Here is a 72,089-nt window from a genome sequence, read left to right as displayed (position 1 = left end):
AATTAAAAAAAAATAAAAAATAAATTAAAAAAAGAGGACAGAGGCCGAACATTTATTTTAACATCAACATTTATTCACCAAATATGCAGATCAGATTAACTCACCAAATCCCAGAGGCAAATTTAAATTTATCTGTAGGCCAGGGGATGGCACTCTTGCTGACAGATCACCTTTTAAATCCTCCACAATACAGGGTCCAAAAGGAGAAAATAGACCCATGTATAGCTGATAAGTGAGTCAAACAGAGTAGCCTTAATGTAACATGTGATTCCAGGTATTTAAATTTAGTTATCTCGCAGCTTGGTACCTGTTTAGGGGTTATACTTCCTCTGTAATAGTGCATATTAAATGATATGCCCAAAAAGAAACCATTCTCCTTTTCCATTTTATTACATCTGTTAACATTTAACAAAATATTCCTTGAGTACCAACTGGCAGATGTAAACTATGATAATATTTGTGTAATATTGTGACAACATTGAGTTTAATCTGGAGCATCGCTGTGATATGTAAAGGCACTCATGTAATCAAATGGATTTTTTACAAAATTTACAAAAAAGCACCTGCACCTTCTTAATAGTAGATAGTTTCTTAGACACTTACTCTGAACTCATTCATTCTCTCTCTAGAAATAGGGGATAGGGGAAGGGACTTGGCCAAGTGATTAAGATGACACCAGTTGAAACACTTGCATCCCATGTCAGAGCTCCTGGGTTCATTGCCTAGTTTTGACCCCCAATTCCAGCTTTCTGCTATGCAGACTATGGAAGGCAGCAGGTGATGATTCAAGTGATTGAGTCTTTGCCATTCATGAGGGAGAGACTTGAATTGTGCTCCCAAATGCCACTTCAGACCCCAGCAATGATGAGCATTTGGGGCATAAATCAGCAGATGAGAGAACTCTTTTTGTCTCTTCTGCCTCTAAAATATTAAATAAATAAATAAATAGTAAATAAAAATTTTAAAGTAGTTATAAAATAAAAGTAAATGTTTTTCTTAAGATGTATTTATTTATTTTGAAGAGTTACAGAGACGGAGAGATAGAGAGATCTTCCATCCACTGGTTCACTCCCAAGATGACCACAATAGCCAGGACTGGGCCAGATAGAAGCCAGGAGCCAGGAGCCAGGAGCTTCATCCAGGTCTCTCACATGGACGCAGGGAACCAAGCACTTACACCATCTTCTTTTTTTTTAAAAAAAGATTTTATTTGTTTATTTGACAGGTAGTTACAGAAAGTGAGAGAGAGAGGCAGAGAGAAAGGTCTTCCTTCCGTTGATTCCCCAAATGGCCGCTGCGGCCAGCGAGCTGTGCCGATCCAAAGCCAGGAGCCAGGTGCTTTTTCCTGGTCTCCCATGCGGGTGCAGGTGCCCAAGCACTTGGGCCATCCTCCACTGCCCTCCCGGGCCACAACAGAGAGCTGGGCTGGAAGAGGAGCAGCCGGGACCAGAACCTGGCGCCCACATGGGATGCCGGCGCTGCAGGCGGAGGATTAACCAAGTGAGCCGTGGCACCAGGCCCACACCATCTTCTGTTGTTTTTCCCAGGCCATTAGCAGGGAGCTGGATTGGAAGTAGAGTAGCCAGGACTTAAACTGGTGCCCATATGGGATGCTGGCATTGCAAGTGGCTTTACCTGCTACACCAGAACACTGACTCCAAGAGTTCTTTCTGTATACGAAGACACTTTAGAATTACTTTTTTTACTACTTTATTATACTGTGAGATATGTATGTTCAGATGTATTTATGACAGATGAAGTAAATGGGACCAAAATGTAGGGCAAATCCTGTCCCATAGACCTTGAACCCTGGGAAAACAGTAAGGCCAGGAAGAAAATGAAAATACCCATTCATTATTTGCTGAGTCCCTGCCTGCATAATTCCCTGATTATAATTTTCTGAGAACAGAGTACTGGCCTCTACCTCTACTTCCCCCAAAGGGCTGGAATCCAATTTTGTCATTCTTTCATTTCTTTTTTTAAAATTTTATTTAAGGGATACAAATTTCATGTATTTCCTATATACAGATTCAGGAACATTGTGACACTTTCCACCCTACTCTCCCTCCCACCCATGCTCCCACCCTTCTTCTTCCTCCCTCTCCTATTCCTATTCTTAATTTTTACAAAGATCTACGTTCAGCTAACTTCATATTCATAAGATTAACCTTAAGTAAAAAGTTCAACACTAAGTAAAGAGTTCAACAAATAGTATGAAGAAAAAGAAAGCCTCTGTTCGTCAAAGCTGAGACAAGGGCTGTTAAGAATCATCTAATCTCAAAATGTCAATTTCACTGCCATAGATTACCTTTCAGGTGCTCTATTAGTTACATACAGAAATCAACATTCTCTCCCTTCTGATGGCAGAACAAAAAAGGATAGAAGAAGCTGGCCTTGCCCCATGCCTGCATGCATAGCCCCTGAATTCACATTTGCTCTATTAGTCAAGGGGCATACTTTGGGTTATCTGATGAGAAAGTATTCACCTCTAGAGTGGTAGGGAAACCAAAGTTGGGTATGCAAGAAGAGAGCAAGTGCTTTCTCTCTTCCAGAGATGCACTGCTTTCATTGTTCAGAGGAGAAAATGCAGCTCAGAATGCTCCTGTGCACTGCCCAGATTTCCACAGCTGTAAGACCTGCGTCCAGATTTTGAAGCACCTATGCAGGATTCCCATTGTCTCCAAATGGCCCTGGACGACTTCTCCCTGACCTGTCCTGTTCTCTCCAGTTACCTTTTATTTGACTTCCTAATGTGCAGCAATTGGACTGAAATGGACATTTTGAGGTCAAATGACTGGTTACAGCCCTTGTGTCTTCTATTGAGGAACCTTTTTTTTCTTCATATTATTTGTTGAACTCTTTACTCAATGTAGGGTTAACCTTATGAGCATTAAGTAAAATAAAAATCTATCTGTGAATATTAAGAGTCAGAATAACAGAGGGAAGAAGAAGAAGGGTTGGAGTATGGGCAGGAGGGAGGGTGAGGTGGGAATTATCACTCTGTTCCTAAATCTGTATGTATGAAATACATGAAACTTGTAGAACTTGAATAAAATTTTTAAAAATAATAAAATAAACAAAAATAACAGAGGTATGCATACTGATAACTACCCAAAGGGACAGAAATGTCACACCTGACATGTGAGTGCTGAACAACTTCCTAAGGAATCTTGTCTTCTATAAAAGGCAAAAAAGAACACACACACACATCACTATTTTATATTTAATATAGAGAAAAAGTTCTTCATATTTCTTGGCAACATCTAAGATCGCCATCATATTGTAACTCAAAGTTGTATTCCATGAAATCATTGGTCTCTAAGAAAAAGACTCAAAGACCTCAGTGTTGTTTATTTTAGAAAGAACAGGATAAAGGGGCTGGTGTTGTGATTCAGCAGGTTAAGCTGCTACCTGTGATACCTACATCTCATATGGGCACCTAATCCTGGCTGCTCCATTTTTGATCCAGCTTCCTGCTAATGTACCTGAGATAGTAGTGGAAGATGGGTTAAGTACTTAGGTCCCTGCTTCCCATATGGGAGACTTGGATGGAGTTCCAGGATCATGGTTTCAGCCTGGCCAAGACCTGGCATTTGTGGCCATTTTGGGAGAGAACCAATAGATAGAGGATTCATTCTCTCTCCCTCTCTTTCTCTCTCTCTCTCTCTCCTCCATCCTCCCTCTCCCAATCCCATTCCCTCTTTGTTTCCCACTCCATCTTCCTCTCTATATTTTTCTACCTCTCTCCATAACTCTTCCCTCCAAATAAATAATTAAATCTTAAAAAGAAATACTCTTGTACATAATGAGGTAAACCCAGGTCCCTGGAGCATTCCCTAGATTGCAAGCCTCATTTCACTGAATTGTGTTATCATACTGCAGGCTTCTTTGAGAAATTCAAACATGTTTAGGATAAAGTGATTGTTTCTAGTACATAGGTTAAATGCATCTATTTTCCAATCATCCTGAAACCAAGTAAAAGATCTCAGGGAATTAAAGTGTGTTTACTTATTAAGATAAACAAATCTGATCCGTGTTGAAAATCCTATTGATTTTTCAGTAATTGGCCATGATCCTCAAAAGTTGACTTTAAGTTATCTAAAACCTCTCTCCCTCCTCTAGTTATCTAAAATTTTGCTTCCTCGTGGAGGATATGTTCTTTTTCTTGAAATTTCATTTTTTGTAAATGTGCCAATCACAAGAAGAGGCACATTACTTCTTAGAGTAGGTAAAATAAGACCTACAACTAATTTACAATCTCACCTATCTCAGGAGGAAAGTGAACAAGGACACAAAAATTATGACAAACAAAACACGCAATAATGTTTATCACTTCAAGAATCTTACATTTTCTCATTCTTCCCCAAATGAAATTCTTACAAGAGTCATATTTTCACTTGAAGTCTATCTATTCCTCTTTCAAAACACTTCTGCTGGCCGCTTTGCTTAGACCTGTCCTTCAGACCTGGGAGGACTGATTGGCTAGATATAGTCATTGTATGCCAAATTTTTTTTTTAAATCTGAAATTATGTCTAAACTGCAGTGAACATCAAGAAAATACATGAACACTATTTTCTGCATTTTAAACAAATGACACATCAGAAAATCTAATAGGCCATCACAATCAAAGGGCAGGCACCTTTTTGTTGGATAAATTGAGTTCTCTCAAATGTGAATAGAAGCATTGAAGCTTTGGAAACTGCCTGCACAATGAATACTTGAAATCTGTTTTCTTTTACCTCTCTCTATAGCAAATCAACCGACTGTGTGATCCTACCCTACATTCTGTATGACAAGCAGAGCTTTTTATACAAGAAGCAGATGAATGAATAAATGAACACTGAGATATAGTGCAGGTAGTACTGCTAGCTGCTCTGGAAGTATGGAGAAATCAAATAGGGTGCGAGGGGCCCTTGTCAATCAAGCCCAGAGGGTTCTGAAATTGCAGTGGTTGTTCTCTAACAGCAAACGGTCCGGAGGTTCTGCCCTGTTACCAAGTGGCCATTTCCCTGAGCACAACTGTGACAGAGCCTCCAGCACTTTGAATTTTGTTATCCTACAGGACACTAAAGCCTGATGGGAGCCCTGCCTCAGATCTCAAAGAAGTAGAAGGCAGGGGCCAGAGTTACAGCCCACTAGAGACTTGCCCGTGTACTTGATCCATCCTTGACATAAGTCAGAGACTGAATTCTTTTCATGTATTATTTTAGACACATTTTCTAGGACATCCCAGCTCACTCAGTCTCTCAGATACCCCATTTCTCTGCAGTTCTAAAATTATCCCTGGTCTATTGCCTGGGGATCCTTTGATTCTCCATTCCTGGCCAGAGGTTGGAGAGATCTGATATAGTATATGGTTAAGTTTGATGTCCTTCCCCAGGGCCTTCAACTCTGTGCCTATGACATTGATCTCATGCTGTGCTTCAGGATATTCCAACCTCCTAAGGGAAGCCAGTGCATAGAGCAAGGGAGTTGGTGGGGTTCAGGGAGGACAGAGATTGGGCACTGAATACAGAGATCAGATAGAGGAGAAGAAAATCAAATTCCTCAGATACCATGTCTAAATGCACTTGTGAAAGGGACTGAAAGCTTGAGATTAGCAGCTGAAATAAAGTCAACATCAAGCAGAAATAGGCTATGATTAAACGAAGGGAATACCAGAGAACTACTCAATTATAATTAAGTAGTTAGCAGTGTATTAGGATTTTGGGGGAGTTGGAATCATATATGGGCAGTGGACTTCCTTAAAGACACATGCCTATAATATGCATTTGATTTGGAATTCCTAATTCACAAAATTTATATCAAAATGGACCACAGATCTAAGTGTAAGAGGTAATAGTTTAAAACTCCTAGAAGAAAATGTTGGAGTAACTCTTCAAGACCTTGGATTAGACAAATCAGTCTTAGAACATCCAAAACTCATTTGTCAAAACTTAAAACAAGAGCCAATTTGGCTTCATCAAACAAAACAGTTTTGTATGTTGAAGTACACTATTAAGAAAGTTAAAAGAATATATAGAATAGGAGAAAGCATTTCTAAAACATATACCTAACCATGGATTTGTATCTATAATATGTAAAGATGTTTTATAGTCAGCAAAAAGATATATGACCCAATTAGAAAATGAGCATTATTTTAACTTAATAATTTTTATTTGAGAGAGAGAGAAAGAGATCAATTTTCCATCCACTTTTTCACTTGCCAAATGCCTGCGACAGCTGGGGCTAGACCAGGTCAAACCCAGGAGCCCAGAACTCAGTTTGGATCTCTCACCTGGATGGCAAGGACCCAAGTACCCGAACCATCACTGCTGCCTCCTACGATGCACATTAGCAGGAATCTGAAATCAGAAGTGGATTGGGAACTTGAACCCAGGCACTCCCATATGGGATGCAGATGTCTCAAACAGCATGTTACCCGTTGTGCCAAATGCTTACCTGTGAGTGTTGGTTTAAATAGAAAATTTCTAAATAAGATAGCCAGTAAGTATACAAAATATACTCAATGCCATTAATCATCAAAGAATTGCAGATCAAAGCCATAATAAAATTATCACTTTGTACCCACTAGGATAGCTAAAATATAAAACAGAATTCCAAGGTTTCAGGATATTTTAAAAAATACTGACAGGATTTTAAAATGGAATAGTTGCTTTGGAAAACAGATTGATAGTATCTCAAAATACTTAACATTATTTCTTTTATAAAATTTATCAACTGTATTCTTAGTTATATGCAAAATATATCTAAACAAAATAGTATTGAATATCCCTGTCATCGCAACATTATTGCAACATTATTCATAGTAACCAAGAAGTGTAAACAACCCAAGTGTTCCATAATAAATTGATAAAATGTAGGATATCTACACACAGAAAGGTTATCTGGCCACACAAAGGAATGAGGTAGTGATATTTGCGATGGTATCATACAAATTGAAAGAGATGACACACAAAGATCACACATCATTTGACTCAATTCATGTGGAATTTCAGAATAGGTAAGTGCACATAAAACATAAAAAATGATTAGAGCTTGCCTGAGACAGAGGATAAGGGAATACTGAATGACTGCTTATGGATATTGGGTCTTAAAATAGAGTAATAGAGTTTTAGTGATTGTCCACATTCTCTATATTAAAATGACAGAATTGTCCACTTCAAACTGTTGAAGTTTATGGTATTCAAACAATAACTCAGTAAAGCTGCTAATAATAATATTTAGTAATTAATATGAAACACAGATGTGCATGTCCCGATAAACCTGTTTTAAGAATATGGACTTTAAAAATCAAATAGAAGAATGTGTTCCTACTTATAACACAGACATAAAATTATAAAACAGAGAAGATAATATTTTCATGGATGCATGTAAAACCCCTACATGTACACAGAGGAAAATCATGGCAGTCACCTCAGGAAAAGGAAGGGACCTTCAACACCAGGGGGTGAAAACAAGGAAACCTTCAGCTATTTTGATTCTCATAACAGAAAACTGCGAGTCCAATTGGTCACACGTGTGTCTGTTTAGTGGATTCATATGCATTGATGCTGGTTTTAAAAGAGTTTTATATGATTAGAAGATCTTATGATAGGAAAACTAAAGCTCCTTGCCATCATGCTGTGCTAATTTTCCCAGGGCTTCCTAGTCCCCAGCTGTCTCCCCGGGATTGCATTTGCCCGTCATCTGTCCACTCAGCACTTACCCAGCAGTTATGATACCCACGTCCCACATGGAAGTGCCTGGGTTTGTGCTGCCTCCTGCTCCTCATTCCAGTCTCCTGCTAATGCAGACCCTCAGAGACAGTGGATTCCTGCCACCCATGTGGGAAACCTAGATTGAGTCCCAGATTCTGGCTTTGGTCTCCTAGTAGCAGTGGGGATTTGAGGGATGAATCTGGATGGCAACTCTTCCTTTCTCTTTTATATTTTAAAAAGTAAACAAACAGGGCTGGCACTGTGGCATAGCAGGTAAAGCCGCCACTTGCAGTGCTGGCATCCCATATGGACGCCCGTTCGAGTCCTGGCTGCTCCACTTCCAATCCAGCTCTCTGCTATGGCTTAGGAAAGCAGTAAAAGATGGCCCAAGTGCTTGGGCCCCTGCATCCGTGTGGGAGACCCAGGAGCTGCGTGGGCCACCCACATCCCACATTAGAGTGACCAGGTTCAAGTCATGGTTGTGCTCCCATTTCCAGTTGCCTGCTAATGTGTGCACTAGGAGGCAGCATGTGATGACTCAAGTAGCTGGGTCCTTGCAACACATGTGGGAGACCTAGGTCCCAGCTTCAGCCTGAGCCAGGCCCAGTGTTGCAGTCAGCCATCTGGGGAGAAAACAAGTGAATGGGAAATCTCTCTTACATACACACTTGCATACATACATACAGACAGAAATAAAACAGATCTCACAGAGTCTGTCAGATCTCAGATCTCACAGGACTGAATGAGTTCTTAGAACAGCAGGTTGTTGTAACACAAAGCCACCTGTATGGCCTGATCTGTTCTGCACACAGTCAATCCCCTAACACCTTTTCCACCGTGCTGTGACACCAGTCTAGGGAACCTTTCCCAGGACACCAGTGCCAGGCTGTTTGGACCCTCTTGACAACAGTATTGTGGGCCAAATAAACCTCTTTACCTCTGAAGAATCTAGCCTCAGGCATTTTGTTCCAATAACACAAAATGAAGGAAGACAGATGCCATCTGCATTTTCACATCCCATGTCCCCATAGTCAGGGCAGGGTTGTTGAACATGGCTGCAGGCACTGACTATCAGAGCTCTTCTCCTCCGCTTCACCTGGTTTATCCCTCAGATCAATTGGAAACACCAACTCCAGTAACCAATGAAGTCAAGAATATTTTAAGTAGTTCCCTGGGTTTCTTGTGTCTGTGAATTCGCTAAATCTGTAAAGTGTGTGATGGCAGGGGTAGAGGGGAGCTGCTTCTCAGCCTGTGTGGAAGAGTTCTTAAGCCTTGGCCAGCATCACAGGTGTACAAAGGAAGAACACAGCATGGCCAACTCTTTCCAAATCAGAAAACAATTCAAGTCAGTGCTAAGACTGTCAATGTAAAAGGGATTTGAGAGATCTGATTTGATTTTAAAATATCAGACACTGGAAACTAATTTGTGAAAGGGAATTGGTGTGAATGACAAGCTCTAATCACATAAGCATGTGGATGAGATGTTCCTTCATCTGTCCCTTCTCACACTATTTTATTACAGCCTGTTGACAAATGCCTTGTTATGTATTCATGCAGACAGCTTTCACCTTGCTCTGCTAAGAATTACCTTGGATCTTAGATAAATCTCTCTTTTATGAGACCTGGATCCTATTAAGCCCTAATATGATAGTCCGGGCTCCTAATGTGCCACAGAAAAGGGCAATGTGTGGCCAGTTCAATGCTAATGAGCCTCTAGTTTCGTAATACAAAAATATCTGGAAGAATTGGGGCAATGGTTTTGCAGGCACTTCTATGAACACAGCAGTGAGGCTATATCAGGTCTAGCCAATGAGCAGACTCTTGGTTTCCAGAAAGACATTCCTGATAGGCCACATATCCTTGGCATTCTGTGCATTGAAGGAAACTATAGCAACTGATGTCTTGGCTGTTCCACACTCATTATATGATGACCTTATGGGGATGACCTTTCCTGTGTCAGCAGTGGTTGTGAAAAGAAACCCTACCTCTTCTTTTCTGTAGCTCTGATTCCAAAACTTTATTCCTAATGACCTGTTCTTATCCTCCTGTGCTTGCATTTCTAAACACTTCTAGCTGATTCTCAAAGCAGCTGCAACATCCCTGCCTTCTTGGTTTTTCGACATCTTTCCTGTCATAACCATGATAGTCATGAGTGTTGTATTTCTAGGAATTATATTTATAGTCTATGTTTCATCACGAATAATGCTTTCCTACTCTAAGAGCCACTCTTTTAGTATAGATTGACTATATCTTTTCCACTCTTAGAATCTTTCTCTTGATTCTGAGTATATCATCTAAGTATATCATGTACTAAGACTTCTTCATACTAACCTGCTAAACAGGGGAGAATCTGTTTCCTGATCTTTTCTAGTTTCAAGGATCACCCACCTTCCTTAGCTTGTGGTCTTTTTCTCCATCTTCACAGCTTGCAGAGCAGCATCTTCAAATCTTTTCCTGGTTCTGATACTCTCTTCCCTGTCTTCTCCTTTAAGGGACCCTGATTATGGGGCCAGCCTCGTGGCACAGTGGGGTAAGCCACTACCTACAATGCTGGCATCCCCTGTGAATGCTGTCCAAGCCACAGCTACTATACTTATGATCCATATCTCTCTGCTAAAGAGCCTGGAAGACAGATCATGTCCTTGGGTCCCTGGCACCCATGTTGGAGACCTATATGAAGTTCCAGGATCCTGGCTTTGGCTTGGCCCAACCCCTGTAGTGGCAGTCATTTGGTGAGTGAATCAGTTAATCTCTCTCTCTCTCTCTCTCTCTCTCTCTCTGAGTGTGTGTATGTATGTGTGTCTCCCTACTCCCCCCCCCCTTTCTCTCTCTAACCCTGTATTTCCAATAAAATTGATAACTTTTAAAAAAGACACTGGTGATCAAATTGGATTCACATAAATGATGAAAAACAATATCCTTATTTTAAAATCAGCTGATTAACAACCTTAGCTCCATCTGCAACTTTAATTCCCCTGTCCATAAAATGTAACACATTCACAGGTCCCCGTGATTTTGGCAACTCATGACGACAGCCTAGGGTGGTTACTGGCACCATAAACTAGAGTGTCAATTTGTTGGGTCAACAACAGGAGTCACTGTGCACTTGCTCCTCATGTGGGATCTCTGTCCTTAATGTGCTGTACATTTTGATTTAATGCTATAACTAGTACTCAAACAGTATGTTTCACTTTGTGTTTCTATGTGGGTGCAAACTGTTGAAATCTTTATACTAAATTGATCTTCTGTATATAAAGAGAATTGAAAATGAATCTTGATGTGAATGGAAGGGGAGAGGGAGCGGGAGAAGGGAGGGTTGCAGGTGGGAGGGAAGATATGGGAGGGGGAAGCCACTGTAATCCATAAGCTGTACACTGGAAATTTATATTCATTAAATAAAAGTTAAAAAAAAAAGATACAGACTTCTCTGGAAGGAGGTTTTATTTTGCCTACCCATATACCGAGCACTAAATATATACCCTAAACTACATCATAACTTTAGATAAACCTTCAAGTGACTGCTTGTCCTTAATCTTTAATCCTTGTACCAACAATCCATCCATGTGTCCCAGAAATTTAGTTCAGCCCTTTTGCTTCTTCAGGATATCACAGAAGTTAACATCTCTTTAATCAATCACCTGATACCCACACTGCCATTCAGTGTTTCTCATCTTAGCAGTTGTGGTGTTTGAGGTGGATCACTTATGTCATCTAAGACTCAGACTTGCTACGTAGGTTTCTCTTCGTTCTTGTCAGCCTGGCTTAGGTTTTTCCCACCTTTTTTCCCTCTTTCTGTTTTCTTCCTAATTCTACTTCATAAGATTTACAGAAGGATGAAATTCTGACCTAGCCTGGTCCATGTGCTTCTGAGTAAAACATGGTGTGTTCCAACAGCCTTGGTGATCTGGGGCTTAGTCTTGCTCCTTAGAGTCCCAATATTGAGGGCTCCAGGGTAAGCCTGGGTATCTATGATTGCTAGGACTAGAGACTTTCTACTTCACTGCCAGTACATGTCTTTTGTCCTGTGTGCCCTTTCCTGATGTTCCTTCTGAATGTCATTTTGCTCACTAAGTGTCAAGAGGGCAGAAGAAAAGGGTCTTCATGAATTCAGGTTTTACTCTGATATGCACCACTTAATACTGAGGTTCAGCATCAGTAGTACCTAGGGATTCAGTTACAATGTCATTCATTCTCTACAACCAAAGTGGAGAGAAGTGGCAGTTTGAATGCTCTCATTTTAATGAAGTTCTTGTCATTTAATGGATTATTTGGTGACATTAGAATATGATTTGAATATATTTTAAAAATGCTTTCAAAGCACTGACATAAAAGAATGTGTCAGCCACAATTGTTTCTTCCCTAGAAACATGCCAATTATTTTCTTTCTGAAGATTTTTTTTTCCTTAAGTAATAAGGTGAGATATAGCACACCTATCTACCACGTACACTGAGCAATTCCCAGGATAAACATCTGGGACTTCAAAAGCATGGTGCCAGTATTCACTCGGTTCTGGGAAACAGCTCATGGTGGAGGGCAGAAGCTGATGTGAAAGGAAAATACAACCTGGCCAAGCAGCAATCCATCGAGACTGGAACCCCACGATCCATTCTGAGTGCATGTCCCCAATGACATAAGAACCCACTCACTATGCTCCATCTCTTAAGGATCCATTACTTCCCAATACTGCCACCCTGGGGACCAAGTTCCCAATACATGTACTTTGGGGGACAAATCACTTCCAAATCATAACATATGATAACATATTTATACTTATCCTCTCAGTTATATTTTCTTCACAGCTTCACAACAATATTTCTATGTATATTAAATAATATGTAATATATGCCAAGAAGCATTTATATGCATAACTTTTCCCTATTTGCTCAGCCTTTTTCCCTTTTTCATTATAACATTTACAATCATTTCTTTTTCTATGAGTGTGGACATATAATAAGATGGATTTGCTTTCATGACAAGTTGAGTGAAATTTCTCAGTAAATTGATCTTACATCATCTAATGGTACCTTAAATCAAATTTGTTCCACCTCATATATATGAACAGTCATAAACTTCCCTTGTACCTGATATTATATGAAAAATATTTCTGTATTTTTTTTTCTCCCTCAACAAATAAAAGTCAGTGGCTACACAGAAATCCATTGTGCTTCTCATGCTGCGCCAGACCAAAGCCAGGAATGAGGAACTCCATTCGGGTCTCCCACAGGGATGGAAGAAACTCAAGTACTTTGTACATCTGCTGCTTCCCACGTGCATTAGCAGGAAGCTTAATCAGAAATAGAACAACCAGGACTTAAACCAGCACTCCAATATGGGAAACGGATGTCCCAAATTGTGGATTAGCCCACTGCACCACAACACCTGCTCCTACTGCAAGTATTCAAATCAATCCTCATATTGTGGGCCTGTTCTTCTAATTCTTCACTGTTGCAAATCATAACTTCAAATTCAAGAAACTATAAAACAATTTGTAAATACAACATAGAGTTGTAAACTTTAATATGGCCATAAATTACAAACAATGAAATCAGAAGGCACAAACCAAAATTTTGAAAAGACAATAACTTTGCTAAATTTCTTCTTTACCTTCTAATTTATTTGATATGCAGAAGGACAGGGGATGAGGAAGAGACAGAGTGAGAGAGAAAACAAGCAAGAGAGCACTCTAATCCACAGGTTCACCATCAAACTGGTATTGTGCCAGGAACAAAGACAGGAGTTGGGAACTGAATCCAGGTTTCTCAGATGTATGGCAGGAACCTAAACACTTGAGACATCAATACAGGCTTGTGAGTGACGGGAAGGAAGCCAATCAACTGAACCTTTACTGCTGCCTCCCAGGGTCCACCTTAACAGGAAGCTGAAGTTAGAATCCTGAGCCAATAATTGAAACCTACTGTGATATGGGGTGCAGTTTTCTTAACCGCTGAAATAAATGCCCATATTTGGTTAAGTTTCTTAATGGAGAGAAAATGTCCTACAAAGAAATAAGAAATTAAACCAAGTAAAAAAAATTGGGAAACTATATAAAATGAAAACTCACATACACAATTTCTGTACATATTTCAATTTCCTTAATAAGAGCTTTGTGCTTTCCCTGACAAAATGAAGCCATCCTCATTCAAACGATGATACATTCACATTTTCCCACTTCTGAGACATAAAAAATGTCAACAATTCCAGTATTCATCATGTAATAAAGTAAACCATAAGTAGCACACACATATAAATATTATACAAATATGTATGTATTTATATATGTGGATATCTACAGATCTCGATAGGTGACAGGTAAATTATAGATAGATGATACACAGATGATAGATAGATATATGGAGCACACATAAACCATAAAACAAGAAAGGACACATTAAAAAACTACTGCAGACTTCATTTATGTAACAGTTTCTAAGGCTGGGACTCTTAAAAACATTCATGAGAAATCTCCAGACTGACTTCCATAGTGGCTTAACCAGTTTGCATTCCCACCAACAGTGGGTTAGTATCCCTTTTTCCCCACATCCTCTCCAGCATCTGTTGTTCGTAGATTTCTGAATGTGAGCCATTCTCACCAGGGTGAGGTGAAACCTCATTGTGGTTTTGATTTGCATTTCTCTGATTGCTAGTGATCTTGAACATTTTTTCATGTGTCTGTTGGCCATTTGGATTTCTTCTTTCGAAAAATGTCTATTGAGGTCCTTGGCCCATCTCTTAAGTGGGTTGTTTGTTTTGTTGTTGTGGATTTTCTTGATTTCTTTGTAGATTCTGGTTATCAACCCTTTATCTGTAGTATAGTTTGCAAATATTTTTTCCCATTCTGTCGGTTGCCTCTTCACTTTCCTGACTGTTTCTTTTGAAGTACAGAAACTTCTCTATTTGATGCAATCCCAAATGTTAATTTTGTTTTTGACTGCCTGTGCTCCTGGGGTCTTTTCCAAGAAGTCTTTGCCTGTGCCTATATCTTGCAGGGTTTCTCCAATGCTCTCTAATAATTTGATGGTTTCAGGTCATAGATTTAAGTTTTTAATCCATGTTGAGTGAATTTTTGCGTAAGGTGATAGGTATGGGTCTTGCTTCAAGCTTCTGCACGTGGAAATCCAATTTTCCCAGCACCATTTATTGAATAGACTGTCCTTATTCCAGGGATTGGATTTCGATATTTGGTCAAATATAAGTTGGCTGTAGATGTTTGGATTGATTTCTGGTGTTTCTATTCTGTTCCATTGGTCTATCCATCTGTTTCTGTACCAGTACCATGCTGTTTTGATAACAACTGCCCTGTAGTATGTCCTGAAATCTGGTATTGTGATGCCACCGGCTTTGTTTTTGTTTTGGAAGTCAGTCTCGAGATTCCTCAGAAACCTGAACATAACCCTACCATCCAACCCAGCCATCCCACTCCTTGGAATTTACCCAAAGGAAATTAATTTGGCTAATAAAAAAGCCATGTGCACATTAATGTTTATTGCAGCTCAATTCACAATAGCTAAGACCTGGAACCAACCCAAATGCCCATCAACAGTAGACTGGATAAAGAAATTATGGGACATGTACTCCATAGAACACTATACAATAGTAAGAAACAATGAAACCCGGTCATTTGCAACAAGATGGAGGAATCTGGAAAACATCATGCTGAGTGAATTAAGCCAGTCCCAAAGAGACAAATATCATTTGTTTTCCCTGATCGGCGACAACTGAGCACCAAAGGGAAAACCTGTTGAAGTGAAATGGACACTATAAGAAACAATGAACTGATCAGCTCTTGTCCTGACTCTAGATGTACAATGTAATACTTTATCCTTTTTAGTATTTGTTGTTGTTTTTTTTTGTTGTTGTTCTAGTACTAGTGGTTGAACTCTGTAATTAACTCACAATTACTCTTAGGTGTTTAAATTTTAACTGAAAGGTGATCCCTGTTAAATTTAAGAGTGGAAAAAGAGAGGGAGGAGATGTACAATTTGGGACATGCACAATCAGACTTGCCGCAAATGGTGGAGTTAAAAATGTGCCAGGGGATTCCAATACAATCCCATCAAGGTGGCATGTACCAATGCCATCTCACTAGTCCAAGTGATCATCTTCAGTTCACAATTGATCACACTGATAGGTCTAAGAGTCAAAGGGATCACACAAACAAGACTAGTGTCTGCTAATACTAACTGATAGAATCAAAAAGGGAGAGAACCATCCATCATGGGAAGTGGGATACACAGCAGACTCACAGAATGGCAGACGTCCTAAACAACACTCTGGCCTCAGAATCAGCCCTTAAGGCATTTGGATCTGGCTGAAGAGCCCATGAGAGTATTGTAGGCATGGAAAGCCAAGAAACCATGGAAAAGAAAAAAAGAAGAAGACCTAAATGAAAGATCTCTGCGAGTGAGATCCCAGAGGAAAGAACAGGGCCATCAGAGAAGGAGGTACCTTTCTCTGAAGGGAGGAGAGAACTTCCACTTTGACTATGACCCTATCAGAATAAGATCAAAGTCAGTGAACTCTAAAGGCTTCCATAGCCCTGGCAACTCATGACTAGAGCCTAGGGAGATTACTGACGCCATGAACAGGAGTGTCAAATTGTTAAGTCAGCAACAGGAGTCACTGTGTACTTACATCCCATGTGGGATCTGTCCCTAATGTGTTGTCTAATGTGCAGTGATGCTATAACTAGTACTGAAACAGTATTTTTACACTTTGTGTCTGCGTGGGTACAAACTGATGAGATCTTTACTAATTATATACTGAATCGATCTTCTGTATATAAAGATAATTGGAAATGAAAAAAGGAAAAACCTGGTGTTAAATTGGAAATGGCATAGAAAATTAATTAATTTTTTTAAAAAGTATATTATGTAAGATCTCTGTCTTTAATGTACTGTACACTCTTATTTAATGCTATAACTAGTACTCCAACAGTATTTTTTTTTCACTTTGTGTTGCTATACGGGAGCAAACTGTTGAAATCGTTACCTAATATATACTAAACTGATCTTCTGTATATAAAGAGAATTGAAAATGAATCATGATGTGATTGGAAGGTGAGAGGGAGCGGGAAAGGGGAGGGTCGTGGGTGGGAGGGAAGTTTTGGGAGGGGGAAGCCATTGTAACCCATAAGCTGTACTTTGGAAATTTATATTCATTAAATAAATAAAAAAAAGAAATGGAACAAAAAAAACATTCATGAGAAAAAAATCACTATATTTTAATTCAATTTTTCCATGAACTTTTTGTCATACCTCAAAATAAATAGGACATCCTGCTATAAATATCTACATTGGGTTTTCTTTGCCTTTAGATGATACCATACAGGTTTGGTTTCACTTACATGCTAGGGTAATCCAAGACTTCACTCCTGAAGGGTTGGAAATCTCAGTGTATCTGCCCCTATTTTTTGATTTCTACTGGTAAACAAAGAATAATAAAAAACCTTAGAGAATATCTCGGGTTTTAGACTCAATCCTCAGTACCATCTCTACCAATCACTATAATTGTCCACTACAGAAAAATCTATTTTGCTTATGGTTAGTTCTTTTACTTCTGACTCCTATATTTTATAAAAGTATAATTGACATGTTGAAATTATTTATACTCAAGAAGAAAACTCTTCCATTTGTGACAACATGGGTAAGCTTAAAGGACATTATGCTAAGTGAAATAAGCAGAAAGACAAATACTGTATGATCTCACTTGAAAGTAAAATCTATAAAGGTAACATATTCATAGAAGTAGAGGGTAGAATAGCAGTTGCCAGGGGGCTGAGGTTTGGGGAAAATAGGGAAATGTTGGTCAAGGTGGGGGGAGGGAGGCAAACTCAGTTATAAAATGCATAAGTTCTGGAAAATAGTATGATTAGCATAGTCAATAATAATATCATATTGTATTCTTAAAATTTACTAAGAAAGTAGCCTCCAAGTGTTTTATTACTCTCACACACACATATCAAATGGTAGCATTGTGTGTTAATGGATGTTGTTAAATTTGATTTTCACAATTATTTCATTATATATACATATATAAAATAGTCACATTGTACACCTTGAGTAACTCCTCTTCTTGACTCTTGGTTCAAAGGTAAGAGGATTATTTAGAGGCCTGGCAAAGATCAACTTCCAACTCAATGTAATTATTATAGTAGGGTTTAGAACTATTTCTTTGAGAACTGAGGGTAAAAAATCTACAGAAGTAGTTCCAAAAACTGGAAACAAACTCTATATTAGTTACTAGGAGCAATAGTGATATAAATTATTACCATTTCCATTTCTTGATTCCTGACCTAAAATATTTAGTCCGTGGAAAAATTCTACCTTACATAGGTCACTAGTTGAAGGTATTTATCATGTATTTTGAAACACAACACTAACCTGGCAAGGTGCTGTTTCCTGGTTGACATCACTATTAAAATTGATACTAAGCATTCAGTAATCCATTCTACCCATCTCACTGGTGATTGTCTGACTCTGGTTTGATATATAAAATAAATACCAGTGAATCCCATGGGTATCAGTCCATTTCTGTATCTTTACTGGACTCCCTTATAAAAACTAATATTGTGTAAGATCACAGTGTTGAATTTGCCATTGAATAAGTTAATGTATGGAAGTGTAGCAAAGGGAAGCCAAAGCTACATGAATATTAAGTTTCAGTGATACAAAATGTGTGTTCCCTTCCATATTGTAAGTTGTCAGATAACTAACTACCAATGGATTGATTGGTGTCCAGTACAGCTAGTAAATGTGCCCTATCTGAGGTTCAGTTTTGTAGTTTCATTTACTAGAAGGATTACTCCTTACATTTCTCTTTCAGTGACACTCATGTTTAGAACCCAAATGTAACAACTGTCCACTTCCAGTTAATGCTGATATATCATGCAAAATATTTTTTTGCAGAAACAAGAATTGCTAACGTGTCCAACTCCCCTGCCCCCCACCACTTCAACCAGTCAATTCATCAGTAATAATTCACTTTTGAATTTCAATGTTGTACTGAGGAACTGGAAGGAATGCAAGTTCTTAGGGAGTTAGAACCATCTGCTCATGCACATTAGCTATACCTTCAGGTCCCATTCAAGTCTGTGTCACCTTGATAATTCATTTAACTGAGGTCCCACCCTATGTCTTGATGAGTTATAAACAGCCAATGTGTACTGGAGAGTCTATATCATATAAGTCACATTGCTGAGGATTGCAGAAAGATTTATGGTATGTTGTTTTGCCTGTGCTAATTATTTCTTACTAAAAATGGCAAAAGTTTCCTTTCAAGAAATGAGCTGAGAGTTGGGGCTGGCACTGTGGCTTAGTGGGCCTACCCTTCCAGCGCTGGCATCCCATATGGACACCGGTTTGTGTCCCAGCTGCTTCTCTTCTGATCCAGCTCTCTGCTTATGGCCTGGAAAGGAACAGAAGATGGTCCAAGTGCTTGGGCCCTTGCACCCACATGAGAGACCTGGATGAAGCTCCTGGCTCCTGGTTTCAGTTCAGCCCAGCTCTGGCTCTTGAGGCCATTTGAGGAGTGAATCAGTGGATGGAAGATCTTTCTTTCTGTCTATCCCTCTCTCTCTCTATAACTCTACCTCTCCAATAAATAAACAATTAAAATATTTAAAAGTTAGGCTCTTCACTACAGAAACTCAAGTTAGATTGTGTCAATTAGAATCGGGGGTTTGTCTTCTGAGTTATAGAAAAACAATGTTTTATCAGACAGCCTATCCATCTATTTCATTTCTAGGTATATCATTTAGTCAGCACCAAAGATTCCCAAAGCTTAATGCATTATGATAATTATTTCATCACCCCTGCCTGATATGGTCTTTGCACTCACTCATTCTCAGGTAATTCTGCTTTGCAACTTGACTTCTGTGCTCAGGGATTCCATCATCCCCATGGAAAATAGACAACCATTTTGACTCTGTTCTTAAGAAAACATAGTATATATGTGCTTTTATATAATGTCTAGATTTGAAGTGAATGTAGAAGATATTAAAAATGTTAAATTTTAAAACTAAAACATAATAAACTCATAACAAAAAATAAATGAAAAGAAACAACCCATCTCAACAGCAGAGTTTGATTTTGTCACACTTGGCCTAAAAATAAAGGAGATAGCAATCAGAAGTTTTTAAAGAAAGCCACCACTCCCTCTTTAAATATTTATTCATTTATTTTGAAAGTCAGAATTACAGGCAGAGGGAGAGACAAACAAAATAGGACCTTCCATCCAGTGGTTCACTTCCCAGATAGCCACAAGGCCCAGGGTTGGGCCAAACCGAAGCCAGGAGCTTCATCCTGGTCTCCCACATGGATGCCACAGACCCAAACACTTGAGCCATCTTCTGCTCGTTTTTCCAGGCTGTTATCGGGGAGCTGGATTGGAAGTGGAGCAGCCAGAGCATGAACAGGCACCCACATGGGATGCTGGCATCTCAAGAGGCGGATTTGCCCTCTATGCTACAACACTGGCCCCCTCTTAATGCTAATATATATAGCGGTAACTTAGTGAAAGTAATGTCCTCTGAGGAAGGTAGTTGGGTAGAAAAGAACAACTATTTCATGTATAATTTGTACATTCCAAAATTCTTATGTCTCTGAATTCTTTCTTCTATGTTAATCCAAAGAACTTTTAGAATCTCAATTTTGTTAAACATAGGCCATGTAGACTTAGCCAATGAAAAGAGCTGTTACAACCACTGAAGCACTAACCAACTTACCACATCCAGAATCTCTGGTTAGTGTATTAATGCCAGTAAATTCAACCAAATCTAAGGACAGACCTTAGTTTAAAATTATTAAATTTTAATTCCCACATATATTGCTTAGTTTTCTGCCAAAAACATGCTTTGAAAAATCTAACATTTCATTGGGAATATGAGCTTTCCCCTAGGTCAGACTCTGTTCTTATTACCCTTGCATATGTGAGAATCTAGTTAAACCTTCCAAAGTCATGGGGGATGCTTATAGACCCTGAAAAAAAAAGTAAAACTCTCATACCAAAGCAATTATCTCAGGTGAAATTATTACAATGTGAAGGCTAGCTGCTTCTGATACGATGCAGAGGGGCTTCAGAGAGATTTGATTGTCAAAACTCTCAGCTTAACTCAAGTCAACCTGTATACTCCATTCAAAGCCTCAGAAACCTAATCTTCACAGAAATCCTACCTTCCACTTGTAAAATGCAATGCACCTATTCAACGTTTGTTTGTTCATTTATTTGTAGTTATGTGACTTTTATTTTGGATCTTATGTAAACAATTTTTGATCAGTGGCTATACAAATATTTCATTATTTAATAAGCATTTTAGGACATTTTTTGCAACTAAGACCTGCAGTAGGAATTTTAAATCTCTAATTCGTCATTTCTTTTTGTAAGACCTTCAGTGCAGTATTTCCTCTTTTCAAGGTTTAAGGATAAGGCTGTTGACCATTTCTTTGAAGGGGTAAAATAAGGCTGGTACTGACAACAGCTGTTGTGCACAGTGGATCTGTCACCTGTAATGCCAGCATCTCATCTTGGAGAACTGCTTTCAATTTAACTCCCTGGTAATATACCTGGGAAAGCAATAAAAGGTGGTCCAAGTCCTTGGATCCCTCTACTCACGTGAGAGACCTGGATGGGGTTCCAGGCTCCTGGCTTCAGTCTGGAGCAGCCTGATCATTGAAACCGTCTGGCACTGAACCAATAGATGGGGGGCACTCTCTCTCTTTTTCTCCCTCTCTCCCTCTCCCTCCCTCTCTCTTTTCTCCTCTCCCTTGCTTCCTTCTATCACTCTGCCTTTCAAATAAATAAAATAAATCTTAAAAGTAAAAACTGGTTCTGAGAATGCTGAAGGTTGAAGCAAGCCTCTTTTACTAAAGTGACATTGTTAAGAATAAGACACAGGAAGTAAGTTTTCACCTCTGCTTCCAATATATTTTTATTACTTCCTACTGGCAAATTCCATGAGAGAACAGCAAAAATTGTCCTGGAAATATAGAAAGAAGACTCCTAGGTCACAATATAGAATAATGAATTTGAAATAAAGAACCATCATGGGAATATTTGGAACATAAGATACTGTTAGACTAGATACCCTCATTACCCCCAGATACACACAATGATCTCTAATTTCCAGTAAGACAGGAACACTAGATTTGCTTTGCTTTGCTTTGCTCAATATACTGCTTTTCTCAAGTAATTCAATAATATTTTTATTGAATAAAAATTTCCCAAGTTTAATGAAAGGTTAATTTTTAAAAACACACAGGATTTCTGCCCATAGCTTCACACATCCCATTACAATTGAGTATCCTTCCTTCCCTCCCATACACTATGCTCCAGTGGAGTGGATTCAGAATATAATCTTTCTCCAATTCTCGCCAAGAGTAGACATTAGTATCATCAAAACACAGTATTCTGAGGCTAGTTGACTCAATCAAGAAACATGAGTACTGGTTAGCTGGTTTATTTTTATCTTCCTTGACCTATTTTAAAGCCTATGTGATAGGCCGGCGCCATGGCTTAACAGGCTAATCCTCCGCCTTGCAGCACCGGCACACCAGGTTCTAGTCCCGGTTGGGGCGCCGGATTCTATCCCGGTTGCCCCTCTTCCAGGCCAGCTCTCTGCTATGGCCCAGGAAGGCAGTAGAGGATGGCCCAAGTCCCTGGACCCTGCACCCGCATGGGAGACCAGGAGAAGCACCTGGCTCCTGGCTTCAGATCAGCAAGATGCGCTGGCCGCAGCGGCCATTGGAGGGTGAACCAACGACAAAAAGGAAGACCTTTCTCTCTGTATCTCTCTCTCACTATCCACTCTGCCTGTCAATATATATATATATATATATATATATATATATATATATAGCCTATGTGATAAAAAGCTATCTTTCATAATCTCTGATTAATTTAGTATAAATTTATTAGAAGATAGTTATATAAAAATAACCTGATAAACACATCCCAACATGATAAATTAAGCATACTAAGGAAAAAGGCTTTAATCCATTGTGCATTCATGAGTCATTTCTGCTTGAATCTAGACCTCTGTTTCCTTACATGTTCAATGCCCTTCTCCATGGACTGGGACACAGTTATGAATGGAAGCAAATGTACTACATGAGTCAGAGAACAAATAGCATAGGATCTGAAATGCCATGATAATGAAGATTGGAAGAATGATATATCACCGAAACAATGTCTTCTATTGAATAGAAAAGTGAAGTGACAGCCATGGGATATTGCACTGTATGCTCATTTAGGTGTGAAATGCTAAGACTTAACATATGAAAACTTTCTAATTCATTGGAGAAGATAGAAATGTTTCTGTCAGATTTTCCTTATTTTGGGGAATTTTGGTACAAATAGTAGGACTGACTAATGCAAAGGGAGTTGGCGTGTTAATTGCCCATGCAACATCTGCATATTTCTGAGGCAATTCTACCACCTGATTATATTCTGTTTAGGACTTTTCAATCTACTGTGACCAAAGGAAACTATTCTTTCTTCCCACTTAGGACTTCCTAAGACTTGAGACTAGTGTGGCCTGGTAGAAAACTGTCAGTCCCTTGGCAGAACTAGCTAGCCCAAGTTAGGTTTCTTGATATAATTATCCCTTAAGTTGTAGACCACAACCTATCTTCACCATGATGTTTCTTCATCTCAACATCCATTGCAAATTATCCAGGACCTGGTATTCTGTGTTTCTCTCAGCATGTGGGCACACACAGAGGGCTAAGCAGTAACCAGATTCTCTTTTCTCTAAATCCTTAATCAAATTACCAATCCTTGCTTCCCTTAGCAGACCAATGATGAGGAATCTGTCCTGTAGGAGAGCTACGTTCAATGGAACTTTCTGTAATAAATATATTTATGTCATCTAATATAATAGCCCCTAGCAACATAGGCTATTTAAATAAGAATTACTATTAAATATTATCAAAACTACCTGTCACATTTCAAGCACTCAATAACTACACATGAGGCCAGGCAGCTTTAAGGGATAGAGAGTGCTGGTATATTCTTCTCTGTGTTACTAACTATAAAGTAATATCATCCTAAAGAAAAGTGTACCAATAGTCTTGGAAATGGATTACTGATATTTTTCACCTAAGAAGTGTCTGATGCCACAAACCACACACTGCACTATTACTATTTTCCCTACTCATAATATCCTTTCTGTCCCCAAATTTCTAAATATGTCCACCACTCCAGATGATTCAAATTATCAAGTGTCTTGGCATTTTGTACTGCACTGATCTTTTTCTAAGTGAACACCAAATTTAGCATTCATTTCTTTTCATAGTATTTCTTATTATCTATCCGTACCTTAACAACCATTTCAGGTAAGATTGGCCCCCATCACTCCAAGAAACTGTTCTACTGCTGATCATTATAGACTGAGACTTTGACATTGTCAAATCACTTTCTTATCCTCAAATCACTGAGACTCCCAGGACCATTACACATTAACCATTTCACCTTGACCAAGATCCATCATTTGCTTAACTTTTGGGACACTATACTCTTTTGATTCTTTCTCTACCTCTCTCATCCCTCCTACTCAGCCTTCTTTTTGCAACCCACAAGTCTTTTCTTGAGCAGGCTTTCCCTAAATGACCTCTGCAATTCATTTAGCAGTAAGTATTATCCATATGTCAATGAGCTAATATTTATAGCCCCAGCTCAGACCTCTTCCAGGAAGCAGACTGAAACTCATATGCCTAAGTTCTCCTGATACGTTCATTTAAATGTCAAATATGCACCTAAAAATTAACATATTTGAGACAGAACACTTGATTCTTCCCCAAACACTACTCCTACCCATTCCAAAACAGTACTTGATCCACATGGTTCTTCCCTATCTCAGTAAATGGCTTCACTATCCTTCCAATTTCTTAAGTTAAAGTCTTGGAATTATCCTTGATTATTCATTTTATATAATCCCTCATAAGTGATTTATCAGCCAGTCCTCCTGATTCTATCTTCAATATTTAACTTATAATGCCCTTCTTTTCATTTTCATAGCTATGATCCTAACCTAAGAAGTTACTATCTCTTTTTTCTATCCCCCCATGTATTACCTGGACTATTTCTTACCTTGACTATGTTTTTACGTTTTCCTTTCCCTTCATTTTTCCATTTCCCCATGTATTACCTGGACTATTCCACAGTTTCTATTGCCCTCTTAAAAACAAATCCAACTATCTGTTTGGAATATGAAGCCCTTAATAATGTGGTTCCCAGGTTCCTGTACAACCTCATCTTCTACCAGGTCCCCACTCTTTAATACAACTTCTGCTACACTCATCTGTTTTCTGTTCCTTGGTCACATAGATGACTATGAGACTAAACCAGAAATTCCTTTGCTTACAGAATCCTTGCATCCTTATTTTTGCCTACCTGGATCCTTTTAATTTCTAAGGTCTCAAAAAAGAAAAGTGCTCGTCATGGCTGTCTTTGACTACTCATTCAAGGGAGTATCTGCATTTCTTTCAATCACATCCTCCTGACTTAACTGTAGCATATCACTATCATTACTGAAGATATTTTAATCACTTGTTTGCTTAATATATTGTTTCTCCCACAGGAATGTAATTGAATGAGTTTTGCAATCTTGAATGGAACCCCCAAAACTAAAACAAAACAGTGTCTAATGCATTATGATGTGTTTGTTAATTCATGCTATAACAGAACACCTGAGACTGGATAATTATAATGAAAATAAATTTATTGGCTTACAGTTTTGGATTCTGGGAAGTCTGAGATCAAGGGCCTAATATCTGTGACAGAGACTCCTTGTTGCATGGTTCCATGGCAGAAGGGTGCCAAAATCAGCCTTTTATAACAGTACAAATCTCGCCCAAAAGGATATAGCCTTCATGGCCTAATCACACCGTAAGGGACCTATCTCATTTCAGTATGATTTACAGAGGGACCAAACATTTAAACCATAGCAAGTAGAACTCAATATTTATTAAATGAGACAATTAATGAATCTTGCATGAGAAATGTGCTGGAAAAACTGGATTTTCACATGCAGAAGCATGAAGCAGGATCCCAAAGTTTACACCTTACACAAAAATCCGCTCACATGGATTAAAGATCTAAATCTATGACCCGACACCATCAAATTATTAGAGAACATTGGAGAAACCCTGCAAGATATAGGCACAGGCAAAGACTTCTTGGAAAAGACCCTGGAAGCACAGGCCATCAAAGCCAAAATTAACAATTGGGATTGCATTAAATTGAGAAGTTTCTTTACTTCAAAAGAAACAAACAGTCAGGAAAGTGAAGAGGCAACCAACAGAATGGGAAAAATTATTTCCAAACTATGCAACAGATAAAGGATTAATAAAGAGAATCTACAAAGAGATCAAGAAACTCCACAACAACAAAATAAGCAACTCACTTAAGAGATGGACCAAGGACCTCAATAGATATTTTTCGAAAGAGGAAATCCAAATGGCCAACAGACACATGAAAAATATGTTCAGGATCACTAGCAATCAGGGAAACACAAATGCAAATCAAAACCACAATGAGTTTTCACCTCACCCCGGTGAGAATGGCTCACATTCAGAAATCTACGAACAACAGATGCTGGAGAGGATGTGGGGAAAAAGGGACACTAACCCACTGTTGGTGGGAATACAAACTGGTAAAGCCACTATAGAAGTCAGTCTGGAGATTCCTCAGAAACCTGAATATAACCCTACCATACAACCCAGCCATCCCACTCCTTGGATTTACCTAAAGGACATTAAATTGGCAAATAAAAGAGCCGTCTGCACATTAATGTTTATTGCAGCTCAATTCACAATAGCTAAGACCTGAAATCAACCCAAATTCCCATCAACAGTAGACTGGATAAAGAAATTATGGGACATGTACTCAATAGAATACTATACAGCAGTTAAAAAAAAAGGAATGAAATCCGGTCATTTGCAACAAGATGGAGGAATCTGGAAAACATCATGCTGAGTGAAATAAGCCAGCCCCAAAGGGACAAATATCATATGTTCTCCTTGATCGGTGACAATTAACCAAGCTCCAAAAAGGAAACCTGTTGAAATGAAATGGACACTGTGAGAAACAGTGACTTGATCAGCCCTTGTCCTGACCGTTGATGAACAGCTTAATATTTTATCCCTTTAAGTATTTTTTTGTCCTACTTAATACTATTGGTTGAACTCTGTAATTAATACACAATTATTCTTAGGTGTATAAATTTAACTGAAAAGTGATCTCTGTTAAATATAGGAGTGGGAATAAGACAGGGAGGAGAGATACAATTTGGAACATGCTCAAGCTGACTTTCCCCAAATGGTAGAGTTAGAAACATGCCAGGGGATTCCAATTCAATCCCTTCAAGGTGGCATGTACCAGTGCCATCTCACTAGTCCAAGTGATCAGTTTCAGTTCACAATTGATCACACTGATAGGTCTAAAAGTCAAAGGGATCGCACAAACAAGACTAGTGTCTGCTACTACTAACTGATAGAATCAAAAAGGGAGAGAAGGAACCAACATGGGAAGCAGGAGACACAGCAGACTCATAGAATGGTAGATGTCCTAAACAGCACTCTGGCCTCAGAATCAGCCCTTAAGGCATTTGGATCTGGCTCAAGAGCCCATGAGAGTATTTTAGGCATGGAAAGCCAAGACACTCTGTCAAAACAAACAAACAAACAAACAAACAAACAAAACAACTAAATGAAAGATCTCTGCAAGTGAGATCCCAGTGGAAAGATCGGGCCATCAAAGAAGGAGGTACCTTTCTCTGAAGGAAGGAGAGAACTTCCACTTTGACTATGACCTTATCAGAGTAAGATCAGAGTCGGTGAACTCAAAATGCTTCCATAGCCTTGGCAACTCATGATAAGAGCCTAGGGAGATTACTGACGCCATAAACAAGAGTGTCAATAGTTAAGTCACAACAGGAGTCACTGTGCACTTACTCCTGATGTGGGATCTCTGTCCTTAATGTGTTGTTCAATGTGAATTAATGCTAAACTAGTACTGAAACAGTATCTTACACTTTGTATTTTGGTGTGGGTGCAAACTGTTGAAATCTTTACTTAATATATACAAAATTGATCTTCTGTATATAAAGAGAATTGAAAATGAATCTTGATGTGAATGGAATGGGAGAGGGTTAGTAGTAGCAGACACTAGTCTTGTTTGTGTGATCCCTTTGACTCTTAGACCTATCAGTGTGATCAATTGTGAACTGAAACTGATCACTTGGACTAGTGAGATGGCATTGGTACATGCCACCTTGATGGTATTGAATTGGAATCCCCTGGCACATTTCTAACTCTACCATTTGGGGAAAGTCAGCTTGAGCATGTCCCAAATTGTACATCCTCATTAATAAATTGTAAAGAGGCATGAGAATTACAATATTACTATTTGACAAACCTCAGTTAATTGATGATCTAGCCACTGGTAATCAGTGATGCTGACATCATCATAAAAATGACCATGGAAGTAAGTTGCTCATTATGAAAGAACATCATACCCCCTGTACTATTGCCAGGAGATTGAATAAGAACATTCTTAAGCTTCTGGATTCAGCTGCTAATTTTCAAGAAATACAGCAGTCAGAAGAAGATATTTAATCATACCATCAGAATACAATCAGCATAACCCAGACTTTGGGAAACTTTACAACCAAAATGACCCAGTTTGTTCACTAGAATATTACAAGAAAAGGAAAGGGATGAAGGAGAAACTTGTAGACTAGAGATTTAAAGACACAAAATACAATATTTTTAAACTGAAAGAATGCTAACTATGGGGTATAAGTATGGGTGATAACATTGTAAAGAAATGATTACTATGAAAACACAACTATTGGTGATTTTGGAGGAAAGAGATTGGTTTATGATTACTATGGGGGACATGGAGAGCATTATCGATTGGCCAGCAAAATTCTATCTTAACCTGAACTAAAGTAAGTGTTTGCCTCATTATACTGCATTAAGCTACACATTAAAAAAAATTTTGTTTTGCGGGGCCAGCGCTGTGGCGCAGCGGGTTAACCCCCTGGCCTAAAGTGCCAGTTCCCATATGGGTCTGGTTCGAGACCCGGCTGCTCCACTTACAATCCAGCTCTCTGCTATGGCCTGGGATAGCAGTAGAAGACGGACCAAGTCCTTGGGCCCCTGCACCCGTGTGGGAGACCTGGAAGAAGCTCCTGGCTCCTGGCTTTGGATCTGTGCAGCTCCAGTCGTTGCGGCAAACTAGGGAGTGAACCAGTGGATGAAAGACCCCTCTCTCCCTCTCTGCCTCTCCTTCTCTCTCTCTGTGTAACTCTGATTTTAATAAATAAATCTTAAAAAATAAATAAATCTTAAAAAATTTTTTGCATATGTCTTTTACAGTGAAAAGTCATAAAACGCAGTCTAACCAATGTCATCAGTTTCTCTGAGAAGTGATTAATTTTTTTAGAATACAGAACGGTTTCCAAGGACATGGTATGGTGTTTGGATTCTTAGGGATCTTGAATATTTGCAGGAATTCTGGACAGATGAGTAAAAATATGGCCACATGAAGAGTTCAGAGGTATGCCATGTCTTCATTTATTTGCTCCTCTGAGCCAAGAGAAGAGAGATCAGTTTGACACTGTATGATAAACATTATCAGAATATTGAGGAAAGCTCTGCCTGAAAGACACTGGGGGCCAATCATGGAGCTTTTCCAAATGAAAGTCAGCAGGCATTCCAAAGGTAGAATCCTGAAAAGGCTCTGGGAGAGGCTGAGTCACTGAAATTCCCTTAATTATTATGCCAAGATGTCCACCAGGACCCTGAGGTAAGCAATGCTCTGCTCCACACAAACAATCAAATTGTGCCCTGATGAAATGCAAAAATATGCAGCCTCTGTACTTGTAATTGTTCCTGTAATGTTGCAAGAATCAGCTTTCCTTCCTGAGGCATAAGCAATTTATAGAAGAGACAATTCTCTCAGATAGCAAAATTATCTAATACTCTAGTGTTGGAGAGTTCAGGACAGCCCTGCCCTGAATCCATCTACTTGTCCCTATTCCTCTAAGCCACTGTCATCTCCCTTCTGGGCTGCTGGAAATAATGTCTTAACTGATCTTGCTTTTTGCATCACCTCATCGAGTCTGTTTTTTCAAATTCAATCTTTTCTGTAAAACCTTCTAACAACACTCCATAGGACAGCCTAGAACATCCTGACTATACCTTCCTAAACTCATTTACTCTCTCTCTCTCTCTCTCTCTCTCTCTCTCTCTCGCTCTCTCGCTCTCTCGTTGCTTCTTTATGTTCTCAAACATGGAAAACTCAGTCCTACCTTATGTGTTTGCACTTCTGAATTCCTCTGTCTGGAATTCCACAGTCACAGGCCCTGGACCTCTTTGTGTCTAGATTTTGAAATCACTCAGATCCTAGTTCAAAGATTAATTCTTCAGAAGGACTCAGAGAACCCAATTTAAAGGCGAGTTCTCAATTTTCTCATATATCAATGGCTTATTTCCATTATTGCACTCTTTTATAACAGTTAAGAAGCATTTTTTGCATATTTCTTTTTGTACTTTTATTTAAAAACATATTGAAAATTTACACAGTTGTGAAGTACTGTGTGAAGTATCAATATAGGTAGTACCTAATCAGGGTAAATATAGTTGCATGTTTCTGCCATAAAGAAATATCAAATGTTTGAAGACATACACTTTGATTACCTGCAATTACCTGTTTACTTCATTTACCTGAGCCCTACCTTGTCATTAACAACTTCTGGGAGTTAATCTCCATGCAGGCAAGGATGTTGCAATGTGCCCTCTCTGCTGAAGCCCTGTGTGTTCCATGGTGGAAACTCTGCGAATATTTGCAAGTGATTTGTAGAATTCCTCTAACTTGCTTTCTTCCTGATACCAATCACTCATTAAGTTCATCTTTTAATCTATAAAATACTCCATCCTATTTTTTATAATTTGTTTCATTGTAAGAGTGAACTACTATGATTCTCTGAACACACCAATCTGTCTCACGCTTCCAACATTTATTCATTGTCTTTCATCTCTATGGCACGCTCTCCATTTTCCTTGGTGACCAAGGAACTCTTCTTCATGTTTTCAACTCCTACTCAGGCACATGGTTTGCAATGTTGATTAACCCTGTCTTCCAGTTTAATCATCCCACTGCTGTACGACTTTGGACTTTGTATATTATCATATTCTATTTAAATGCATTTCACATTATCTCAATTATTAATATCGTTGTTGTTGTTGTTTTCCATATCTATGTCTCCTAAACTAGAATAAAACATAAATGGAACATTATTTATTTGATATGTACCCAGGACTAGGCACCTGTTAATGGCTCATTGTCCATCCAAAAAGCATTTGCTCAGTGTTCACTATGGTGTGACTTAAACTCAAAGGAAATGAACAGTAAACAGAGAGTCCTCTTCTCATAAGTCTTATATTTTGGCGTCAATAGAATAAAAACATATGGCTCTATTTGAGATCCAATGCTACAAGAGTTAACTTGGGCAAGGATGGGATATATGACTTGACACCAGCTTTAAGACTGTTAACATTGTACCCTAATATTCACATGAATTGCAGACATCCCTCTGGTTTTGAAGGTTTGACTTAAGATTTTTTCCAACTTTAGGATGGTGGTGAATAATATGCTTTTATCATAAACAGTACCTCAAATTTTGCCTATTTATCCCCAGCCTAGCAATGAAGTATTTATTCTGTCATGATATTGGTCTGTGGTAGTGAGTCACGGTTACCAGTTAGCCACAGTATTGGGAAGGGATTCCATTCATATCTGTGTTCTGTATTGCTAAGCCATGGTGTTCAATAGACTGGGTCTATGAAATGTGTTTCAGACAGGATAGTTCCAACTTTACCAGGACATAATTCCCATCAGAAGTCATGGAGCATCTTTATTAAGAAATAACCATTAAGAAATTTTATAAAACTCTGAATTGGAAAAAAAGTCTTTGTTTTTAATTTAATAGCCCAACAAACAACGTAGGGAGGATTTTCTTTTCTGTTCTGTATAGTTAGATTGAATTTGGGATTAGGAATCTAAATTCTGTGTCTTTGATCCTACAGAGTATTTCAAATGAGCACTTAACTGCTTTGACATTATTTTTACTATGATATCTATATAAACTTGATCTCATTCACTGCATATTTATTTTATATACTGAAGCCTCAGTCTTTGAGGATCTTGCTTTGAACACCTCATAGTTTTCCAATTTGTAAATTGAGAGCACAGGGTGGAAGTTTTGGTGTAGCAGCAGAGTTAAAACCAAGTGTTTGAACTTTACTGACTTCAGTTCTCAGCTCTGCCACCAGATGACTGTGTGACCTTGAGCAAAGTATATTGCTAATTTTTCTTTACTATAAAATAGAGCTAATAATCCCTACCATACTGGATTGTGATGAGCATCAGTGACTAACACATGGAAAGTGCTTACATGAGGTATTACACACAGGAAACCCACAACGTATTAATATTAACCTTGCTTCCAAAGAGGCAGGAAGTTATCATTTTCATATTATACTGATGTTGGACTCTGAACACCTTTATATTTCTTAGAAATTTTTAGTAATCTGAATCACATATCATAAAATATTTTCATACTCTGTTCTAATTATCTCTGAGACTATCTACAAAATAATATAAATATGTTCACCGAGGATTACAAGGGAGTTTCAAATTGTTTCTGGAACACTAGAGCTAAAACATAAAAATAAAAAATACCCACTTGGGGCAGCCATTGTGCTGTGATGAGCTAAGCTGCTATGTGCCTGCTTGCATCCTATATCAGAGAAGCAGTTTGAGTCCTAGCTGCTCTTTTTCAAAACCAGCTCCCTTTAAATGCACCTGGGAAAGCAGAAGAAGGTTGCCCAAGTACGTGGGCCCCTGCAACCTATGTAGGAGACTCAGATGGACATCCTGACTCATACTTAACCCCAGAGCAGACTTGGTTATTGCAGCTATTTGAGGAGGTAAAACAGTAGATGGATGATTTCTTTGTTTCTCTCTGTGTGTTTCTCTGTTGTTCTACCTTTCAAATAAATAAATAAATATTTTAGAAAATGCACACTTAATTTCTCAACATAAATGAAGTCAAGTTCAAGACACTTTTTAATAATACCAGTCCAAATGTGAAGAACTGAGGGTTTGGGCCTGCCTTGTAGCATAGCAGGTTAAGCTGCTGTTTACAATGCCAGCAACCCATGTAGGCACCAGCTTGAGTCCTGGCTGCTCCATCTCCAATCCAGCTCTGTGCTAATGCATCTGGAAAGCAACAGAACATGGTCCAAATCCTTGGGCCCCTGCACACACGTGGACACCTGGATGGAGTGCCAGGCTCCTGGCTTCAGCCTGGCCAAGCCCTGGATGTTGAAGCCATTTAAGGAGTGAGCCAATGAATGGAAGATCTCTCTCTCTCTCTCCCTCTCTCTAACTCTGCCTTTAAAATAAATTAATTAATTTAAGAAAGAACTAAGAGTTCTGGGAATTTAACCATGCTAGTGAAGCCTTTTAAAAATATTAAGAAAATTGTATGCCCTTTAATGACTTATTTTAATATTAGAAAACAAAAAGGAGCCAGAAGCAGCCAACTCAGAACTCCAAGGTAGTTGTCTAGTGATTTTTCATGAAAACTCTTGCAAAATTGTTCTTTTTAATGCAAGGAATAAGCAGGAGCTTGGTTGTGAAGAAGAACTCTGGTAAAGCTTTTCTGAGAGTTTTCCCGCTGTAGCTTTGGCTAAGTTTCTAACTTTATTTTAAGAATTCATAACAAGATGTCATCCTTATTTGGCCCCACAAAAGTCAATAAGCAAAATGTCTTGAACATCTCCAGAAGACCTTTGTCTTCAGTGTCCCACTTTTGCTTTGACTGGACCACTTCTACTTCGTGGTAATTGTTGTTTTCATTGTATTTTGTTTTGAGTATAATGCTGAGAAAGTCATGTGCCATCTCCTGTTACAATTCTTGAAAGAAACACTTCAGGATCTTTCTCCTATTGGTTTCAAATTTCCATTGAAAGTTGTGCTAAAAATGGATCTGGCCCAACAGTTTTGGTACCCATCAAGCAGAAAGTTGAACTCCTTTAGCTTTTCAGTTAGATTGGAGTAAGCTGCACCACTTGAGATGTCACCCTTGTTGGCAATTGCTTCTATTGGTCATGAACAGTCTTCTTCAATGGAGGTACTGTGAACCTAAGAGTGGACTGATGAATACAAAATCATAGGTGAACCAGGTACCATCTATGCTCAGAAGATACCCTGACCTCAAATTCCATAGATTCAGCATGACTTTTAAGCAAACTCTAACTATGACCCAGGAATTGCCTGCTATATCCCTCAAAGAGAAAACTTTATGTCTTAGAGCCATTATCAGAAAAGTGACTAATGCATGCATTGCCAGAATGGTTTACCTCCCCATTGTTTGCCTCTCATACCACATAAATGACATTGTAGTGTAGCAATGTAGTGGACTCCCTTAATCAGTTACTGAGTCTGCAATCATTACCGGTATCCTTTGATTTTTTAATATGATTGGCAACCATGACATAAGTCTGTCTACTTTAAACAAGACTTGGGCATGTACAACCATGTATAATTCTGTCTACTTTAAACCGGACTCTGTGCATGTCATGTAAGTAAAAGTATAAAACTCATAACCAGACAAAAGTTAGTGATACACTCTGCTCTGTTCCAGGCTAAAGTCTTTACTTTGACTTTTTTTTTCTTTTTTTTTAAACTTTTATTTAATGAATATAAATTTCCAGTGTACAGCTCATGGATTACAATGACTTCCCCCTCCCATAACTTCCCTCCCACCTGCAACCCTCCCCTCTCCCGCTCCCTCTCCCCTTCCAATTACATCAAGATTCATTTTCAATTCTCTTTATATACAGAAGATCAATTTAGTATAAAGATTTCAACAGTTTGCACCCACATAGAAACACAAAGTGAAACATACTGTTTGAGTACTAGTTATAGCATTAAATCACAATGTACAGCACATTAAGGACAGAGATCCCACATGAGGAGCAAGTGCACAGTGGCTCCTGTTGTTGACCCAACAAATTGACACTCTAGTTTATGGCGCCAGTAACCATCCTAGGCTGTCGTCATGAGTTGCCAAGGCTATGGAAGCCTTCCAAGTTTGCCGACTCTGATCATATTTAGACAAGGTCATAAAAGACAGAGTGAGGATAGTAACCAATGATCCTAAGAGTGGCATTTACCAGGTCTGAACAATTATACAGCATTAAGTGGGGAAGAGGACCATCAGTGCACACAGGTTGGCAGTAGAGCCATTGGTGGTAGAGTAGAGGTTATGATTACAAAGGAATGAGGCCCAAGTGTGCTAGACAGGGTCTAGAACAAAGGATAGAGTCATTATTAGAGGAGCTAAGAAAGGTGCTGTCTAAGCTACAATTAAGTTTTCTGACTGAGAGGCAAATAGAACCTGATAGAAGGGGCTTGATAAAAATCTGTTGGGCTTTAGGCCTTGTAAGTTAAGAGGCCCAAACCTATCTATCTCTTCACATGGGGTATATCCTAAGGGAGGTGTGAACCTCCTAGGGGAAGGCACTCTGTTGACTTTCATTACTTGGCTGGCCTGGGAGGAGAGCTGGCCAGGTAAAGGCAGGGGGCATCTCTAACAAGAAATTTACAGTTCTGCCTGCAATGTTGCTGACCCTACTTGACCATCCCCTCAGCTGCAGTGGTCACTTTGGAAGTTGGGCTAGGTAAAGGGCTTTTCAGCTTAGAGCCAATAAGATCTGTGGGTTTGACCTGGGCATCCTTTGACTCCAGGGCAGGTCCATTTCCAGTGATCCAACTCTTGGCAGAGCTGCCAGGGCTCTTCACAAGCTGACTTCTGCTGAAGCCCAGTCTTACCACATTGAAAGCCACTGCAGTGGACTGGCCTGTTGGGTCTCCTTGAGGGCAGATCACTGTACAGATCAGCCATTAATAGGCCTGCCACCCATTGCTTCTGATGCCTAGCTTTCTTTTCCTCCTGGTTTGTGTTAAAGCAGACCAGAGGATGCAAGTCAAGGGAGTGCCCAAGTCCCATCTCTAATCTTCGGTGGCCTGAACTACAAGTCTATAGTCACGGGCAAGTTCTAGGTAGTTTTTCTAAGGTAGACAATGCCCATGAGGAAAATTATATTCTCACTTTAAAACTTTCTTTCCCTTTGGTCTGAAAGGGAGGTTTTTTTCTACTTACTGTATACTTCGCTGATGGCAAAGAGAATCTAGCTATGAGATTGTTACTTAAGTTCTTATTTTGGCTATGCTATTACAGAAAAATGTTAGCCATCTCTTGTATAAGGTCTAAAGATTAAATTGTGCATCCTACAGATTCCTTCATAATAGAATTAGTTTCCTACCATGAAGAGAATAGAGAAATGAAAGAACAAGTTGGGCTTAGAATAGAGAAATGAGGGAGCAAGTCCTAGATCGCTTGCTGACAATAGCAATATCACATGAATACTTAGCAAACCGTTTCAACCATTAGATAACAACTTAAGAAAACATTTAACAGAAGGTCCAATGCCTTCTATAAATTTTAAGAATCATGTATTTGAAAACATCTCTTAAATATCTAACATGGTGTAGTTTGCTTAACCAGTAAACTTAAGCACAACCATATAAAATGTTTTTAGTTTCTTTCTACCAACAAGTTTAAAACATATGATACACAGATTCAGGTCCCACAAATTAAAATGTATCTTTGATTTTAGCAGCTTAAATTTATGGACAATATTATCTATAAGCCAATTAAAATAAAACTCTTAATAAAATTTCCCCATGTGGACATACAATATGTACACACATATAACATAACATAATAGACCAATATAGCAATTTTAATAATAGCTTTTAAAATCTTTAACCCTTTTTGTAGATTGCCAATTGATTTGAATTGCTTTTTGTTTTTAGTAACCTCAGTTAACCATACTTTCTCTCAGTTGGTACTGTTAATACATTATTGGCTTCATCTGTTTACAGAGCCGTCCCAAAGTACTGAATACAATAGAAGTGGCTGGAAAAAGTCCATAGGAACCTATAGGAGGACAGCTAAACACAGAACCAACAACGCTTTAGTTTTAAGAGCAGCAAATCATACATAACTGTGGATGACAAAAGACTTTAAGTCGCCATGTTTAAAATTATAAACTCATCAACCAACAAGAGGCACTTGCTTACTTCACAGTATTTTTGAAAGCACCTGTAGGATTTTACAAGTACTTAACCCTTTAGGCCTCTGGGGCTTTCTCATTAAGATAACTATCATATCTAGTAACACAAGATCATTAGACTTTTTAATTCTCAAACATTTGTATTAATAGCATTTTCCATATTAGAAACTTAAAGTTTGGTACCACATCACATCTTGACAGTACTTCTAATATAATCCAAATAGCCTGATTAGTTGGTGTCTCTATAAGATGAGAGACATAGGCCCTTCGATTTTTTTCAGTTGGGCCCAAACTGGAAAAACCAAAGTCCAGGATTTACAGGAAATTTTAGAGACCAGATTGTTTGAAACTTTGAGTTTTTGAATGCCTGTCAAGAATGCCAAGAAGGCTCAAAATCCAAAATATCTGGTTGAAATAAGATTCCTTAAAATCATGACATAACATAGACCAAATTTGATCATTGTTACAAGGTGATTATTCAAATCTTTGAAAATAAGCACATATTTAAATAACCCTTAGCTTTTAATAAAAATTCAGCTGTTTTTGAACAATTAGAATTTAACAGACATCAAGAGAACATAATAGATTACTTTAACACATTGCTTTAACAGAGCATCAGAGTTTAATTCTATGTCAAAGAGAAATTGAGCTTCCTGTGATCTTTTGCTGTGAGGTTTCCTTCCTTTACCTTCTTTCATATCGATGACCATGTTTCTGTGTTTCTGTGTGTAACACATCTTTAAGCATCTTTTGCAGGGCAGGATGAGTGGCAACAAATTCTTTCAGTTTCTGTTTGCTATGAAAAGTCTTAATTTCACCTTCATTCACAAATGAGAGCTTTGCAGGATATAATATTCTGGGCTGGCAGTTTTTCTCTCTTAGTACCTGGGCTATGTCTCGCCATTCCCTTCTAGCTTGTAGGGTTTCTGATGAGAAGTCAGCTGTGAGTCTAATTGGAGATCCTCTAAGAGTAATCTGACGTTTCTCTCTTGCACATTTTAGGATCTTTTCTTTATGTTTCACTGTGGTGAGTTTGATTACAACATGTCGTGGTGAAGATCTCTTTTGGTCATGCTTATTAGGGGTTCTATAAGCTTCCTGTACTAAGGTGCCTCTATCCTTCTCCAAACCTGGGAAATTTTCTGCTAGTATCTCACTGAAAATGCCTTCTAATCCTTTCTCCCTCTCCATGCCTTCAGGAACTGCTAGAACCCGAATGTTGGGTTTTTTAATAGTATCCTGTAGATTCCCGACAATATTTTTTAGATTTCTAATTTCTTCTTCTTTTCTTTGGTTTGCCTGTTTCCTTTCCTGTTCTCTGTCTTCTAAGTCTGATATTCTCTCTTCTGCTTTGCCCATTCTGTTTTAAGGCTCTGTAATGTGTTTGTCATTTGATCTATTGAATTCTTCATTTCATTATGATTTCTCTTCACTATCACAGTTTCTTGTTCTACTAGTTGTTTCATTTCATTTTGATTCCTCCTTAATATTTCATTTTCCCGAGAGAGATTTTCTATCTTGTCCATGAAGGATTTCTCTAGTTCAAGAATTTGTTTTTGAGAACTTCTTAATGTTCTTATCAATTTTTTGAGATCCGCTTCTTGCATTGCTTCTATCTCATCATCTTCATAATCTTGAATTGGGGTGTCTTTTTCATTTGGGGGCGTCATAGTGTCTTCCTTGTTCTTGTTACCTCGGTTTTTGCATTTGTTGTTTGGCATGTTGGAGATATTTGGTTTCTTCACTGTGGTGTTTTTTCTTATTACACTATGGCTCTATATTAAGTGGACTGCCTGCTTTCGGTGGAGCCTTAGAGGCTTGAGATGAGTGTGGACTGAGAGCTGTGTTTGGTTCCTCAGGGTTGAGGGTGTGTCAAAGATGACACTCCCAGGTTCGGTAAATCTCTCTTTCTTTCTTTTTTTGATTCAAAAGGGAAGTAATTCCACACAGCTGAACGTAATTGGAGGTAGTTAGCAGGCAAATGATATACCCACAGGAGCCAGAGATTGGAAGCTCTTTCCCAAGGACCACACAGGGAATCTGTGCTGCCCTCAGTGTGGTCTCCAATTCTCCTGCAGTCTCCCACTGGGTTTCCAAGTTAGATGCTAATCTCCTGTTATTTCACCCCTCTCCCCAGAGTCAGGTTTTTCTGCTAGGCTCAGGGCTGGTGCAGACCTGAGGTTTCCCTGCTTATGATGTATGTCCAAAATGGCGCCTGCTCTTTGTCTTGCTCGCCTTTGAGGGGTGAGCGGAGAGAGAGAAACTCGTGTCCGTATTGGTCACTTTTTTTTTTTTCCCTCTCTCTCTTCTAGTTAGCCTGGTGAACTTTTCCCCACGGAGTTTCAAGCCTCGTTCCCTCTAGTCTCCTCTTTCCGCTTGCCCACTGGTGTCTCAGGCTATGGAGGTTCGGCTCACCTCGCGTTCCAGCGCTGGTGTGTTGATTCTGCCGCTGGTGTCCCGAACTTGGGCTCCCACGCTCTCCACGCAGGTCCACTGTGAATCACTAGTTCCAGAAGTGTTTCCTCTGCTGTTTCTTCCCCTACTCTTCCTTGACCCTGAAGTATCTCCACTTTTATTAACCTGTCTTTCCCCCGGACTAATAGTGTGCTCCCTTCCTATTCCGCCATCTTGCCGCTCTCTTTTACTTTAACTTTTTATTAAAATCTTTGATTCTCCAGCTAGACTCTGATCATTTCAGTCAACAACACGATCAAGATTGATTTGGATCCTTGCAAATTGATGTGGATGATCTGCCACTGTGAGCATCATTTTTAAAAATTTTATCCATTCTTAAAAAACGTTATCTAGACCTATCAGTGGGATCACACAAACAAAACTAACAAAACTGGTGTCTGCTAATACTAACTGATAGAATCAAAAAGGGAGAAAATGATCCAACATGGGAAGCAGGAGACACAGCAGACCCATAGAATAGCAGATGTCCTAAAGAGCACTCTAGCCTCAGAATCAGCCCTTAAGGCATTTGGATCTGGCTCAAGAGCCCATGAGAATATTTTAGGTATGGAAATCCAAGACACTCTGTCAAAAAAAGAAGAAGAAGAAGAAGAAGAAGAAGAAGAAGAAGAAGAAGAAGAAGACCTAAATGAAAGATCTCTGTGAGTGAGATCCCAGTGGAAAGAACGCAGCCATCAAAGAAGGAGGTACCTTTCTCTGAAGGGAGGAGAGAACTTCCACTTTGCCCATGACCCTGTCAGAATAAGATCGAAGTCGGCAAACCCTAAAGGCTTCCATAGCCCTGGCAACTCATGACTAGAGCCTAGGGAGATTACTGACGCCATAAACAAGAGTGTCAAATTGTTAAATCAACAACAGGAGTCGCTATGTACTTTCGTCTCATGTGGGATCTGTCCTTAATGTGTTGTCCAATGTGAAGTGATGCTATAACTAGCATTGAAACAGTATTTTTACACTTTGTGTTTCTGTGTGGGTGCAAACTGATGAGATCTTTACTAATTATATACTGAATCGATCTTCTGTATATAAAGATAATTGAAAATGAAAAAAAAAAAACCTTGGTTTTAAATTGGAAATTGCATAGAAAATTAATCAATTTTTAAAAAATATCATGTAGGATCTCTGTCCTTAATGTGCTATACATTGTGATTTAATGCTATAACTAGTACTCAAACAGTATTTTTCACTTTGTGTTGCTATATGGGGGCAAACTGTTGAAATCTTTACCTAATATATACTAAACTGATCTCTGTATATAAAGAGAATTGAAAATGAATCTTGATGTGAATGGAAGGGGAGAGGGAGCGGGAAAGGGGAGGGTTACGGGTGGGAGGGAAATTTGGGGGGGGGGAGCCATTGTAATCCATAAGCTGTACTTTGGAAATTTATGTTCATTAAATAAAAGTTTAAAAATAAATAAATAAATTATACCATCACTACTTCAAAAAAAAGTTATCTATTTGTAGACTGATGATTTCTTTGAGAATCATCCCCATAAAACTTTACATAAAGAAGCAATGATGACATCAATCTTCCATCCAAGCTTCAAGATCAATTTGATGTTGTTTTTGCTTTAATTTTAGCCAAATTCATGCTACTTTGATAGGGGCTCTTTTCAAACAGTTGTTTTATCTTAGTGATTCAAACTCTGTTCAGATATATGGTAACAAATTTGTGAGTTTATTTTGATGAAGAAAACTCGAAATGTATACACAATTTCTTCATAATATTCATTTTCCTTGAACTATTTGAAGACTTTTATGCTTACAAAAGCAAATAATTGGAATCATGAAAAATATTTTTAAATAGGCCAAGCATTAACATTTCTTCACTAGTGTAACATATAGTGGTTCTTAAAATAATAGCTACGCAGAACATAAGAAAAGATGGAAAAATTCTAATAATCTTTAGTAAAATATTCAAGATAAAATATGGGGGCCGATGCTGTGGCATAGTTTGTAAAGCTGCCACCTGTAGTGCTGCCATCCCATATGGGCACTGGTTCAGGTCCCAGCTGTTCCACTTTCTTTGTTTTTCTTTTAAGTTATTTTTTTAAACTTTTCTTTAATTAATATAAATTTCCAAAGTATAACTTTTGGATTATAGTGGCTGTTCCCTCCATAACCTCCCTCCCACCTACAATCATCCCATCTCCCACTCCCTCTCCTATCCCACTCTTCATCAAGATCCAATCCAGCTCTCTGCTGTGGCCTGGGACAGCAGTGGAAGATAGCCCAAATGCTTGGGCCCCTTTACCTGCATGGGAGACCCGGAAGAAGCTCCTGGCTCCTGTCTTTGGATCGGCGCAGCTCTGACCATTGCAGCCAACTGGGGAGTGAACCAGCAGATGGAAGACTCTCTGTCTCTCTCTGCCTGTCTTTCTCTTTCTGTGTAACTCTAACTTTCAAATAAATAAATAAATCTTTTAAAAAATAACACAAATATGGTAAAAAAAAAAGTCCATAGATTGTATAGATTAAATGTAAATGTACACATTCTGTTCTCTTTCAAATGATCTATAAATCTTTGATTGAAAACGATGATTGAACAGGAACCACTGTACACCTTTTAACATTGCATTATAATGAAGAAATGCTTCTCAGCTGGTGGTAATTCTCCCTATGTCCACCCCATTTCTGAGAGCTTCTGACAGTGCCTGGAAATATTTTTGATTGTCACAACAAGAGTGGGAGTATGCTAATGGAAAGTAGTGAAAATAGAACATAGCTGCTGGAAAACATTCAATGCACAGGACAATCCCATACAATAAAGCATAATGCGGGGTGAAAGGTCCACAGTGCTGCTCTTGAGAAACCTTGCGATACGGGGACACTTTTCTTTGTCAGAGTCCACCAGGGATGAATCATCCTGGGGGAGGCAGAAACAATCCAGTTTAAATAGAATCTAGTCCTTTGGTGGATTTTACAGACACACAGCAGTTACTAGCACTTATTTGCTTGTTTAGCCATAATTTATCTTTCATATATCACGACATTGACATGAGGATGTTGAATTTTTTATTAATTATCTTTTGTTAAGAGGATAGTATAAGTCATTGTGTCCAGTTTTAACATGGTTATTCATAAATGAGTGTGTCCTCAAATAAATGATGGAAAGAACATTTCCTTAAATATCTAGATACTGGTAATGGGTTAAAGCTGCAGCTCCAACACCAGTATCCAATATGGGTCCTTATTCAAGTCCTACTTGCTCTAATCTGTATACAGCTCCCTGCTAACGCACATGAGAAAGCAGGAAAAGATTGCCCAAGTGCTCAGGCCCCTGCACCCATATTGGAGACTCAGAGAAGCTGGCCACAAGGTCTGGGCAGCCCTAGCCATTGCAGCCTTTTTGAGAGTGAACCAGCAGACAAAAGATCTCTGTCCCAGTCTCTTCATCTCTCTATCTCTCCCTGTGTAGCTCTAGTTTTCAAATAAATTTTTAAAAAGTCTTTAACAATTTAGAATTGCTTCTGATCTCTCTTTCATTATTTCCACCATGCAACGCTAGTGTATTCACATGCACACACACACAAACACACACACAATTTAGTGTTTTTGAGAAAGTTACTTTGACAGAAAATTTTGGCCACAGAACTTGCTGCTGATTTGTTGGATGGAGCTAGTATTGGCATACGGCAGATTGTCTCTGCTTAAAATTCCAGTGTACCCTATCAGAGTGCTCTGTACTTCTGATCTAATGTCTGCTAATGATCCTGGGAAGGCAGAGAATACTAGCCTAAATACTTGGACCCCACCCACCCATATGAGAGACTCAGATGGAATTCCTGGCTCCTGGCTTTGTTCTGGTCCAGACCTGGCTATTGTAGCCATTTGAGGAGTAAACCAGCAGAGAGAAGATCTCTCTGTGTCACCCCCTGCCCTCCCCCAACCGTTGCTCTGCTTTTCAGATAAATAGTTACATCTTTTTAAAAAAAGTAGGATGACTTAAAAAGATGACTACCCTCTAAAAACTGAAGATCAAGACTAGCTCAAACAGGTGTTAGAAATCTTATTTGGCTTAAAGTTTGATTTATGGAGACTTCTAGCCTCCAAGCTCCTAGGCCTTTAAGCTGACTTTTAATACCACAAAATCATCTAACCAAGAAAATGGCAGCAGTAACACTCACACTCTCAGTTCAGATGTTGTGTCAGCCTCAGGTTTGGAGCATCCATTCATGGATTGAGAGTGCCTCCCCAGAGGTTCATGACCTGGTGAAGGTTCTGAATCCATACTCACAAGCACAGCCTGTTCTACATGGGCAATGAAGGAGGGTTAATTCTCTTTCCTCCTCCTTTATTCTTTCACTTTTGGTGGTCTTTGATTATTGATGTCATCATGTTTTTCACTAAGGATATGCCTTCAAACAATTATATTTCAAGACAAGCAAGTATTTGAATGAAAGAACCTAAGAGGTAGAAGGAAAACTGGTAATATATGGTCAACATGATAAAAAGAAGTAGCAACTCAGTGACTTGAAGACTATTCCCTGAGAACACTCAGAATCTCATTTTGTAGCAGAGATGTGATTAAAAAGCAGGACTCTCCGCTAAAGCTGTGGTTTAAAACTTCAAGAACCAAACTTAATTTACTCCATATCCCAAGATTATTATGCTTTGCATGTTGAAGTGAAAAACTGAAAAAATATCATGTGAGAATGAAATGAAGCAGTGTACTAGATCTTCCACTTATTTGATGACCCTTCAGACCGTTGTAGATTCTCAGATAATGCCTGAGATTCCTGCCCCTATGACTGATGCATCCACGGACTTAATCCCTTCTCTGTGAGTATAGACATGAATATGATCTAACTGCCATAATTAGCTTACTGTATGTGACAAAGCTTAAGAGCTTTTTCAGATGTCATTAAGGTTCTAATCAATTGAGTCTGAGTTAATCAAAGAAAGTCTTCCCTAGTTGATCAGAGTCTAATCAGGTGAATTGATACAAGAAGTCAGAGAGGTCTGGTGGGAAGGTCCTCTTCCTAACCTTGAAAAAACCAGTCACTGTGATTTTTACAGATGCAAGGAAAACAATGTATCCAACAGCCTTGGGAGTGTGGATGAAGACCTGGGGAATCAGAAGAGATGGATGCCCTGGTGAATGCCTTTCAAGGACTGAGCAGAGGCCCAGTCACACCATGCCCAGACACCTGATCCACACAAACTCCAGGGTAACAAAAGGATATTCTTTTAAATGATATTCTTTAAATGATAAATTCATGATGATGTTTTACATAGACATAGGCCATGAACACAGATTTTGATTCCACAAAGGATTGTGCTGCTGGAAGAAAAGCTTAAAAATGGAGGCTGGAATCAGACTGGAGAAATTGGATGAGCATAGCAGAGAAAGCCTTCATCAACCGAGCAGACTGAGTAGAAATGTAAACTTGAAGGAGCTGCTGGTGGGGACTTACAAGGAAGCAAAGAACACCTGCTGGTAACTGGAAGAAGGGTGCTGTTCATTACATAGTGACAAAAACCTTAGTAAAATTGTCTCCTGCAGTTATAGGGAAAACAGAACTTATAAATGATGACTCTGGCATTAGCAAGGGAGATCTCCAAACTGCTGTTGGGTGTTCTGTTGCTCTTTGTAAGAAAACATAATAGGAAACAAATAAACTAAGAGAAAGAGTGTTGAAACTGAGTTAGGACCTTATATCACACTTTGAAAATGTGGCCTGTAGCAGGATTTATACAATACTGCTAAAAAGTTGTGTTATTACAGTTTTTAAACAAGTTCACTAATTACTAATCCTAAGGGAAGGTTCTCACACCATGGAGGAAAGTAAAAGGCATCACTATGCCAACCACCAGGAGCAAGAGTCCAAACACTTCCACCCACTGCTCCCTAGGCTACGCTTTTCCCAATTGCCTGAGCTCAGTGTGACAGAACACACTAACATGCAAGTGGTAGGAAACAGGTTTGTTACACAGACAGGCAACAAGGAACAAAGAAATCTCCCATTCAGTATGAGCCAGTTCCCTTCTCCAAGCCTGAGAAAGTGCCACGGTGGCATGTCCATGCTGAGGGTCTCTGAAAGGCAGCCCACTCTGTGTCAAATGCACTGGGGACAACAAGACTCACTGGGCAAAGCTTTGGAAGACAATCTTCTTCCCAGAGTGGGGAGGGATAACTGGTGGGCTGTCCTGGGAAGTTCGTCCCTAATTCAGGATGCTACATTCCCTTGGAGGGACAGGAGTGAGGCCAGGGTGTTTTAGGCAAATCCTCCACATCTTGAGATGTTGCATTCCCAACACACTCTATGATTTTTTCTAAGAGCTACACGTAGAACGTCCTGTGGATGGGAGGGAAGTTGGATCTATCCATGACTACACAGAGAACCATCCTGTAGAATTGACTTTGAGGGCAGACAGTTAGTCTAGCAGTTGTGACACCAGTTAAGACATCTGCATTCCAAATCAGATTGTCTGGGTTTAATGTTTGGCTCTGGCTCCTGACTCTAACTTCTGGCTAATGCACACCCTGGGAGGCAGTGATGATGGCTCAACTAATTTCTGCCATCCATTTAGGAGATGGATTGAGTTCTTGGATCCTGGCTTTGGCCCCAAACCTAGTGTTCTCTTTCCTCCTCTCCTTCTCACAAGTAAATTTTTAAATGAAAAAAACAAATATATATTTTATATATATATACACATATATATACCTATGTATATGACAGATTATATGTGTTTTGCAAAGTCTAAAATAATTCATCTTGTCTTAAAGATGAAAGCAGATCTCTCTGAGTGAGGGATTTGTTCTCCATTGTGTGGTCAGAGCTGTATCTAATCCAGTGCTGGGAAAAAAGTCACCAGCCTTAACTGAGACACATTTATTAATTGCATTAATGAAGCACATCAGAAAAAGCAACAATATTGTTTATTAATCGCTTTAAGTAGTACTCTGACCTCAGAATTAGCCCTTAAGGCTTCCTGGTCTGGCTGAAAAGCCTATGAGAGCATTTCAGGCATAGAAAGCCAAGAAACTGTGGCAAAAATGTTCTCCATGAAGGATCTCTGTGAGTGAGACCCCAGAGGGAAATACATCAAATAAGGATGTATTTTTCTCTAAAGGGAGGAGAGGACTTCTATTTTGCTTAAGGCCCTGTCCAAATACTGATGGAGTTTGTGTATTCAAAAGGCTTCCATGGCCTAGGCAGCTCATTTCAAAAGCCTTGAGTGGTCACTGACATGATACATAAGAGTGTTAATTGTTAAATTAACAACAGGGGGGCCAGCGCCCTGGCTCACTAGGCTAATCCTCTATCTGTGGCACCGACACCACAGGTTCTAGTCCTGGTTGGGGCGTCGGATTCTGTCCTGGTTGCACCTCTTCCAGTCCAGCTCTCTGCTGTGGTCTGGGAGTGCAGTGGAGGATGGCCCAGGTCCTTGGGCCCTGCACCCACATGGGTGACCAGGAGGAAGCATCTGGCTCCTGGCTTCGGATCAGCGCAGCGCACTGGCCAAAGCAGCCACTTGGGGGGTGAACCAATGGCAAAAGGAAGACCTTTCTCTCTGTCTCTCTCTCTCTCTCTCTCTCTCTCTCTCTCATACTGTCTAACTCTGCCTGTCAAAAAAAGAAAAAAGAAAAGAAAAGAAAAATAAATTAACAACAGGAGTCACTGTGCACTAACTCCCCATGCAGGACCTCTGTCATCAATGAGTTGTATAGTACTCCAACAGTATTTTTTTTCACTTTGGTTGCTATATGGGGGCAAACTGTTGAAATCGTTACCTAATATATACTAAACTGATCTTCTGTATATAAAGAGAATTGAAAATGAATCATGATGTGATTGGAAGGGGAGAGGGAGCGGGAAAGGGGAGGGTTGTGGGTGGGAGGGAAGTTATGGGAGGGGGAAGCCATTGTAACCCATAAGCTGTACTTTGGAAATTTATATTCATTAAATAAAAGTTTAATTAAAAAAAGTTAAAAAAATTATCTGAAATATAAAAAAAAAACTAGTTCTCAAACAGTTGTGTGTATGTAAATTGTTGAAATCTTTACTTAGTATAGAGTTGGTATTCTGTGTACAAAGTTAATCAAAAATGAATCTTTATGGAGAATGGGGCTGGCAAGGGGAGTGGGAGGAGGAGAAGTGGGAGTGTGGGTGGGAGAGCTGATATGGTGGGAAGACTTACTATATTCATAGTTGTACTTATTAAATTTGTATTCCTTAAAAATAAATTAAAAAGAAAAAAATGAACTCTAATGATTTTGCATCTAGATTAGGGAGCTTGAGTTCTGGTAACCTCAAAAGACCTACAGAGAAAAATGTACCTATTCAAAGAGGTTTGCCTTTGTTTCCAAGGTACCTCTTACTTTAGATAAGTACTGTAGATTTAATAGAATTGATAAAGAAGAATGAGAAGGTGGTAGTGTGGCTTGTAGAAAGAGCCCTTGCCATGGAATTGGGAATCTTGAACATATCATTTAACCCTTCCTCATCTTATTTTCCCCATGTGTAAATTGGAGAGGGTTGAAGTAGACCAATGGTTGTAAACCTGAGTTCAGAAAAGCACAGGATGGCTGGAAACTGCTTCAGAAATCACCATAGGGTACAAGGAGCAGCTCTGCTGGTGGATCTTGTACGTTTCAGATTTTACATAAAATGTCTTATTTTTTAAAAGATTCTAACATTTAAAAAATAAAAGCCTCCTAGTTTCTTCCTGTGACTTACAAATTTAAAAACTGGTATCTGTTATTCTCTCCTTTATGCCAAGTTTGTAGGAGGAGGTATGGGTGAGTAATGATCAGAAAGGCCATGGAGATACTGCCAGGCCTAGTCTTTGAAGGAAAAAGTTCACCTCTGAGTCTGGAGCCTTCCAAACCTAAACCTCCAGGATTCTGAGTTCACATTCTGTGCAGATCATAACACGGTTAAAATCAGGCAGACAGCACTCAATGGTTTTCTATCAGGCATCGTTAGGACCCCAAACAAATACTTCAGGCAGCAGTGAAGGGAGATGCCCAGGTAGGAGGCATAGGCAGCAAGAAGTCTGCCGTCTGATCAAGATGCTCTTTATTTTCTTTCTATGGGACTCAGTGGTAAATTCTAGGGGAAGAGAACATGCCACAGAGTAAATCCTCATGTGTTCCAAGTTCCAGAACATTATGGAGCCCCTGGTTTGTAATATGGAGACCTCTTTAAGAAACCTCAGTTAAAATCACTTCATTGGAGGCAGACATTGGGCCTACTAGTTAAAACACCCAAGAGGCATATGGCAATGCTTGACTTCAATTCTCAGCTCTGCTTCTGACTCCAGCTTCCTGCTGATATGAGCCCTGGGAGGCAGCAGTGATGGCTCAAATAACTGGATTTCTGCCATCCATTTAGGAGACTGGATTCTGGCTTCAGATTGTCCTAAGTCTGGCCATTGTGGTCATTTGGGCAGTGCCTCAATAGATAAGAATGTGTGTTCTATCTCAGCTTCTCTGTCTCTCATATAAATTAATTTTTTAATCACTTCATTGATTATAGATTAGAATTATAAGGTCAAGATCAGATAATGATGTATTATTTAGGCTACTTTTATTATAGTTATTGTTATTTAAACTAAGTTGCCATAGAAAAAGATTTCAAAATCCAAATTAGCGTAAATAAAATAGAACACATGTTTATATCTTAAGAGAGTCTGAACTGAGTAGACCAGGGCTGGAGGACAACACTGCTGCCGTTGATAGTGCGGAACTTCTGTCCCTAGGGACAAGGTAGGCGATGCAAGGGGAAAGAGGAAGTGAACAAGCAGCTTCCACTCAAGTACATCAGCCACAGGCTGCATAAACCACATCATCCACAACTGAGTGCCATGCCACAGTAGGCTGCAAGGAAGACTGGGTTATCATCTTGATCTAGGAGACCACCGTTCCTGATAAACTTGAGGAGAACTATTAGTAAAGAAATAAGAGGAAAGGGGATACTGAGAAGTTGCTAGCAATAGAGAAGAAACTTTGAAACTTTTTGTGTTCATTTCACAGTCTTGGAAATATAGAACCTGAATCTTCTGAACCACAGGATATAGCAACCAAAAGGTAATTAAAGGTGATCTAGCTCCAGAGCCTCAACTTATAAATATGTCCAGGAAAGAGAAAATGACTTCACAAAGATCGCCAGGCCAAGGCACAACTGAGAGTGAATTGTTGGCCTGCCTATCCACAGCACATAGAGATCATAGCATGTAGCACACAACAGTACCTTAGATAAAACAAACAAACCAAAAACCAGAAGAAACGAGGGAAGGAAGGAGGAAGGAAAGAAAAATATGAATAAATAAAAGGGAAGGAGAGAATGGAAAGACCAAACAAAAGGTAGGAGTGAATCCACTGGCAGAAATGATCCACTGCCTTCCCAGTGTCCTCAACCTGAGCATGGCTGCATGAAGACACCAGGACTTCTCCAGCTGCTGGAGTCTGACCCTCAACTGACCAGAGGTGTCAAACTGTCAGACTGTCATGGATTTCCATGAGGGATGGAGTATTCTTTTTAAAAACAGAATTATTTTATGTATTCGAAAGGCAGAGTTACAGAGAGAGGGAGACACAGAGACACACAGACACACAGAGAGAAAGATCTTCCATCTGCTGGTTCACTCTCCAAATGTATGCAACAGCCAGGGGTGGTCCAAGCCAAAATCAGGAGTCAGGAGCCTCATCCAGGCCTCCCACATGGGTGCATGGACCCATGTACTTGGGCCATCTTCTGCTGAGTTCTCAGGCCATTAGCAGGGAGCTGGATGGGAAGTAGAACGCCAGGACCCAAACTGACTCCCATGGGGAATGCCAGCATTGCAGGCAGCAGCTTAACCCACTGCGCCACAATGCAAGAAGATAGAGTACGCTTGACCAACGATGCTAACTAATACAGTGATGGACACAGGTCCATGAGAGTGATCACCAGTACAAGTGAACTATAGGAGGTGGACAACTTTTGCTCAGAAGAGTCTGAATAATCAAAAGTTGCAAGGCAGGGGTGAGCATATGGTGCAGTGGTTAAGACACTGCTTGGGATGACAAAAAGATCCATTCCTTCTTTCCTTCTTACCCTGCACAGGCTCAGAGACTCAGTGCTGGGTCCTATACAACTTACATCAGTGGAGAGGAAAGGAGAGGCTATTTTTGTGGAAGCTGATAGAAGATGTAATAAACAATTTGAATTTTTTAACACAAAGAAGTGAGCCATGATCCTAGAAGAGATCTAAATGTTGAGACATCTCTCATCCATCTGAATCGTGGAAATTAAAGGAAGGCCCAAGGTGAAGCATCCTGGCTCCTGTCTTCTAGATCAGCCTTCTGGGTGTGTCAAATGGGTCATTCTCAAACCAACCACATTCTTCATGTCATGTAAATCCTATCATGAAGATAATGAGGCAGCAAGAATATCTGATGAAGAGAGCAGTTGATTCACTAAGCTAAATGTGCACCTAAACTTCAGTTGCTAATATTCATTATTTACCACATTCTGGTCACTATTCTCAGCACTACTTCATGGGTACCAATTTTAAGTACTGTTAGTACCCTCATAATTCAAATGAGGAAATTTCTCCATGATTAAATAGCCTGCCTAGAGCTACTTGATTAAATGGAGGAGCCAGGATTTGAACCCAGATTATTGGTTAGACAGTCCATCCCTCTGACCGTTAAATTCTTCTGCGTGGTAATAGTATTATTTTCCTTTTCTGGTTTCTTTTTATTCTCTGATCATTCTTGTCTCCTCAGTATAATCTCTTTAAACCTGGGAGTTTCTTTGATTTCCCTGTGGTCTTTATCTTGTACCATGTATACCATCAGCAGCTTGGAAATAATGATTGATACATTGCTGAGGTAAAATCCGCACAGTTCAGTTTAAAATCCTCTGCACAGTCTGATTAAAAGCATATATTAAAGCATTCTCACCAATTTTCTTTTCCACTCACAAGGAAATGGCCCAGACATATTAGGAAATAACAGCATCAATTCTAATATTGCCTTCCTGGCTGCAGTGGTCAGAGTACCAGCCGTCAATAACCAGGTCCTTGCACTGACATTCTGACCTGGACTGACAACATTGAGCCGCCCTGGAAGACTGCGTTTCTTCCTGGCTTCTTTTCTTGGGAACATTTCCGTTTTATCCTGTACTCACTGGGATATTGCATTGCTGAGACCTAAGATTAGTTGCTTGAGGAAGGATGAGTGGGTGCTTGCAGCAGGCTCTGTTAAAATCATTACCCATTCTCCTCTTAGCATCGCCTGGACCAAATGCCCAGATTCGTGACTGTGTTCAAAAAGCAGTGCTCAAATCCACAATCATACCCCTTAAAATAGCTCTTTCTAGATGAAGAAGGAAAAGTGGAAAACATTTTCTTTGCTGTTATATTGGGAAAGAGACCTGAGAAATAAAGGGCATTAAATAAGTATTTGCTGAGCAAATGCGTGAATTGAAACTGTTTTCGGGATTCTCCATTGAGAAAACCTATTCCCAGAAGATTGGCTTTCTGCCAAAGACAGTTTCCTTGTACTTAATACACTGCCACATTTTTCTTGCAAAACTCACAAATTCCAGAATATATTTCTTTATCCAGGCTTTTGGTTCACTCATGAATGACTTACTAACTGCTTTCTATAAATCCAGAGCCAAATGAGGGGCAGGTATTTGGCCTAGCAGTTAAGAGATCAGTTAAGATACCTGCTTCCCATTTGGAAACCTGGGTTTGAGTCCCCGTTCTAGGTCTTGACCCCAGATTCTTGCTACTGCATACCTTGGGAGGTCAAAAAGCCCTCTGCCGGTTGTCAGGAATGATCACAAGAAATACCTTTCCTGTTGCATGATCCTGATACTCTGGACAGAGTTCACTGGATTTGAGATAAGAAGCTGTCAGTAGAGCAAAGAACCCATCAGATTTATTCTTCAGGAAACATAAACAGAGTGTTAGAAAAAACACAAATGAGAAGAGAAATCATACAAGTTACTCACTCATCTGGCTTAACTAAATGAAAATGTATTCCTTACATGAAATTTTCATCCACTGCCAGTGGAACCTCTGCTGATACAGTCACCAGTGACCCAGACTGATGGATGGCTTCACTATTTTGAAGCCTCATGTGGAACACCAGACTTTTCCATTGTATTCAGAGCCATGAAAAACAGGAGAATCACTCATTGGCTTTACATGGCTTTAACCAGGAAATGATCCACCTAACTGCAGAAGCAATATTTGGTAGTTATTCTGTTTGCCATAGAAGATTAATAGTATATATATATATATATATATATATATATATTTATAACTTAGCTATCCTAATTTATGATATACACCATCAGAAAGCCATTCAAAATTAAAAAGATAAATGAAGAAGTATACATCAATGTAATAAAAATGTTTTAATCCATTATCTTCCTGCATAATCAAAGAAACATCCATTCTAGAATTACTAATATATGTAGGTTTTTGGTTTGCTGGGAGGCATGGCTATAATGTTGCTGATAGAATTTGTTTTTTCCCCCTCTGACTTTGTATTATTACAAGAATCCTCATTTGCTGAGATAACCTGAGCTTACCTTTGTTCCAAGCAGCCTGAATGAGCATAGCTCTTAGTTTGTGTCTGACCATCCTCTCTGGGACCCATTAGAAAACCATAGTCCAGAAATACCATTCAGCTGTTTCTGACTTTAGAGAATCAGCAAAACTCAGGTCCCTTGTTATTTCTTGATTGTTACCATCCATGTGAATTCATCCTCTATACATCTAGCACAGTTCCCAGTGCTTCATAACTATTCAGAGTTATTTCACAGAAAATCATTCAGCCTCTAGACAACACTGATACACTGCACTGTAGTTCTCCCACCTGTCAGTACTGCATACAAAGACATATTGGTTTTTTAAGGGACTTTGGATTCAGTTTAGTACAATACCTGAATTGCTTAGGTGAGAAAATCAGAAAGTTGAGGTCCAATTATGTTGAATGACTTCCCTAGCAGCAAAACTCATTATAAAGTCATGTTATTTTGATTCTTAGAACTTGCTGGAAATGTGGAAATGAGAGGGGTATTTTAAAAGGAAGCACAAAAAAATCATAATTTCACTTAATTTTTGTTTAGTCCTTTCTTGTGTTTTTGTGTGTGTGTGTGTGTGTGTGTGTGAAGACTGAAATCTAAGATATAATGCCAATTAGAATTCAGTATAAAAATTAGGGCAAGAGAGTGTCTGATGACACGTTGGAGAAGAAAACTCTATTTTGAAATAACCCTCCCATCTGCTTCAGAGAAGTCCAACAAAGTCAGCTCACCAATGTCTCCATGCAGCATACCCTCAAATTAATTTAGACAGTAATTAATTTAGACTTCTATTGAAGTCCAGTGTCAAAGTGGAGGAAAGAATTCCAACATAGCTGAGTAGGGAAAAGACGTTCTGCTTCACACAAAGAGAAAAAAAGGAGAAGAAAAGCAGAGGAATTGCGTTCCCAGGGTAAAGTTGGAGAGAATTTTGTGGTGGGAATTCTACAGAAGGAGGCGAGATGCCATGAAGCAGCATGAGAAGTGTGGACATGCAACAATGAGTGCAGACACTACACATGCTCCCCTAGCCGAGAGCTGGAAGATATGCCATCTTTGGAGAGTGAGGTGAGAGCTGATTGTGGCAGCCTGTGCCACTGGTGATATTACCAAAGAGAGAGCCTTGTGGACCATATTGTCTTTGAGTCCAGCCTGGAACCCTAGTGGAGAGCATGATATCTGCCTAATCCAGTGAAAAAGGGCATGCTCTTTCTCCCCATCACCTCACAAGGGCATCCTCAAACTGGTGGATAGAAAATATCATTCACCCTACCAAATAGGATTTATCCCTGGTTTGCAGTGATGTCTCAAGATATGCAAATCAGTAAATGTGATTCATCACATTAACAAATTGAAGAATAAAAATCATATGGTTATCTCAATAGATGCAGAGAAAGCATTTGATAAAATACAACATCCTTGCATGATAAAAATCTCAAGCAAATTGACTATTAAAGGAATATTCTCAACACAATCAAGGCAATGTATGAAAAATCCACAGCCAGCATCTTCTTCAATGGGGAAATATTGGAAACAATTAAACTGAGATCCAGATCCAGATAAGGAAGACCACTTTCATTATTGTTATTCAATATAGTTCTGGAAGCTTTATTCAGAGCCATTAGGCAAGAAAAAAAAATCAAAGCGAAACAAATTGGAAAGGAGGAAGTCAAGCTATCGCTATTTACCGGTGACATGATTCTATATATTGGGGAACCAAAAATTTCATAAAGAGACTATTGAGGGGCCAGTGCCATGGCACAGTAGGTTAATCCTCTGCCTGCATCCCGGCATCCCATATTCTAGCCCAGTCCTAGCCCAGCTTCCCATCTTCCAGTCCAGCTCTCTGCTATGGCCTGGAAAAGCAGTAGATGATGGCCCAAGTCCTTGGACCCCTGCACCCACGTGGGAGACCAGGAAGAAGCATCTGGCTCCTGGCTTCAGATCGGTGCAGCTCCAGCCATTGCAGCCATTTGGGGAGTGAACCAATGGAAGGAAGACCTTTCTGTTTGTCTCTCCCTCTCACTGTCTGTAACTCTAACTCTCCAATAAAATAAATAAAAATATTTAACAAAAAAATGAGACTATTGGAACTCATAAAAGGGTATGGTAAGGTTACATCAACACAAAAAATTCTGTGTATCCTTTGTATAGACAGATACTGCCATGGCTGAGAAAGAACTTCTAAGATTGATCCCATCCATACTAGCTACAAAAATTGATTACTTTGGAATGCATGTAACCAAGGAGGTGAAAGGTCTCAATGATGAAAATTACAAAATATTAAAGAAGAAATAGAAGAACATACAAAACAATGAAAAAATTTTTCATATCATGGATTGAAAAAATTAATAGCATCATTAGAATTTCTATAATACTGTAAGGAATTTACAGAAACAATGCAATCCCAATCAAAACGGCAACACCATTTTTCACAGATCTAGAAAAACTTATGCTAAAATTCTTATGGAAACTCAAAGAGACCCTGAACAGTAAAATCAATCTTAAACAACAAAAGCAAAGCTGGAGGCTTCACAATATAAAGTGTCAACACATACTACAGGGCAATTATAATCAAAACTGCTTGGTACTGGCACAAATTAGACATGTAGACCAATGGAGCACAATGGAAGCTCCAGAAATCAGTCCATACACCTATAGCCAACTAATCTTTGACAAAAGAGCTAAAATCAATCTCTGAAGAAAGGACAATCTGTTCAACAAATGGTGCTGGGAAAATTGGATCTCTGCAGGCAAACTTATGAGAAAAGATTCCTAGTTTACACTGTCTACAAAGTCAACTCAAAATAGATCAAGGATCTAAATCTATGATGTGATACCATTATATTACTTAGAGGAGAAGATTTGGGAAACCCTTCAAGACATAGGCATAGGCAAACGTGTCTTAGAAAAGATCCCAGAAGATTAGGCAATCAAAGCAAAAATAGACAAATGAGATTACATAAAGCTCAGCAGCTTCTGTACTGCAAAGGAAATACTCAGCAAAGTGAAGAGGCAACCAACAGAATGGGAGAAAGTGTTGGCAAACTACACTACCAATGAAGGATTAATATTCAGAATCTATAAAGAGCTCAAGAAATTCAACAACAACCAAATATTCAATCCAGTTAAAAAATGGTCAAAAGGACTTCAATAGATATTTTTCAAAGGAGGGAAATCAAATGGCCAACATACACATAAAAAAAATTTCAGGATCACTAGCCATCAGGGAAATGCAAATGAAAGCCACAATGAAGTTTCACCTCACCCAAGTCAGAATGGCCCTCATACAGAAATCAAAAACAGTAAGTGCTGATAAGTTATCCAAATGAAATGAAATCAACATATGAAAGGGTGATGTGTACTCCTCCCACCATGTTTATTGTAGGTCAATTCATAATAGCTAAGATTTGGAATTAACGAAGATGTCCATCAACTGATGACTGGATATAGAAGTTGAGAGAGAGAGAGAGAGAGAGAGAGAGAAAGGGAACGGAATACTACTCAACTGTAAAAAAGAATGAAGTCCTGCTTTTCACAACAAAATGGATGCACCTGGAAACCATTATACTTAGAGAATAAGCCATTCTCAAAAGGACAAACATTATATATTTTCCCTAATGTGTTGTAACTATTAGAGTACCAAAAATATATTGCATAGGAATGAAATTGACATTTTGAGATTTGATTTTTGTTTATAGTGCTTGTCTCCAACTGTTGAGGAACAGTGTTTGTTTCCTCACACTAACTGCTGAACTCTTTACTCAGTGTGGAGTTAATTTTATGAATTTAAAGTTAAAAACTGAATATAAAGTAAACTGAAAGTAGATCATTGTAAAAGTTAAGGGAGGGAATAAGAGAGGAAAGAGCAGGAAGGGTGGGAGTATGGATGGCAGGCAGGGTAAGATGGGAAGTATCACTATGTTCTTAAATCTGTACAACATACATGGAATTTATCTATCTTAAAACATTTTTTTTAAATAAGAGTAAAAATTGAATTCCAGTGTCATTGCAAGAGAGAAATTTCACTTCTTTTTTTTTTTTTTTTTAACAGGCAGAGTGGATAGTGAGAGAGAGAGAGACAGAGAGAAAGGTCTTCCTTTTTGCCATTGGTTCACCCTCCAATGGCCGCTGCTGCCGGCGCATCTTGCTGATCTGAAGCTAGGAGCCAGGTGCTTCTCCTGGTCTCCCATGGGGTGCAGGGCCCAAGCACTTGGGCCATCCTCCACTGCACTCCGGGCCATAGCAGAGAGCTGGCCTGGAAGAGGGGCAACCGGGATAGAATCCGGCGCCCCAACCGGGACTAGTGCCCGGTGTGCCGGCGCCGCAAGGTGGAGGATTAGCCTGTTAAGCCACGGCGCCGGCCGAAATTTCACTTCTAAATATTTACAAAAGTGAGGACCTAACTTCACAAACTGTTTGGAGGATTCTTAAAGATATTTCTTAGCATTTAAAGTAGTGTTTCTACTCTCCGCTAATGGACTTTACTACTTTTATTGAAAGGCCAAAAAAAAAAATTAAATTATAAAATTAGTGTTACGATTCATTAATTAATTCATTTAGGAAGTATCTGTTGGACATTTACTCTATTCAAATTTGTGCCAGGTACTGGAGGCAAAACAATGAACAAGGCAGATCTTGTTTCTTTAACTTATGGTGATTGACACTAGGGAGTCCAGATGTCTGTTTCTCTGGGTCTCTGGAGTACATATGATCTCTCACTGTTCTTGACTCCAGGAAAAATTTTGCATTTCATGTTAACTACACTAGTGTCCTGTTGCACAAATTGAAAGAACTGAAGTGAAAACACCTGCCTCGAGTGCCAGATATACTAATTCCTAGCTCTATTAATTTAACCAAGTCATTTTATTAACAAACTCATACCAGTCACCTATGGCTACACAACAAACCATCCTCAACTCTATGACTTAGGACAACAGTCATCCATTACTGACTACTTCTCAGGAATCCTGTGTTACCTGAGGGGTTGGCTGAGGTTGGAACACCTGTGAGCCTTGCATGCTCTTCCATGGAGAGGGCAGAGCTTCAAGCATGCTGAATCTGCAAAGTGAAGTAGATAATGCACACAAAGCACTTAGTACATATTCTTTATCAACCACATTTATGAATATCTCTGCAAGTTTTCCTTTTGATATTTGAACAGCTCTTTTGAACATACCCTGGATCTCCTGACTCCTGCGGTTTCTTTCCTTCAAATCATATTGCTGAAGTTCCTACTCTTCAAATGAGACCATCTCCTGTCTCTTGAGATGGATCTGGGCTTGGATTTTGATCACTAGGCATTCTCTGAGCCATCTCAGGAAGAATCTCTTGCCCAGAACACTTTCCTTCCAGGAGCAGATATCTGGAGCAGCACTGCAATGGCCACTCTCTAGTCTGGAAATTCATGGTAGTGTATGTTATTCAGGGTACCATCACTCTTATCAAGAATGCATGATACACAATTACAATTCATCCGCAAAACAGTATAAAATACCATTTTAATTTCAACCGCCATAGATGAAGAAATTTCCAATAAACTTTAAATGTAAATGAAATAGTATTTTCTGAGAGTTAAAATAATATTCCTATTTTCCCAATCAAGTTCCCCACTCAGGTATCAATTGAGAAATAGTTAAGGTAGTCTGATAAATGAAGATCTAAATGCCCGCTTACAAACTAATTAATGTGGGAAAGTGGATTACCAATGTAGCAATGACATATTGCAAATAATGAAATTTACAATTAGAAATACCTGCCAGGTAAAGCCTGTTCTGGAAACATCTGGTTTCCCTCTCGGGGAAGATTCTTTGACCTATGTTGGAGATGGCATCAGAGATAGTGAAATCACAAAAATAGTAGACAAGATTTACTAATCATAAAATTCTATTGAGGTCTGAAAGGGAGTATTGAGAGATGCCAGGAGGGCTTAATTATTGAAATCTCTCCAGGTGGACATGAAGCAGGGAACTGGAGAGCCCTACCATGGGTATTCTAACAGTTACTGTAAATTACAGTACTTCTGAAATACCCCCCATTTTCACATATTTCTGGGAGTTTGTTAATTACACTGAGACAGGCGATTTAAATGCCCCAGCATTTGCATGTTGTTATGCATTAGTCATTCCATTGATAAAAATATTTTACCCTGAATATTTTCATGATGTAATAAGAGAGGTAGTTTTCCATTTTATAAATATAATTTTAACCATGAGGACAATATAATTCTATTCCTCTGAATTTCTGTAATTGTTTTAAAACACAGAATATCATAAAATGATAGATGACCATAGAAAACCATTTATGCCTACACTTCTGCTGAGTCGAAAGAACCCTTCGAGTGCGTATCTGTTTCTGGACCAAAATGTATTCCATTTTCTCCTCCCAAAGGAACTCCTAAATGTCTCAATGGTAATTAAATGTCTATTAAAATGTGCCCCATCTATGTCTCTAGCTTTTCTAAGTAATAGTGTATTCCTCAGATAGCTGTGAATTCCCAGGAAGAAAGAATCAGGCATATTAGAATTGAGGCCTAGAGGGACAATAATACTTGCCTAGTCAAAATGTAGGTAAATTCCAAACCTGAAATTCAAATCTACAACAATCCCAATACACATATCCCAAACCAGTGATTCTCTTGGCAAGTGGCATATCTCAATATTTTTCCCTGTATCATCAAAATCTTCCTGTTGTTGATGTTTCAGGCAAGAAAATAATGGAAATGAACAAGGACTTTGGGCTACTGAAGACCCATAATGTGTGTTCAGCGTGTATGCAGCCCCTGTTAAACATGTTGCACTCTTAAGGGAATGGGATTAAAAGAGCATTATTTGGTGAAACTGGACAAACATTAGCACAGCAATGACTTTCTCTTTCTTCAAGCCTCAATGTGAATTTCTGAAGCAGGGAGCTGCAATTTTCTTCACAGGCAGGTGTTTTCGGTTACTTTCTCAGCAATATTAGTTGCAATCACTGTAGTAAGAAGAAAATGTGGAAATTAATAGACTTCTGCTGACTGCCTCTCACTCTGACCCCAGACGGTTCAAAGAGTGGCCAGCTATGTATGCCAGGCAGGCACACATTGTGTGCACACTTTGTGAATCACCCAGAATCAGGTGGGAACTGTTATTGATATTGAATATAGGGTCTTCTTGGCCTGCCCTACCGACTATGTATTTGATCCTTTCTCATCTCCATAATATGATTAGATGATTTGGTTGCATCCTAAGCAGTATCTTTTTCTACAGTGGTATAAGCCTGAAGGTGATACATGCAGAAACACACACACACACACACACACTCATCTCTGAAACCCCCATTTTTGTATTTATACGTCATAATTTCTTAGGGGGCTACAAAACCTGAGCACATTCCTCATTCTGAATTTTAGCAACACTGTGGGACAAACAGTACAGGTGGTTGCACAGTTTTATAGGTGAGGATCGCTTGCCTCGCCTGGAACAGTTGAGTATATATGACAAGTCTGTGAGAGCCTGGGTCTTCCCTCTCCACATCTTGTGTACTTGAGCTTCCTGCCACAGTCTCCACAGAACAAAGCAGCTGTGTTTGAGTGACTTGTCATAGTGACTAAGCCTTCTCTCCTCTTTAAGCCAGAAATCTCTCAAGCTTTCCGAGAGGCTTAGGGAAGCTGGCGCTCTAGCCAGTACTGACTTACCTGAGAATCAGATGGTTGGGAGATGGTAAGGTCCTACTACAATGCCTGCATTCCAGGAAAAAAAAAACAGCAAAATAACAAGCCATCATTGTTTCTTCTCTAGAAGGTGAGGTCAAAATGAGGGGACATAAATTGAATTTACAGGAAAATTCCTTGTGAGCTGTTGTTCACTGCTCACCTTCCTCAGGTTAAGTAGTCTATCAAAGCTGCTTTCTTAATAACACCTTATTCGGCACTTTCAAGATCAAAATAATCTTCCCTTCAGTTGCAAAAGAAGACACTTTGTTCCTGATACCAAACAACTGGCAGCCATACCGGGGCCACCTCTGCCCTGAACATGTCCTTGGCTTCAGCAGAAGATTGGAATTAATAGCAGGCCAACAAAGTGAAAGCAAGAGATTTATTAGAGAAAGCAACAAGAAGCAGGTGACTCCACAGACAGAGCAGAACCTGCAGTTTGCTTTAGTTCCTCTCTTGAGGGATTTCATAAATGTGTCTTAATATTTGGGCAGATTATTCATCTTATTTCTGATAAATGCTGTAATGTCCAGGGGTTAGGGAGCCACATTTTTTACTCCTTGCATGGTCACTTCTGTAGGTTGTTATGGCAATTGTAAACTGTCATTGTGGGAAGGGGAGTGAATTTTACCATGCTGATGCATTACAATGAGAGTATCTTTAGACTGGAGGTCAGGTAACAATTAATCTGGAGGCCATGTTGGATTAACCTGTTTGTAGCAGTGTCTGGTCTGTCTTCTGCTATCATACCATCTTTTTTTTTTTTTAAGAAGTTTTTTTGTTTTTTTGTTTGTTTGTTTGTTTTTATTTTTGACAGGCAGAGTGGACAATGAGAGAGAGACAGAGAGAAAGGTCTTCCTTTTTGCCGTTGGTTCACCCTCCAATGGCCGCCGCGGTAGCGCGCTGCGGCCGGCGCACCGCGCTGATCCGATGGCAGGAGCCAGGTGCTTCTCCTGGTCTCCCATGGGGTGCAGAGCCCAAGCACTTGGGCCATCCTCCACTGCACTCCCTGGCCACAGCAGAGAGCTGGCCTGGAAGAGGGGCAACCAGGACAGGATCGGTGCCCCGACCAGGACTAGAACCCGGTGTGCCGGCGCCGCAAGGTGGAGGATTAGCCTAATGAGCTGCGGCGCCGGCTATCATACCATCTTTATAAAACCTTGGCTTTTTTGTCTGGTTTCTGGTAGACGAAAGCTAGAACTTGCCACACAATATCCCACTCCCCACTGAGAGATTTATTCTCACTATTCCTAAGAGAATTTTGATAGAGGCCTAATCTTCTTAAGTTGCTTTTAGACTGGCGCCGTGGCTCAATAGGCTAATCCTCCGCCTACGGCGCGGCACCCCGGGTTCTAGTCCCGGTCGGGGCACCAGATTCTGTCCTGGTTGCTCCTCTTCCAGTCCAGCTCTCTGCTGTGGCCCGGGAGTGCAGTGGAAGATTGCCCAAGTGCTTGGGCCCTGTACCCACATGGGAGACCAGGAGAAGCACCTGGCTCCTGGCTTCGGATCAGCGTGGTGCGCCGGCTGCAGCTCTCCGGCGGCAGTGGCCATTGAGGGGTCAACCAATGGAAAAAGAAGACCTTTCTCTCTGTCTCTCTCTCTCTCACTGTCCACTCTGTCTGTCAAATATAAATAAATAAATAAAGTTGCTTTTATTGATATTGGGCATGGACCCTGCCTATCTCAGGAAGAACAAAATTCTCTCATGGCCCCCTCTAAGGGTCCCAGTTGCAAGGTAAGTTCCTTGGCAGTAGGCACCAGCTGAAATCCTTGCATGCCATCATTTTTACATGAAATTGTTGAAGGCGAGAAGACGTAAGCTTAACAAGCAGATTAAACAATCAAGGTTAAAATATTATCAATGGTACAATGACTATCAAAATCCTAGAAGGGGTACCAGGTAAAAAGGAAAAGCTGCCTTTATGGCTGTCCAGATTGAGTAGGCTGTTGGCCCCTGTTATTAACATTAATATAACCACACCACTTCCATAAATTTTGCTCATGTTGGTTTCTACCTGCTCTGACTTATCTACCAATGTGTAGCAAGATTTATTAGTCACAGCCCAGATTCATCCTTGTTCGTCTAAGAGATAGTCTAGTGCCAGATGCTGATTAAAGACTGTTTTCACAAGTGAATTGTGTTGGTATTGGAAGTCCTGTAGTGTGTGTTTTTCCTTATAGGAAGCCCATCCAGATAACTTAGAAGTTAAACCCAATAGAAAAGTGTTAAAGTTGATCAAAAACTGGAATAATATGTGTCTAAAGTTATGAGTATATACCACATTATAAAAGATTGTAAACTTGAAAACTTTGAATAGAAGAATATCTAACTCTTAGAAACAAGAAAAGCATATGAAGTCATCTCACTACATGGAACGATTTTAATAACAGAGAGAAAAGCCAAGAGTAAAGAAGCAAGTTATCCAGTTATCCTAAGCTTCCAGCATAAACATTTTTAATGCAGATCATCACAGAGTCAGAACCAAATAGAAAAAATGGGTTTGTGAATTGACCAGAAAGTTTATAAGAATCTATAAAAAGGATAGACTATAGGGGCCAACATTGTGGCATTGTGGGTAAAGCCACCGCCCTGATGCTGGCATCCCATATGGGCACCAGTTCCTGTCTCCACTACTCCATTTCCAATTCAGATCCCTGCAAAAGGCCTGGGAAAAGCAGTAGAGGATGATCCAAGTGTTTGGGCCCCTGCAGCCCACATGGGAGACCCAGATGAAGCTCCTGGCTCCTGGCTTTGACCTGGCTCATCCCTGGCCATTGCCACCTGAGAAGTGAACCAGCAGATGGAAGATTTCTCTCTCTCTCTCTTTCTCTCTCTCTCTCTCTGTCCATTTTCAAATTAATTTTTAAATAGGAAACTGCAGTTCAGAATATGATTGAAATAATTTAAAAAGTAGATTTTAAAATTTAAAAATCAAATATCTTGCAAACTTTTAACAAGAGATCAACACTTATGTAAACCTGTTGCTCTCACACTCGGAACCAAATTCTAGTTTTATGACAGTGAACCTTCAATATTAATGTTCACATTTTAGAAAACAATGAGAGTAATTTCCTATGAATCTCAACTGCCTATTTTCACATGAAATCCATGCTCCACAAACTTATTAAAGCATTTCAATATTCCTTCATTCATTCACCCAAATCATTCCTCAGATGCTTCACCAGAGGAAGAACCTCCTAATTTTTAATTCTTCCTTCTTTCTTTGCTTCATCCATCCTTTGACCCCTGTGATAAACCTCTACAGTGTGTCAGATTCTACACAGGGTTCCAGGTAATGGGAAGTGAATTTATATATGGCAGTTTAAAAAGAACAACTTTGCCTTTAATCATATTTCTTTCTCCATCTAAAGCCCTACCCTCACATCTCCAAATTTTTGTTCCTCAACCAACTTTTGGTGGGTTCTTCAAAGGGCCTCCACAAAGTCATCTTCCTAGAAATTGATCCTGCATTTCTTGACATGTGGGCTTGAAATTACTGATATTTTCAAGGAATAGGCAAAAAAGAAGCGATGTTTTGAGAACAATAGGTGTATTTTCTTAATAGAGCAGTGAGAGTTTGGTGAGTATATTTTCTCACCAAAGAAGTAATTATCAACCATTAACATTTTAGTGGGAATCTTTATGAATAAAAATAAGTCATTTTTCAGAGTACTAAAAAGGGAGAGCTGGAGGGTTGCATGTGTGTAGGACTGCCCAGAATGAAGAATTTCACATGTTTCAGGTGGGGAGCTATCTAAGAAGGGTATTTATGTAAGATCACCTAAGTGTCAAGTGACAAGAACAGTGAAAACTTCAGAATTAGGGCAGCTTATGATGATAAGGAGGAGGGAGAGGCAGAGGAGTGTGTGTGTGCGTGTGCAGCAGTGTGGAGGCGTTCTCATACCTCCTACAACGAGTTCCACTTCCTATGATACTAAAGTATTAGAAAGTACCCTCAATTTATCTGAGTTACTTTTATTTTTACTTACAAGGCAGCTGAAATTGCTCAGTCTTAGAATCTTCCTTTGCAGAGACACTATTCAGAGAGGAGGAAAGGAGGCAAGGGGTGGGACAGAATGTGGACCACTTCTAGGACAGCCTAGGCAAACTGATTTATTACATCTTCCCAACATCAATCTATGCTTTTAATGCTTCTCTATTTTTTTAAAACAAAAAGGAAAAGTCAAACTCCACTTGCTGTCCTATGGTTGTATTGCATTAACTTCCTTCACATGCTGCCTTAATCAGGTGCACCTTTCTCATACAAGAACTCTTTGAAGTAGGTATTGGCATTGTCCCAGGTGAAGAAATTGAGACACAGTGAAAACCCATTCACCTGAAGTCTCGGCTGGCACACACTTTGGGATCCAAATCTGCCCTCTGGAGCTCCTGATCACAGCTTTGATCACTGCACTGCACACACCCTCATCCTAAATTAAGGCATTAAACTCACCCACTGTGCTCTTCTCCACAACTGAGCTGAAGGAAACTGACCGGAGCTAATGACATCGTGTGTTACTACTGAACAAAAGCCACAGGAGTGTGGCCCCCATGTGGAACGCATGTAGATGTTCTCTCGTTCAGAATAACAGTTCTGCTAGGTCACTTTGACACTGGATATGTATCTTGTTAGCCATTCCTGGCCAGGTGTACCATATCCTCATAACCCTCATGGAATTGGCAAACCAGGAGGGAAATAAACTTTGTTCTGGGTAAAGTCAAAAAAGCATATTCCAGGGAGCTATGAGGGGTCTGTGAGCAGTAACACTGCTTGGAATACCACTGATGATACGATTTTTTTATTGTACCTTAAGGGTATTTGGCACTTTTCAGGAGATCAAATATCACTTGTTTTCAGTAGCTGCAGTTATACATGTGGGAAACCTAAGGGACAATGCAGTAAGTGAATATTATTTATCCAGAAGTGGTGGTTGGTTCATGGAGCAAGTTTGTACCTCAAGGTCCCTTTACAGTTCCACCTGTATAATAAGTAGTTCTGTGAAGAGAGGTTTACTTGCTTGCTTTTTTCTCCTTTTTGTTATGTGCTACACAAAGGACAATGACTTAGCAGATTGTCTGTCTTGAACATTGGCATGCAGCTGCTCCTATAAATATCTGATCATGGTTGCTAATGGATAAATAATCTCAGAATTTTTTGCTTGATACCACAATGTGTAAACTTTTCTAACTTACTATTTTAGTACATATTTGATCTTCAACTAGTCAGGAAATCTCCTATTTGTAACATCAGTAATGGTGATATAATTTAAAGTCAAGCTTTTATTTTATAGAAGTTTAAATATTTGATTATCCCATAAAGAGCATTTTGAGGAATTGCTCATTTTATTTAAAAAAAAAGATGAGTCTTTAAAAATAAATGAAAAAAGAAAATGAGAAGATATAAAAAGGATTGAGAAGGGGAAATTCAGAGTGAGTATATGTATGTTTGTACATTGTTTCTCTATACACACATATGCTTTAGTTGAGTTATAATATAGTCACAATACTAAAATTTTGGGCCATATAGGAATTATGTGAATGTATTACTTATCATAAGTATTATAGAATATCATCTAATATTATAACTATTATCATAGTACTTGGTCCCTTTATGAAACACAGAAAAGGGAGCACTATGAACATTTAGCATAGAACTAGCCATCTAAGACCCAGATTCCAGATCCGAACATTTTCCATATGAAGTGACTGTGCAAAAATCCAAACAAGTTTCTTTGTGAAAATTTTTCCATATCTTACATTTCTTTTCTGTAGAAACCAGAAAATAAGAAGTGTTTGTACCTTTGAAGATCAAAACAAGATAATCCGTGGAGTTCCATTTTAGAGAGAAAAACATCTCCCTTAATTCAGAGAACTGTTATTGGGCATGATAATAACACACTGAAATCAAAGCACATAAGGTCTTCATCCCAAAGAGAACACAAACACATGTTCTCACTTGATCTCTTCTGGTTTACTCGCTTCACTTTGAAATACAAGATAGGTGTTGGGGATGCTGCTCACTCTTCAAAGGAGAATCTAAAAAGAGTCAGACTTATTTTCTCTTTCTTTTCCTTTCTTCCTTTCCCTTTCTTTCTTTCTTTTTTCTTTTTTTTTTTTTTTTTTTTTTTTTTTTTTTGACAGGCAGAGTGGACAGTGAGAGAGAGACAGAGAGAAAGGTCTTCCTTTTGCCGTTGGTTCATGCTCCAATGGCCGCCGCGGTAGGCGTGCTGCGGCCGGCGCACCGCGCTGATCCTATGGCAGGAGCCAGGTGCTTCTCCTGGTCTCCCATGGGGTGCAGGGCCCAAGGACTTGGGCCATCCCCCACTGCAGTCCCTGGCCACAGCAGAGAGCTGGCCTGGAAGAGGGGCAACCGGGACAGAATCCGGCACCCCAACCGGGACTAGAACCTGGGGTGCCGGCGCCACAAGGCGGAGGATTAGCCTAGTGAGCCGCGGCGCCAGCTCTTTCCTTCTTTCTTTCTCTCTCTCTCTCTCTCTCTTTTCTTTCATCCTTCCTTCCTTTCCTCCCTTCTTTCCCTCCCTCCCTCCTTCCTTCCTTCCTTCCTTCCTTCCTTCCTTCCTTCCTTCCTTCTTCCTTCCTACCTTCCCTCCCTCCCTCCCTCCCTTCCTCCTTCCTTCCCTCCCATACTAACTTAAGGAGTTCTAAGAAATGAGTTGGGATCTGACCAGCACAGGTATGGTTGGAGTTTATGTGGGAAACTTAATGTCACACTTCAAAGCGTTAAGTGACTAAAGAACATAAGTGTGGATTACTAGCAGTATCGGGACTTCACCTTTCCAAACACACATACTGGGATGAGATGGGGCATGCAATCCTACTTTCTGAAACACTAGTTTCTATATATATAGTATAGTGAAAGAAATAATTCTGCAAGTCAGTATGATGTGTATACTTGAATATCACAAGAACAAACTAGTGTTCTGGAACACATACATCACCCAACTTACTAAGAGACTTTGAATCCATGTGATTGAAACTGCTCAATACACAGAAAAAGAGCAATACATATCTTCCTTAAACTAACAGCCAATTTATATTCATTCAGTTTCAATTAAAGGCTTAATAAAGCATTTGACTATCATTAAAACAGAAATAAGAATGTGAATATATGGCATTTGAATACATTTGGAAAAGATATTTCTTTAATTAGCCTTTTAAATCTGGTATCTGTGAAAGCAAATATATACCAATATCTGGAACAGATCATTGCCTCTTTGACATTAGTCTAGGGGAGAGCCCATCTCATCCTGACACCATCACTTTTCAGAGCCTAAATCCTGGGTCTCCTCTCCCAAGGTCATCCTGGGACCTAAAAGAGGATCATCTGGTGTTGACTTTTTAAAAAAGACTTATAGTTATTTATTTGAAAGGCAAAGTTACAGAGAGAGAGAGAGAGAGAGAGAGAGAGACCTTCCATCTGCTGACTCACTCACTTTCCAAATGCCTCAACTTCCATGGCTTGGCCAGACCAAAGCCAGGAGCCAGGAGAGTCTTCCTGGTCTCCTATGGGGTGCAGGGGCCCAAGAACTTTGGCCATCTTCTGCTTCTTTCCAAGGCACATTAAAAGGGAGCTGTATAGGAAGTGGAGCAGCTGGGACTTAAACAGGTGTCCAAATGGGACGCAGGCATTGCTGGTGGCAGCTTTATCTGCTATACCACAATGTGGGTTCCCCATGTTGACTTTTGATCAAAGCTGGCTCTCTCACATTCCAGACCATCTGAGTTCACTGCCCTGTTTACAGATTTTCCAAAGGCTAAAATATTAATTTCAACTACCTGCTTTTTAAATATCAAAAGATCACACTGTTACAAAAGGAGTACTATATCAATACAGGTTAGTTAAAGACCCAGTTGCCCGTTAAGTAAACTTAGATGCAGGGGTCCCTAATTCTGTCACCAACACATGGATATAGGAGCAGGAATTCAGCTTCCAGATGACAGGTGGAAAGGGAATCACAAGACAGTGCAAGAGAGAGGGCTCTGATGGTGAGGGGGCTTACACCTACAGTTCCTGACCCCAGTCCTCCAGACAGCTTGTGTGGAGATTTGCAATGTCTCCAGTCACAGAAGGCTCTGTCTCCAAATAGCTCACAATCCATTAGCTACTGGAAAGTTTTACTATGGGATGTGATGTTCAGTTCTAATTAGCAAGCAAGGAAAACATGATGAATTCTGTTGGACTTCCTGCAGCAGGGAGATGATGAAGCTTGCTGCTGTCCACTCAAGCTTATGTAGACCTAACGAGAGCTGGGAGGATCATGAGGCAGTCACACTGTGTGATTTCCTCAAAGGAGAGCAGAAACAATACAGTTCATTTACCTGTCTTTTCCTAAAATATCATTTATGACCTGTTCCATGGTTACCAATGAGCCAAATATTATACATTTACAGCCTGGAGACTCATCATGGGGAATGATAAGATTGTAGGGCAGGGCAGGGGTACTCACATCAAATCCTGCCTTTCGAGTGAACTGTAACTGGCTATGATTCACTATTCCACGTGTTTGAAAATGATTTATGACTACTTACCAACACGAGACACTGGTTTCAGCACTGATAGAAACAAACTTAGCTCATAGATTCATTGTTCTTGGGAAGTTTTCATTCTAGTGGAAGTACCCAGATAACAAAAACATAAACAAATAGATATACCAGATTCTAGGCAACCTTAAGAAGGCGTATACAGCTGAGAAAGGACTAGAAAATGGCTATGGATTCTATTTTATATGGTGCCCAACAAAATCTCCTCTTATTAGGTGTCATGTAGACAAAGACCCAAATAAGCTGAGAGAACTAGGCATATGAATGCCTCAGAGAACATGATTGTAAACAAATTGTTCCTATATTTATTTATTTATTTAAAAGTCAGACTTTCAGAGAGAGAGAGAGAGAGAGAGAGAGAGAGAGAGAGAGAGCGTACTTCCATTCTGTTTTACTCCCCAAATGGCCTCAACAGCCAGGGCTGGGCCAGGCTGATATCAGGATCCAGGAGCTTCATCCAGGTATCTCTGGTGGGTTAGAGGTCCACACCTTCTTCTGCTGATTTCCCAGGCACATTAGCAGGGAGCTGGACAGGAAATGGAGCAGCTGGGACATGAACCAGTACCCACACAGGACATCAGTATTGCAGGTGGCAGGCTTAACCTGCTATGCCACAATGCCAGCCTCAGAGAACATGTTTCTAAGCAGAGACAGTAGTATGTGTGAGGATGTCAGGAAGCCCTTGTGAGTGAGTTGACATTAATTCTGTCAAATCCAAAGTAAGTTGATTCGGGAAAGACTGTCCCAACAAAAACTGGCAGTTTTGTAAAAGAGTGAGAACACATCAACTCAGTGCTCTCTAACTGGTGACATCCTGAAGGCTTCATGTTCTGCCAGCTGGCAATGTGCTCCCCACCTTGACCTTCCACTCCTACTTCCAGATTCATGTAGCTCAAAGTAACAGCAGAAAAAGAAATCTGTGTTTATATTGATAATTATAAAGAAACATATACACATTATGGGGCTTCATCCAAAAAAGATTGTGCAGTATCAGAATTGAGCAATCACAAGCAATAATTATACAAATTGTCAGGCATGGGAAGTGGCTTTGTTAGCTGGCCTTGAGTCCATCAGACTGAAATCATGCAGCAGGCTCGCTGAGCTCTTCCCAGACACAAGACACTGTGTCCAGTGCTGTACGAGAAGAAAGACAAAGGGAAAGTACCATTCGCCGCCTTGTGGAACTGGTGTCAGGTTAGTGTAACAGCAACCCTGACCATATCTTCATGATGCTTGTAAGAAGAAGAGACCACCCTAAGCTTTGAAATTAGATGGAAAACAGTAAAGAACACAAGTCTTCCATCTGAATCCTGTGAGACCACATGTGTGCTCTTTACTGCTGCAGAAGCTAGGATTTCCAGAGAGGAATTATACCTACCTCATAGGTTTATTGGGAAGAATAAGTTAGATAATGATTTAAAAGCAATTAGCACTGTGCTAGATGTGCCCTTTGGAAAATGCAAGGCCATTTACTCTTAGGAAGTTAACTATGTCCTTCACAGTGGTATAATAGACAATTTGTACAAAACATTGCCATCACTCAGTAGGGTCACCCAAATATCTAGCTTGGTGCAATACAAAGGAGATGTATTTGCATGACCTGTGAACTTTATAGCCATAACCGTGCTTGTACTTTATGCATTTTTACATTTAAATAGAAGTTTTTTAATGTGTCTTTAAGAATTCTGTTATCAAATATATCAATTTATCTTCACTTCGTTTTGCTTGCCAAAAAAATCTCAGTAAATATGGATATGATAAACTCAGACATCTCATCAGTTAGGCAGCTCAAATTATGGTCAATAAACCTCACTGGAATACTATTGTAAACACATAAAATCAAATTGGATCCTATTATTCAGGGAAACACACCCTAGTGATGAAGCAAGAGATGTAAATATCATGTGCAACACAATGTAATAATCACTGATATAAAGACACCCACTCTTACCATGGAAACACCAAGGAGTGATGAATTTCAATCAGGTATCAGAGTTCCCTGAGGCTATCAAGGGAGTAGGGAGAAAGTACTCTGAAGTCTACACATATATGCTTGGTAGATGAAATTAGTTGAGAGGAGTTTGGGGAGTAAATTCAGAGAAGGATACGAGTTCAAAACCCTAATAAAATGACTGACACGTAAAGGACAAGAGGGGGAAGATAGTAGAGGATAATAAAGAAAAATTTAAAGTGATAAAGAAGAATGAGAACTCAACTCATGTGAAGCTTGGAGCTATCACATCATTTGTCCCAAAGAATTGCACAGAATACCTTCTATGTCGCAGATACCGCTTGAGCTGACAGCACAGAACTGAATGATGTATGACCACAAACACATAGACAATACTTCGTTTTCCATGAACAGATTGTCACTATGGATCAAGGGGCAATTTGTTCATACTTCTGTAGCCAGAATAAACATTTAGTGTAGGTGTTAATTTTTCACAACAAAGAGTAAATAGGTGGTAAAGGTTGGAGTCAATGACACCAAGTCATTACTAGAAACCAGAAAGTGTTTATAGCAGCGAGAAACTGAGGGAAATGAGAGTGAGATTTTAAGCCAGCAGCCTGGTACTTTGAACATTCATATAAAAAGAAAATTAACTATGCCTCTCTTGTCAGTAATACACATACATAGGCCTTTAACTCATCATGATTTCTCAGAGAAAGCGAATCAATAGAGATGTGTATGTCTGTGGAGAGAGAAAGAGAGAGAGAGAATTTTAAATCATTAGCCTTTAGGATTTTTAGCAAATCTGAAATCTGCAGGTCAGGTCACCAGGCTGGAGTCCTAGGGAAGAACTGATTTTCAAGTCTATAGATGAAATTCCTACCCTTTTGGAGAATTTTAGTTTGTTTTAAGGCTTCCAACTTATTAGATGAGGCCCACTCACATTACAGAGGATAATCTATCT

This window comes from Lepus europaeus, chromosome 13, assembly GCF_033115175.1.
Source record: "Lepus europaeus isolate LE1 chromosome 13, mLepTim1.pri, whole genome shotgun sequence".
Lineage (NCBI taxonomy): Eukaryota > Metazoa > Chordata > Mammalia > Lagomorpha > Leporidae > Lepus > Lepus europaeus.
The sequence above is the reverse complement of the archived record's forward strand: the minus strand, read 5'-3'. Positions refer to the sequence as shown.